Source organism: Arachis hypogaea, chromosome 5 (genome assembly GCF_003086295.3).
Source record: "Arachis hypogaea cultivar Tifrunner chromosome 5, arahy.Tifrunner.gnm2.J5K5, whole genome shotgun sequence".
Classification (NCBI taxonomy): domain Eukaryota; kingdom Viridiplantae; phylum Streptophyta; class Magnoliopsida; order Fabales; family Fabaceae; genus Arachis; species Arachis hypogaea.
In genome coordinates, this window is record NC_092040.1 from 73,886,549 (window position 1) to 73,958,637 (window position 72,089).

General features: G+C 38.8%; 3 non-coding genes across 3 annotated transcripts; 1 reads left to right on the top strand and 2 right to left on the bottom strand.

Annotated features, from left to right (window-relative positions):
• Positions 1-15,249: 15,249 nt before the first annotated feature.
• Positions 15,250-15,353, bottom strand: LOC112804296 (small nucleolar RNA R71). The gene has a single exon (XR_003202910.1). It is a non-coding gene; the product is annotated as a small nucleolar RNA R71 (small nucleolar RNA).
• Positions 15,354-31,466: 16,113 nt separating this feature from the next.
• On the top strand, positions 31,467-31,570 carry LOC112804188 (small nucleolar RNA R71). Its single transcript, XR_003202808.1, has one exon. It is a non-coding gene; the product is annotated as a small nucleolar RNA R71 (small nucleolar RNA).
• Positions 31,571-38,276: 6,706 nt separating this feature from the next.
• On the bottom strand, positions 38,277-38,380 carry LOC112805090 (small nucleolar RNA R71). The gene has a single exon (XR_003203701.1). It is a non-coding gene; the product is annotated as a small nucleolar RNA R71 (small nucleolar RNA).
• Positions 38,381-72,089: the final 33,709 nt, after the last annotated feature.

Genomic DNA, 72,089 nt, shown 5'->3' on the forward strand with positions numbered 1-72,089 from the left:
TTAGTGACAAAAGTGAGTGTCACTAACGTTGGCTTTTGTTTTCCTCTTCCACGTTAGAGTTCACGTTAACTAAGTTAATGTGACTCTTAACGTGGATCATTGCCAAGTTTTCCAACGTTAGTGGTCTTCACTTTTACCACTAACGTTGGAGAGAAACGTTATTAGTGTTCACGTTTTCTCTTAACGTTGGAGTTCTCTTTTGCTTCTACGTTAACTACCACATTAACTTAGTTAACGTGGCAAGTAACATGAGCTATGGATGGCTTCGCAGGCGTTATTGGTGATCACTTTTCTTATTAACGTTGCAAGCTTTTTACCATTCCACGTTAGTGTTCACGTTAACTAGGTTAATGTGAATACTAACGTGGTTCTTCCTTGCTTCTTTTGCCCTAAAATCAAGTAATTAAAGTGCATCAAAGCTCTAGCCAAAGTCATGAGATTAGGCATCATCAATTTATCATGCAATTCTAGCAAAATTCTCATGAAATCATGCAAAGTTCACAATAGTTGCTTGAATCAAGGTGTGAGTGTATTTTCATCCAAAACTTGCCTTATTCACTAAGAAAATGCATGAAACTACCCTAAAATAGTAAATAAAAGGTCAGTGAAACTGGCCTAGATGTCCTGGCATCACAACACCAACCTTAAAGCTTGCTTGTCCCTAAGCATGTACTGAAGCATAAGAAGAATGCAATGAAAGAACAAGAAGATAAAATAGAAGTAGATTTCCGGGTTTATGGGGTTTCATGCATAGCAACTTAGGTTCCTCCTCTTTAGGTTTCAAGCCTTTATCAACTCCTTGGTTACTTTCTTGATTGCATCCTTTGAGACTTCTTTCTTATTGATCCTTCCTTCTTTTTCAAAGTTTATTTTTCTTTTTTCTAAGTGCTTTGTAAGAGGGCGACTCTTTATGATAAGCTTTCAGCCAACACTCCCAAACCAGATGGTTTTAAGGTGCTAGGTGTTAAGACACCCCTAAGGACTTACTTCCTCAAGTCTCTTTCCCTCATATATACACACCACAGGCACATGGTTTGTTATTTTCCTTTCTTGAGACCTTGGTGTCCAGCACCTCTTTGGGTTACTAAGTGTTCTGTAGCAAAGGTTACTCTTGATAGTGGACTTTCAGCTGATAATCCCAGATTAGTTAATCCAAGTTACCAAGTGATAAGGCACTCCTAAGAGCTTATTCATCCAAGTATATCCCTTGTACATAAACACCACAGACACATGCCTCAATGTTGAAACCCTTGGTGCCTAGCATTGTTTCTTATTGTGTTTCTTTCTTTTTCACTTTTATTGCTCTTTCTCTTTTCTTATTGGGATCTTATTGTTTAGTTAGTCTCAAAGAGTGTGTCTCAAATATAGGACTTAGGATAGATAGTTTCTTTCTTTCCTTATTTGGTGAACCAACTTAGCTTACTAATTATCCTACCACAAACATTCAGAATGCACTTCATAAAATAACTCCACTCTTGTTCTTTTCATAACAATTTCTTTTTAATTAACTTAAAGAGACAAGCATACAAGTAAAAAAGATGAAAGTGAACACTCAAGACATTAAGCTAGCACATTTAGATGTGAATAAAGAGGAGCAAGTAAAAGATATAGGTTCTATTCAATCATTTTTCACTTAGAGTTCTGCAGTTCGAGATGGGTTGAAACAACCTCATGATATCTTTCTTGGTATTCTCGTCCTAGTATTTGCATCCCTGTCTGTTTCCTTGGATGATGGGGTATGCTCATTCCCTGAGATTGATTGAATTCCTGCAACTCTATTGAAAGTTGCTTGTTCTCCAAGCACTTGGAAAAAGGGTTAGCATGCATGTGTGCTTGTGAGCTTCAGAACTTAACTTAGTTCTTTGCTTACTTGACAAATTGGATGCATGTAAGAACCTTGTGTGCTTTTTATTAAGAAATAACTATGAGCTAAAAAGATAATCTATATTTTAGAGGTTAAGCCTCTGTCAAGTAAGTTCTCTAATTGCTAGAGGAATGCTTCATCACTAAGGGTTGCAATGCACTCTTCAGCTGGAGTTTTAGTGGAACACCAAACTTAGAGCCCTATATTCACCCTTGAATTATTTTTGGTGTGTAACACCAAACTTAGCTCCTCACACTATAGAGAATCCAACTTAAAATTTTTATTGAAAGACTTATGAAAAGAGAATTACCTCAGGTTGGGTTGCCTCTCAACAAAGCACTTTTTTAGTGTCGCTAGCTCGACGATTCTTTCCTTAGTTAAGGTTATACTTCTGTTTGGGGGTCTTGGTTCGGTCCTCAACATTATCCACTCCTAATGTTGCATGGCAACACTTCCAAGGACATTCCCCATGAAGACAAGTGTGAAATTCCCTTGGTGTAGTGGCTGAATCTCCCTTCCTCAATTGTCCTATCAAGTACCATCAATGTCCTTCTTGATTCCTTAGATACGAAGAAAAAGTGCAATCGGTTATTTGAAATTTTTGGTGGGAAACCTTAAAGTGTGAACTAGTAAAAAAATAAATTCTTTTTCTTTTGTTTTTTTTCATGACTAAATACTTTCCATGCATGCACGTTGGTACACCAAACTTGTTTGTGATCACATGGTGCAACAAGTTTGGGGAATAAATTTTCCTCATAAGGTGTATCCAAACCTCACTTGGTGTGCTTTGAACACCAAACTTATTATGTACTATATGTTGCATGTAGAGGGGCTTTATATTAGTTGTCAAAATTGATTTAAAATTCCATGAAAATTGCCTTATTACTATTATTAGAGATTTAAGAGCGAGGGTATAGAACATGGGTTGCCTCCCATGAAGTGCTTCTTTAGCGTCATTAGCTTGACGGTTGGTCCTCGTCAAGGTGGCTGATAGTGCTTGAAGTCTTCTCCTCTTGTAGTGAACCTATGTCCATTGGCTTTGTTGACAAGCTCCATATGCTCTAAGGACAAGATTTTGTAAATGGTGTACACTGGAGGCAGCTGAGATGGAATAGTGGGGAGGAGAGGTGGTATAGATGGAAAGTATGTAGAGATCACTTCATCACCTGACAAGAAATTTTCTATAGAAATTTTCTTATTTCTCCATCCCCTTGGGACTTTCTTCTTTGTATCTCTTAATGCTCTCTTGCTTTCTATAGATTCTTTCTCTAAGAGATCCTTGTTGTTGACTCTGCATGACTCAGGTGGTTCTGGTTCCCTTTGGATCACCCTTGAATGTGGTTCTTCCTGAATATGTGGCTTTCCAACCCATGGGATTTCCAGTTGTGTTGTTTGAGCTTCACTGCTTGTTTCTTGCATCAGTGCTTCATTCTGCTCTTCTCTTGATTCTTTGTTTTCTTGACTTGCTTCTTGTGAGAGGTTGAAAACATTGAAAGTGAGCTGCTCATCATGTATTCTCAGTACTAGCTCTCCTCGCTCTACATCTATGAGTGCTCTGGCTGTGGCTAGGAATGGTCTTTACAAAATGATGGGGTAAATAGGATTCTCATCTATTTCTAGAACAACAAAATCTGTGGAAAGATAGTAGCTCCCAACCTTCACCGGCACATTTTCAACCACTCCTATTGCTTGTTTTTGAGTTTTGTCAGCCAATCTGATAATTACATCAGTAGGAGTTAGTTCATTGATTTGGAGCTTCTTCATGAGGGAGTGAGGCATTAAGTTGATGCTTGCTCCTAAGTCACAAAGCCCTTTGTCAATCATTGTTTCTCCTATGGCACAAGGAATGTGGAAACTCCCTGGATCCTCCTTCTTTGTGGGTGGCCCTGGTTGAATGAGAGCATTGCAATTCCTATTCATCTTTATTGTTTGTCCACCCTTCAATGGACTTTTTCTGGCTAGTAGCTCCTTTATATACTTGATGTAGAAAGGCATTTGCTGGAGGGATTTAATGAATGGTATATTTACATCAAGAGATGCAAACATATCAAGGAACCTTGAATACATTCTCCCTGCTACATCACCTTTAAGCCTGTGGGGAAAAGGTACATATGGGTTCAATACCTCCTTCTTTTTTAGCTCTTCCTTGGATGTAGGTTGGGTTGTATAGCTTCCTTCCTCCTGGCTTCCCTTTTGATTATTTTGGAGGTATTCTACTCCATTCATACTCCCTTCATCACTTGTGGTTATCATTTTGCATTCTTCCCATCTGAGTTTCTTTGTTTTTCCTCTTGGATTCTTCTCTGTATCACTGGGGAGTCCATCAGTAGGTTTGAGAATTTGTTGAGATAGATACCCTACTTGGGACTCTGATGAGCGGATAATTTGTACGCTTTTTGGCATTATTTTTAGTATGTTTCTAGTAGGATTTAGTTAGTTTTTAGTATATTTTTATTAGTTTTTAGTTAAAATTCACTTTTCTGGACTTTACTATGAGTTTGTGTGTTTTTCTATGATTTCAGGTATTTTCTGGCTGAAATTGAGGGACCTGAGCAAAAATCTGATTCAGAGACTAAAAAGGAGTGCAGATGCTGTTGGATTCTGACCTCCCTGCACTCAAAGTGGATTTTCTGGAGCTACAGAGACCCAATTGGCGCGCTCTCAACGGCGTTGGAAAGTAGACATTCTGGGCTTTCCAGCAATATATGATAGTTCATACTTTGGCCAAGCTTTGATGGCCCAAACTGGCGTTCAAAGTCACCATCAGAATTCCAGCATTAAACGCCGGAACTGGCACAAGGATGGGAGTTAAACGCCCAAACTGGCATGAAAGCTGGCGTTTAACTCCAAGAAGAGTCTCTACACGAAAATACTTCAATGCTCAGCCCAAGCACACACCAAGTGGGCCCGGAAGTGGATTTTTATGTCATTTACTCATCATTTGTAAACCCTAGGCTACTAGTTCTCTATATATAGGACCTTTTGCTATTGTATTTAGATATCTTGGTAGCTATCTTCATTCTTATGCTATCTTAGATCATTGGGAGGCTGGCCTCACGGCCATGCCTAGCCCTTGTTCTTATGTATTTTCAATGGTGGAGTTTCTACACACCATAGATTAAGGTGTGGAGCTCTGCTGTACCTCGCGTATTAATGCAATTACTATTGTTCTTCTATTCAATTCCGCTTGTTCTTGTTCTAAGATATCACTTGTTCTTCAACTTGATGAATGTGATGATCCGTGACACTCATCATCATTCTCACCTATGAACGTGTGCCTGACAACCACCTCCGTTCTACCTTAGATTGGGTGGATATCTCTTGGATTCTTTAACCGGAATCTTCGTGGTATAAGCTAGAACTGATGGCGGCATTCAAGAGAATCCGGAAGGTCTAAACCTTGTCTGTGGTATTCTGAGTAGGATTCAATGATTGAATGACTGTGACGAGCTTCAAACTCCTGAAGGCTGGGCGTTAGTGACAGACGCAAAAGAATCACTGGATTCTATTCCGACCTGATTGAGAACCGACAGATGAATAGTCGTGCCGTGATAGGGTGCGTTGAACATTTTCACTGAGAGGATGGGAGGTAGCCACTGACAACGGTGAAACCCTTGCATACAGCTTGCCATGGAAAGGAGTAAGAAGGATTGGATGAAGACAGTAGGAAAGCAGAGAGACGGAAGGGACCAAGCATCTTCATACGCTTATCTGAAATTCCTACCAATGAATTACATAAGTATCTCTATCTTTATCTTTATGTTTTATTCATCATCCATAACCATTTGAGTTTGCCTGACTAAGATTTACAAGGTGACCATAGCTTGCTTCATACCAACAATCTCTGTGGGATCGACCCTTACTCGCGTAAGGTTTATTACTTGGACGACCCAGTACACTTGCTGGTTAGTTGTGCGAAGTTGTGTTTATGCCATGGTATTGAACACCAAGTCTTTGGGTTCATCACCGGGGATTATTTGACTTGTGAAAAGTATTGATCACAATTTCGTCCACCAGACTCCAATCTCTTGATGTTTTCTCCTTGGTTCTTGATATTGGCTCGTACTTTTTCCTTAAACACTTTGTTGTCTTGGACTTCTCTGCATAAGTTTTCAAGTTGAGCCTCAATCTTTGAGAGCCTATCATCTATTAATAATGGTGGGTTGAGATTAGGTGGTTGAGAAGATTGGTTAGATGGATGTTGGTAAGATCTCTGTGAGGTATGTTGATGAGTTACATTGTTGTTGAAGTTGAGGTTGTGACATCTCTGATCTTGCCCTTGGTCTTGTTGGTTTCCCCATCCAAAGTTGGGGTGATTTCTCCATCCCGAGTTGTAAGTTTTGGAGTATGGATCATGGACTTGTCTAGGTGAGTTTCCAACATAGTTGGCTTGCTCACAGTCACCTTCTTCTCCTATGTTTACTCCTTCTTGAGCTGATGATGAAGTGATGGCTGCTGCAACTTGGTTCTCCTCCACCTTCTTGGTAAGATCTGCTAGCTGCTTGGTAATCATCATATTTTGGGCTAACAATGCATCCATGTGGTTCAGCTTTATTACTCCTCTGGTGTTACTTCTTTCGGAGGCATAGAAGTAGTCATTTTCAGCAACTATTTCAATGACATCTATGGCTTCTTCAATGGTTTTCTTCTTGTGTAGAGAGCCTCCTGATGAATGATCCACAGCCTTTTTTGACTCATAGGAAAGACCTTCATAGAAGATGTGAAGTTGAACCCATTCATTGAACATATCTGGTGGGCATCTTCTTGTTAGGTCTTTGAACATCTCCCATGCTTCATAAAGAGTCTCACCATCTTGTTGCCTGAAAGTTTGCACCTCAGCTCTCAGCCTGTTGATCCTTTGAGGAGGGTAGAATCTTGCCAAAAAATTGTTCACCACATCTTCCCAATTTGTTAAGCTCTCCTTTGGGAAGGATTCAAGCCATTTGGATGCCTTGTCCCTGAGTGAAAAAGGGAACAAGAGCAACCTATAGACATCTGGATGGACTTCATTGGACTTCACAGTGTCACAAATTCTCAGGAAGGTGGTTAGATGTTGATTGGGGTCTTCTTGAGCACTTCCTCCAAATGAACAATTGTTCTGAACAAGAGTGATAAGCTAGGGTTTTAGTTTGAAATTGTTGGCATGTATGGTGGGCTTCTGAATGCTACTTCCACAGTTTCCTGGATTAGGATTGATATAGGAGCCTAGAACTTTCCTTTCTTGCCCAGTACGGTTTGCATGACCTTCTCTAGCATGGTTGTGAGCTTCTTCTTCATGATTGTTCTCCAAATTCTCTTCCATGTTGGGTTCAAAGTACTCTTCCTCTTCTTCCTCAGCACCAATAATTCTTTTCCCTCTTGCTTCCCTTTTTAGTCTCCAAAGGGTCCTTTCAGGTTCTGAATCGAAGGATGTTGAAACTCCTTCTCTTCTCCCTGTCATACAACAGACAGATTGCACAACAGGAGATAAAATGATGAAACTATTCTTGTTAGAGTAATTGTTAGTGTGAGTAATGCAATTTATCAAATAGTTAGTGGGTTAGTGAGTAGAATTGTAATTATCAAAGAAAGAAAGAACGAAAAATAAAGAGGGTGAAAGGGATGGGGAAGAAATTGAAACAAACTAAAAGAAATTGACTGAATCAAATAAAAAAATAGAAAAATGCTCAATCTAGTGATAATCAAACTTAATCATTGTTGATTCAAAATCAATCCCTGGTAACGGCGCCATAAACTTGATGCACAAAAACGTGTCTCTCAACAAATTTTCCTTCGGCAAGTATATTGAATTGTCGTCAAGTAAAACTCACAATAGAGTGAGGTCGAATCCCACAAGGATTGATTGGTCAAGCAACTTTAGTTAAAAGAATATGCTAGTTGAGCTAAACAGAATTTAGATTGGGGACTTGCAGAAATTTAAATGACTGGAAAGTAAATAACAGAAATTAAAGTGCAGAATCTTAAATGGGGATTTGGGGTAATGAGCATGAAAATAAATAGCAGAAAGTAAAGAGAATGGGTAAGATCAGAAATGGGGTAATCATTGGGTTCAGGAGATATTGCATTCTCCGAATCAAGTTCATTCTCATCTCTTCCTCAATCAATGCATTCATTGATCTCCTTGGTAATCTTAAGTGATTGGATCCTAATTCCTTGGCAATCCAACCTCTCTAAGCTTGAACAATTGCCCAATTCCTTAATTTAATTGCTCATGGGAAGAGATGAAGTGTGTTCACTGATTATACCACATGTATTTCCAAATCAAAGTGTTGGGAGGATTACATGTCACTATATCCGCCCAAACCCCAATTTGGTCCAACATGAGAAAGCATTTCTAGCATGATCTCCTCATCCCTTTTCCAAGGCTCAAAGGAGATCCAATTATGGAGAGTTTCTTTTTCAAGACAACTAACCAATTGAATTAAGATCGAAAGCTTTCTAGTAAGATCAAGAGAAAATAAAGAAGAAGAAGAATGAAAACTATAATTGATCCATCAAATTACAACAGAGCTCCCTAACCCAATGAAAGGGGTTTAGTTGTTCATAGTTATAGAAATGAAAAATGGCAGAAAAGAGGAATCCATGCTAAAGGTGCAGAAAAGTAAATCTACAGAGAGTAATTCCCAAAAGTGCCAAGCTTCTCTATAGTTCAAAACTACTCCTATATATACTACTCCTCTTGATCTTCTAGTGAGTTCTTCAAGTCTTGGATGTGGGCTCTGGATCTTGAGTTGAAGCAGTTCTCATCTTTAGTGGGCCCAGCTTGCAGAGAAATATGAATTAGGCTTGGGTATTTAGTGAGATTAACGTTGAGTGCCATTGTGGGTTCGAGAACGTTAGTGGAATTCACTTTTTCCACTAACGTTCCACCCTTATGTACCCACGTTAACTCCAACATTAGTGGTCTTAACATGACCACTAACGTTGCCTTCTCAATTTTTGGCCAACGTTATTGGGACTTACTTTTCCCAATAACGTTGACTAATACCCCTTCGCAAACGTTATTGAGAATCACTTTTCCCATTAACGTTGCTTGATGCCTTTTGTTCCTATGTTAGAGTTCACATTAGTGTAGCTAACGTGACTCTTAACGTGGGTGTGTCTCACCTTCGAGAGTGTTAGTGACACTCACCTTTGTCACTAACGCTCCAAATGCCCAAAGTCTCTACGTTAGAACTCATGTTAACTAAGTTAACGTGGCTCTTAACGTAGTAGTGATGCCATCTTCCAACGTTAGTGACAAAAGTGAGTGTCACTAACGTTGGCTCTTTGATCTCAACTCCAGGTTAACTTTCACGTTAATAGTCTTAACGTGAAAGTTAACGTAGGCAATGCTAGTTGGTCCAACGTTAGTGACAAAAGTGAGTGTCACTAACGTTGGCTTTTGTTTTCCTCTTCCACATTAGAGTTCATGTTAACTAAGTTAACGTGACTCTTAACGTGGATCATTGCCAAGTTTTCCAACGTTAGTGGTGTTCACTTTTACCACTAACGTTGGAGAGAAACATTATTGGTGTTCACGTTTTCTCTTAACGTTGGAGTTCTATTTTGCTTCTACGTTAACTACCACGTTAACTTAGTTAACGTGGCAAGTAACGTGAGCTATGGATGGCTTCGCAGGCATTATTGGTGATCACTTTTCTTATTAACGTTGCATGCTTTTTACCATTCCACATTAGTGTTCACGTTAACTAGGTTAACGTGAATACTAACGTGGTTGTTCCTTGCTTCCTTTGCCCTAAAATCAAGCAATTAAAGTGCATCAAAGCTCTAGCCAAAGTCATGAGATTAGGCATCATCAATTTATCATGCAATTCTAGCAAAATTCTCATGAAATCATGCAAAGTTCACAATAGTTGCTTGAATCAAGGTGTGAGTGTATTTTCATCCAAAACTTGCCTTATTCACTAAGAAAATGTATGTAACTACCCTAAAACAGTAAATAAAAGGTCTGTGAAACTGACCTAGATGCCCTGGCATCACTAAGTTAGTTGACTTTAGGGTGCTAGGTGTTGAAACACCCGTGAGAATTTACTTGTCCAGGCCTCTTCTTGACATATCTTCACCATAAGCATCTGCTAGGGGTTCTAACTCTTTTTGAGTTTTTCAATGTTTCTCTTCCCTCTTTAGTAGTTGATGCTCAGAGCCTTGGGTCTTTGTTACTTACTACTTCTTGGTTCTATAGATATTCAAGGAACACCTCTCCACTTCTACTTGTCATGCCTTCTGGGATTGGTTACTTTTCATGACTCATTTTTTTTCTTTTCACTTCATTCAAGGTTCTTTACTTAGTCTTTTGTTCCTTAGTTCTTTTGAATAAGCTTTCTTGGTCTTAGTCTCATTTACTCTTGTTCACACTCACAACAACTCTTATTGAAACTAACTCTACTTTATTGATGAAAATGAAGACTACAGTTATCATTGCATTTTCTTTCTTGCATATCAAAGGACTCACAAAAGACTTCAAGCAGAATAAAACATAAACTATCCTAACATTATCAATTAGTCTCAAACATAAAGTAAATAGATAAAAAAAACTTGAGCATAATTCAGAAATTTGAGAAATGTCAACCATGGAACTCAACAACCTTATGCAGCTTCTTCAGTTCATTGGCCCCTTGCCTTTGTCCTTCTTCTTGGAGGGGGAGGAGTCATCTCCACCCTTTTTGGAGGATCCTTCTTGTGATTTCTTTTCCTTGGGCTTCCAGAAACCCCGCCTTCTCATGTAGGACTTCACGTTTTCCTTGTGCTGATACGCAATTTCCTCCTGCCGTCCACTGAGTTCCTCCAATTTTTGCATATAGGTGGGGTAACTGGGATTCAAGTTGGCTACTGCATTGCACAAGTAAGTCAACTTAGTTTGTTCATAGCAGTCATATTCCCTTCTTGCTGTAGTTCTAGCTTCATAGAGGTGTCTGAATTCAGCAAGGCTATTCATTTGATGTAATTGATGTTCCAGCATCATCCCTAAGCTACCTTGCATTTCTCCCCAATTGATCCTTCCTTGCTGCTCCTTTAGTTGTTCAGAGCTTTCTTGAAGGTTTTTCATGTTCTCATTCACTTAGTTCCATTGCTCCCTTTATCTACTTTGAAATTGGTTGACATCTTGCCTCAATTGATGCAGATCTCCCTTCATTTGGTGCACGTCTCCTTGCAACTGCTCCCAGGTCATTCCTTCAGAAAATTATTGGTATTGTTGGTATGGTGGTGGTTAAAGCACAAGAAATTGTGGTTGCTCCTCTGCCTCCTCTTCCTGTTGTTGTTGTGGTGGTGGCACATGAGCGTGAGCTCTATGCTCTCTAGCCCTTTGAAGTGGATTGGCGGCCAACACCTTGGCCATCTTCTTGGCAGTTATAGGCTTATCTTGCTTCACCAACACCTCATCAATCACCTTCTCAACTTCAGCGTCATCACATAGCTCTTGTATGATGCTGGGGAATGCCAATCTTGTGCTCTCGTTAGTGTTTTTCAGTATCTTGTTGATGTTGTTGGCAATCAACTCCCCAACATTCACATCCTCTCCCTTCATTATATTGTATATAAGTACAGCCCTCTCCTTGGTCACCTCAGATATGTTTGATGTAGGGATCAAAGACCTTCTCACAAAGTCTAACCACCCCCTAGCTTGGGGGCTTGATGAGCGGATAATTTATACGCTTTTTGGCATTGTTTTTAGGTAGTTTTTAGTAAGTTCAAGCTACTTTTAGGGATGTTTTCATTAGTTTTTATGTTAAATTCACATTTCTAGACTTTACTATGAGTTTGTGTGTTTTTCTGTGATTTCAGGTAATTTCTGGCTGAAATTGAGGGACTTGAGCAAAACTCTGAAAAAGGCTGACAAAAGACTGCTGATGTTGTTAGAGTCTGACCTCCCTGCACTCGAAATGGATTTTCTGGACCTACAGAACTCCAATTGGCGCGCTCTCAACGGCGTTGGAATGTAGACATCCAGAGCTTTCCAGCAATATATAATAGTCCATACTTTATTCAGAAATTGACGACGTAACTTGGCGTTGAATGCCAAGTACATGCTGCTGTCTGGAGTTAAACGCCAGAAACACGTCATGATCCGGAGTTGAACGTCCAAAAAACGTTATAACTTGGAGTTCAACTCCAAGAAAAGCCTCAGCTCGTGGATAGATCAAGCTCAGCCCAAGCATACACCAAGTGGGCCCCAAAAGTGGATTTATGCATCAATTACTTACTCATGTAAACCCTAGTAGCTAGTCTAGTATAATTAGGATAAGTTACTATTGTATTAGACATCTTTTGACAGTTTAATCTTTGATTGTTCTAGTCTCTGATCATTCGGTCTCTTGATCATTTAGGGGGCTGGCCATTCGGCCATGCCTGAACCTTTCACTTATGTATTTTCAACAGTGGAGTTTCTGCACACCATAGATTAAGGGTGTGGAGCTCTGCTGTACCTCAAGTTTCAATACAATTACTATTATTTTCTATTCAATTCTCTTTTATTCTTATTCCAAGATATACGTTGCACAACACTTTGATGAATCTGATGATCCGTGACACTCATCATCATTCTCACCTATGAACGCGCGTGACTGACAACCACTTCCGTTCTACCTTAAGCAGGACGCATATCTCTTAGATTCCCCAACAGAATCTTCGTGGTATAAGCTAGATAGATGGTGGCATTCATGAGGATCCGGAAAGTCTAAACCTTGTCTATGGTATTCCGAGTAGGATTCTGGGATTGAATGACTGTGACGAGCTTCAAACTCTTGAAGGCTGGGCGTGATGACAAACGCAAAAGAATCAAGGGATTCTATTCCAACCTGATTGAGAACCGACAGATGATTAGCCGTGCTGTGACAGAGCATAGGACCATTTTCACTGAGAGGATGGGATGTAGCTATTGACAACGGTGATGCCCTACATACAGCTTGCCATGGAAAGGAGTAAGAAGGATTGGATGAATGTAATAAGAAAGTAGAGATTCAAGAGGAGCACAGCATCTCCATACGACTATCTGAAATTTCCACTATTGATTTACATAAGTATTTCTATCCCATTTATTTTCTATTTATTATTAATTTTTGAACTCATCATAAACCAATTTAATCTGCCTAACTGAGATTTACAAGGTGATCATAGCTTGCTTCATACCAACAATCTCTGTGGGATTGACCCTTACTCACGTAAAGTATTACTTGGATCACCCAGTACACTTGCTGGTTAAGTTGAACGGAGTTATGATCACACCAGGGATTATTAAGATCCCAATTTATCACACCATGATCTCTTTGGGGTATTTTTGATTTCATACAAATACAAAGAGACCAACTTTGAGGATCACAATTTCGTCCACCAAGTTTTTGGCGCCGTTGCCTGGGATTGTTCGAGTATGGACAACTGAAGGTTTATCTTGTTGATCAGATTAGGTAATTTTCTTTTCAAAAATCTTTTTCAAAATTTTTCTTTTCTTTTTTCGTTTTTCCAACCTGTATTTTCGAAAAAATTAATAAAAATCCAAAAAAATTAATAAAATCATAAAAATCAAAAATATTTGGTATTTCTTGTTTGAGTCTTGAGTCAATTTTTAAGTTTGGTGTCAATTGCATGTTTTTAAAATTTATGCATTATTTTTGAAAATTCCATGCATTCATAGTGTTCTTCATGATCTTCAAGTTGTTCTTGACAAGTCTTCTTGTTTGATCTTGATGATTTCTTGTTTTGTGTTGTTTGTTGTTTTTCATGTGCATTTTTGCATTCATATTTTCCATGCATTAAAGATTTCTAAGTTTGGTGTCTTGCATGTTTTCTTTGCATAAAAAATTTTTCAAAATTATGTTCTTGATGTTCATCATGATCTTCAAAGTGTTCTTGGTGTTCATCTTAACATTCATAGTGTTCTTGCATGCATTATGTGTTTGATCCAAAATTTTCATACTTTGGGTCATTTTTATGTTTTTCTCTCTCATCTTTAGAATTTCAAAAATTAAAAAAATATCTTTTCCTTATTTCCCTCCAAATTTTCGAAATTTTGGGTTGACTTGGTCAAAAATTTTTAAAAATTAGTTGTTTCTTACAAGTCAAGTCAAAATTTCAATTTTAAAAATCTTATCTTTTCAAAATCTTTTCCAAAAATTATATCTTTTTCATTTTTTTCTATTTTTCGAAAATTTCAAAAATATTTTTCAAAATATTTTCAAAATCTTTTTCTTATCTTTATATCATATTTTTGAAAATTAGCTAACAATTAATGTGATAGGTTCAAAAATTTGAAGTTTGTTACTTTCTTGTTAAGAAAGGTTCAATCTTTAAGTTCTAGAATCTTATCTTGTAGTTTCTTGTTAGTTAAGTCATTTTTAAAATTAAATCTTTTTCAAAATATCTTTTTTTTTAAATCTTATCTTTTTCAAAATTTTATCTTTTTCAAAATTTGATTTCAAAATATCTTATCTAATCTCTTATCTTCTTACCTTTTCAAACTTGATTTTAATATCTTTTTCAACTAACTCTTTGACTTTTTGTTTGTTTCATATCTTTTTCAAACCACCTAACTACTTTTCCCTCTCTAATTTTTGAAAATATCTCATCTCTTTTTCAAAAATTCTTTTGTTTTAAATTTTAATTTTAATCTTATCTTATCTCTAATTTTCGAAAATTACTAACCCCTTTTCAAAATTATTTTCGAAATTATCTATCTCTTTTCTTATTCTATTTAATTATTTAATTACTAACACTTCTCTTTACCTCTCTTCATCTAAATATCCGAACCCACTCTTCTTCACTCTTCTCCCCTTTCTTTTTCTATTAACGTAAAGGAATCTCTATACTGTGACATAGAGGATTCCTCTTTCTTTTCTTGTTTTCTTCTCTTTCATATGAGCAGGAACAAGGATAAAGGCACTCTTGTTGAAATTGATCCAGAACCTGAAAGGACTTTGAAGAGAAAATTAAGAGAAGCTAAGTTACAACAATCTAAAGGTAACCTTTTAGAAATATTAGAACAAGAGAAGGAGATGGCAGCCGAAAATAATAATAATGCAAGGAGAATGCTTGGTGACTTCACAAAGCCAACATCCAAATTTGATGGAAGAAGCATCTCCATTCCTGCCATTGGAGCCAATAATTTTGAGCTGAAACCTCAGCTAGTTGCCTTAATGCAACAAAACTGCAAGTTTTATGGACTTCCATCTGAAGATCCTTACCAGTTTTTAACTGAGTTCTTGCAGATTTGTGAGATTGTAAAGATGAATGGAGTTGATCCTGAAGTCTACAGATTCATGCTTTTCCCTTTTGCTGTAAGAGACAGAGCTAGAATATGGTTGGATTTACAACCCAAGGATAGCCTGGACTCCTGGGATAAGCTGGTCACTGCCTTCTTGGATAAATTCTTTCCTCCTCAAAAGCTAAGCAAGCTGAGAGTGGATGTTCAAACCTTCAAACAAAAAGATGGTGAATCCTTCTATGAAGCTTGGGAAAGATACAAGCAGCTGACCAAAAGATGTCCATCTGACATGTTTTCAGAATGGACCATATTAGATATATTTTATTATGGTCTATCTGAATTTTCGAAAATGTCATTGGACCATTCTGCAGGTGGATCTATTCACCTAAAGAAAATGCCTGAAGAGGCTCAAGAACTCATTGACATGGTTGCAAACAACCAATTCATGTACACTTCTGAGAGAAATTCCGTGAATAATGGGACGCCTCAGAGGAAGGGAGTTCTTGAAATTGATATTCTGAATGCCATATTGGCTCAGAACAAAGTTTTGACTCAACAGGCCAACATGATCTCTCAAAATCAGAATTGATGGCAAAATGCATCCAACAGTACTAAAGAGGCAGTTTCTGAAGAAGCTTATGATCCTGAGAACCCTGCCATGGCAGAGGTTAATTACATGGGTGAACCTTATGGAAACACCTATAACTCATCATGGAGAAATCATCCAAATTTCTCATGGAAGGATCAACAAAAGCCTCAACAAGGCTTTAACAATGGTGGACGCAATAGGCTGAGCAATAGCAAGCCATATCCATCATCTTCTCAGCAACAGACAGAGAATTCTGAGCAAAACACTTCTAATTTAGCCAATCTAGTCTCTGATCTGTCAAAGGCTACTTTCAGTTTCATGAATGAAACGAGATCCTCCATCAGAAATCTGGAGGCACAAGTGGGCCAGCTGAGTAAGAAAGTCATTGAAACTCCTCCCAGTATTCTCCCAAGCAATACAGAAGAGAATCCAAAAGGAGAGTGCAAGGCCATTGATGTGATCAATATGGCCGAATGCATAAGGGAGGAGGAGGACGAAAATCCTAGTGAGGAAGACCTCCTGGGACGTCCTTCAAGCAAGAAGGAGTTTCCTATTAAGGATCCAAAGGAATCTGAGGCTCATACATAGACCATTGAAATTCCATTAAATCTCCTTCTACCATTCATGAGCTCTGAAGACTATTCTTCCTCTGAAAAGGATGAAGATGTGACTGGAGAGCAAGTTTCTCAATACTTAGGAGCTATCATGAAGCTGAATGCCAAGTTGTTTGGTAATGAGACTTGGGAAAGTGAACCTCCCTTGCTCATTAGTGAACTAGATACTTGGATTCAGAAAATTTTACCTCAAAAGAGACAATATCCTGGCAAGTTCTTAATACCTTGTACCATAGGCACCATGACCTTTAAAAATGCTCTATGTGATCTAGGGTCAGGGATAAATCTTATGCCACTCTCTGTAATGGAGAAGCTGGGGATTATAGAGGTACAACCTACCTTGTTCTCATTACAATTGGCAGACAAGTCATTGAGACAAGCTTATGGAATAGTGGAGAATGTGTTAGTAAAGGTTGAAGGCCTTTACATCCTTGCTGACTTCATAATCTTAGACACTAGGAAGGAAGAGGATGAATACATCATCCTTGGAAGACCTTTCCTAGCTACAACAGAAGCTGTGATAGATGTCAACAGAGGTGAATTAGTCCTTCAATTGAATGGGGACTACCTTGTGTTTAAGGCACATGGCCATCCCTCTGTGACAAAAGAGAGTAAGCATGAAGAGCTTATCTCAGTTCAGAGTCAAGAAGAGCCCCCACAGTCAAACTCTAAGTTTGGTGTTGTGAGGCCACAACCAAACTCTAAGTTTGGTGTTAAGACCCCATATCCAAACTCTAAGTTTGGTGTTGGGACTATACAACATTGACCTGATCACCTTGTGGCTCCATAAGAGCCACTGTCAAGCTATTGACATTAAAGAAGCGCTTGTTGGGAGGCAACCCAATTTTATTTATCTAATTTTTATTTTATTTTATTTTATTGTTATTTTGTGTTTTATTAGGTACATGATCATGTGGAGTCACGAAAAAAATATAAAATTTAAAAACAGAATCAAAAACAGCAGAAGAAAAATCACACCCTGGAGGAAGCACAGGCTGGCGTTCAACGCCAGTAAGGAGCATCTGGCTGGCGTTCAACGCCAGAACAGAGCATCAACCTGGCGTTGAACGCCAGAAACAAGCAACATTCTGGCGCTGAACACCAGGAATGTGCCTAAGAGGAAAAGCTGGTGCTGAAAGCCAGTAACAAGCATGAAACTGGCGTTCAACGCCAGAAACATGATTTACATGGGCGTTGAACGCCCAGAATGTGCACCACATGGCGTTTAAATGTTAGAATGGTGTGCAAAGGCAATTACATGCCTATTGGGTGCAGGGATGGAATTCCTTGACACCTCAGGATCTGTGGACCCCACAAGATCCCCACTTACTATATTCCCACCTTACCTCCTAATCCTATTTTCGTGATGAGTATTCCCCATGTCACACTTCCCAACACTCTTCACCAAACACCTTAATTCCTCTTCCCAATCACCCCTTCACCACTCACAACCATCCACTCTTTCCCATAAACCCCACCTACCTTCAAAAATTCAAAACCATTTTCCCACCCATTCCCCCCCTAAATGGCCGAACATACACTCCCCCCTCTTCCTATATATACCCTTCCATTCTACTTCATTTTCACAAAACACAACCCCCTCTTCTTCACCTTGGCTAAACCTACATCTCTCCCTCTCTACCATATTCTCTTCTTCTTCTTCTTCTATTCTTTCTTCTATTGCTCGAGGACGAGCATTATTTTAAGTTTGGTGTGGTCAAGCATAATCTTTTTTGTTTTCCATTACCATCAATGGCACCTAAGGCCGGAGAATCCTCTAGAAAAGGAAAAGGGAAGACAAAAGCTTCCACCTCCAAGTCATGGGAGATGGAAAGATTCATCTCCAAAAGCCATCAAGACCACTTCTATGATGTTGTGGCAAAGAAGAAGGTGATCCCTGAGGTCGCTTTCAAGCTCAAGAAAAATGAGTATCCGGAGATCCGACATGAGATCCGAAGAAGAGGTTGGAAAGTCCTAACCAACCCCATGCAACAAGTCAGAATCTTAATGGTTCAAGAGTTCTATGCCAATGCATGGATCACTAGGAACCATGATCAAAGTATGAACCCGAATCCAAAGAATTATCTCACAATGGTTCGGGGGAAATACTTAATTTTAGTCCGGAAAATGTGAGGTTGGCGTTTCACTTTCCCATGATGCAAGAAGATGAACGCCCCTACACTAGAAGGGTCAACTTTAATAAAAGGTTGGACCAAGTCCTAATGGACATATGTATGGAAGGAGCTCAATGGAAGAGAGACTCCAAAGGCAAGCCAGTTCAACTAAGAAGACTGGACCTCAAGCCTGTGGCTAGAGGATGGTTGGAGTTCATTCAATGCTCCATCATTCCCACTAGCAACCGATCTGAAGTTACTATGGATCGGGCCATCATGATTCATAGCATCATGATTGGAGAGGAAGTAGAAGTTCATGAGGTCATCTCCAATGAAATCTACAAAATAGCCGACAAGTCCTCCACCATGGCAAGGCTAGCTTTTCGTCACCTTATTTGCCATCTATGTTACTCAGCTGGAGTTATCATAGAGGGAGACATCCCCATTGAAGAGGATAAGCCCATCACCAAGAAGAGGATGGAGCAAGCAAGAGAGACCCTCCACGGATCTCAAGAGATGCATGAGGAAGCTCATCATCAAGAAACCCCTGAGATGCCTCAAGGGATGCACTTTCCTCCCAACAACTATTGGGAGCAACTCAACACCTCCTTAGAAGATTTGAGCCACAATGTGGAACAATTAAGGGTGGAACATCATGAGCACTCCATCATTCTCCATGAAATAAGAGAAGATCAAAGAGCAATGAAGGAGGAGCAACAAAGGCAAGGAAGGGACATAGAAGAGCTTAAGCACATTGTTGGTCCTTCAAGAAGAAGACGCCACTAAGGTGGATTCATTCCTTGTTCTTATTTCTTTCTGTTTTTCGGTTTTTAATGTTGTGTTTATCTATGTTTTGTATCTCTACTTCATGATCATTAGTATGTAGTAACCATGTCTTAAAGCTATGAATAATTCCATTAATCCTTCACCTCTCTTAAATGAAAAATGTTTTAATTCAAAAGAACAAGAAGTACATGAATTTCGAATTTATCCTTGAATTTAATTTAATTATATTGATGTGGTGACAATACTTTTTGTTTTCTGAATGAATGCTTGAACAGTGCATAATTTTGATCTTGTTGTTTATGAATGTTAAAATTGTTGGCTCTTGAAAGAATGATGAACAAGGAAAAATGTTGATGATCTGAAAAATCATGAAATTGATTCTTGAAGCAAGAAAAAGCAGTGAAAAAGAAGAAGCTTGCGAAAAAAAATATAATATGGCGAAAAAAAATAGAAAGAAAAAGAAAAAGCATGCAAAAATAGCCAATAGCCCTTAAAACCAAAAGGCAAGGGTAAAAAGGATCCAAGGCTTTGAGCATCAACGGATAGGAGGGCCCAAGGAAATAAAATCCAGGCCTAAGCGGCTAAACCAAGCTGTCCCTAACCATGTGCTTGTGTCATGCAGGTCTAAGTGAAAAGCTTGAGACTGAGTGGTTAAAGTCGTAATCCAAAGCAAAAAGAGTGTGCTTAAGAGCTCTGGACACCTCTAACTGGGGACTCTAGCAAAGCTGAGTCACAATCTGAAAAGGTTCACCCAGTCATGTGTCTGTGGGATTTATGTATCCGGTGGTAATACTGGAAAACAAAGTGCTTAGGGCCACGGCCAAGACTCAAAAGTAGCTGTGTTCAAGAATCAACATGCTTAATTAGGAAAGTCAATAACACTATCCGAAATTCTAAGTTCCTAGAGAAGCCAATCATTCTAAACTTTAAAGGAAAAAGAGAGATGTCAAAACTGTTCAGAAGCAAAAAGCTACAGGTCCTGCTCATCTAATTAGAATTAATATTCATTGATATTTTGAAATTTATAGTATATTCTCTTCTTTTTATCCTAATTGATTTTTAGTTGCTTGGGGACAAGCAACAATTTAAGTTTGGTGTTGTGATGAGCGGATAATTTATACGCTTTTTGGCATTGTTTTTAGGTAGTTTTTAGTAAGTTCAAGCTACTTTTAGGGATGTTTTCATTAGTTTTTATGTTAAATTCACATTTCTGGACTTTACTATGAGTTTGTGTATTTTTCTGTGATTTCAGGTAATTTCTGGCTGAAATTGAGGGACTTGAGCAAAACTCTTAAAAAGGCTGACAAAAGGACTGCTGATGCTGTTGGAATCTGACCTCCCTGCACTCGAAATGGATTTTCTGGAGCTACAGAACTCCACTTGGCGCGCTCTCAATGGCGTTGGAAAGTAGATATCCAGAGCTTTCCAGCAATATATAATAGTACATACGTTATTTGGAAATTGACGACGTAACTTGGCGTTGAACGCCAAGTACATGCTGCTGTCTGGAGTTAAACGCCAGAAACACGTCATGATCCAGAGTTGAACGCCCAAAACACGTTATAACTTGGAGTTCAACTCCAAGAAAAGCCTCAGCTCGTGAATAGATCAAGCTCAGCCCAAGCATACACCAAGTGGGCCCCAGAAGTGGATTTATGCATCAATTACTTACTCATGTAAACCCTAGTAGCTAGTCTAGTATAAATAGGATAAGTTACTATTGTATTAGACATCTTTTGACAGTTTAATCTTTGACTGTTCTAGTCTCTGATCATTCGGTCTCTTGATCATTCAAGGGGCTGGCCATTCGGCCATGCCTGAACCTTTCACTTATGTATTTTCAACAGTGGAGTTTCTGCACACCATAGATTAAGGGTGTGGAGCTCTGCTGTACCTCAAGTTTCAATACAATTACTATTATTTTCTATTCAATTCTCTTTTATTCTTATTCCAAGATATACGTTGCACAACACTTTGATGAATCTGATGATCCGTGACACTCATCATCATTCTCACCTATGAACGCGCGTGACTGACAACCACTTCCGTTCTACCTTAGGCAGGACACATATCTCTTAGATTCACCAACAGAATCTTCGTGGTATAAGCTAGATAGATGGCGGCATTCATGAGGATCCGGAAAGTCTAAACCTTGTCTATGGTATTCCGAGTAGGATTCTGGGATTGAATGACTGTGACGAGCTTCAAACTCCTGAAGGCTGGGCGTGATGACAAACGCAAAAGAATCAAGGGATTCTATTCCAACCTGATTGAGAACCGACAGATGATTAGCCGTGCTGTGACAGAGCATAGGACCGTTTTCACTGAGAGGATGGGATGTAGCCATTGACAACGGTGATGCCCTACATACAGCTTACCATGGAAAGGAGTAAGAAGGATTGGATGAATGTAATAAGAAAGTAGAGATTCAAGAGGAGCACAGCATCTCCATATGCCTATCTGAAATTTCCACTATTGATTTACATAAGTATTTCTATCCCTTTTATTTTCTATTTATTATTAATTTTTGAACTCATCATAACCCAATTTAATCTGCCTAACTGAGATTTACAAGGTGATCATAGCTTGCTTCATACCAACAATCTCTGTGGGATCGACCCTTACTCACGTAAGGTAGTACTTGGATGACCCAGTACACTTGCTGGTTAAGTTGAACGGAGTTATGATCACACCAGGGATTATTAAGATCCCAATTTATCACACCATCATCTCTTTGGGGTATTTTTGATTTCATACAAATACAAAGAGACCAACTTTGAGGATCACAATTTCGTCCACCAGGGCTCAAGTCCCTTCTCCTCAGCTGGTTAGGTTTTCCATCTTTATCATTGATCCACTGCACGTTTAGTACACTGGTGCACGAAATTGTAATCATCAATGGCGCCATCAACATGGTACGCACAATTTTAATCTCAACTCTTTATTACAACTTCGCACAACTAACCAGCAAGTGCACTGGGTCGTCCAAGTAATAAACCTTACGCGAGTAAGGGTCGATCCCACGGAGATTGTTGGTATGAAGCAAGCTATGGTCACCTTGTAAATCTTAGTCAGGCAGATTCAAATGGTTATGAATGATATATGAATAAAGCATAAAGATAGAGATACTTATGTAATTCATTGGTGAGAATTTCAGATAAGCGAATGGAGATGCTTTGTCCCTTTCGTCTCTCTGCTTTCCTACTATCTTCATCCAATCCTTCTTACTCCTTTCCATGGCAAGCTGTATGTAGGGTTTCACCGTTGTCAGTGGCTACCTCCCATCCTCTCAGTGAAAATGTTCTACGAACCCTGTCACGGCACAGCTAATCATCTGTCGGTTCTCAATCAGGTTGGAACAGAATCCAGTGATTCTTTTGCGTCTGTCACTAATGCCCAACCTTCAGGAGTTTGAAGCTCGTCACAGTCATTCAATCATTGAATCCTACTCAGAATACCACAGACAAGGTTTAGACCTTCCGGATTCTCTTGAATGCCGCCATCAAGTCTAGCTTATACCACGAAGAACAATAGTAATTGCATTAATACTCGAGGTACAGCAGAGCTCCACACCTTAATCTATGGTGTGTAGAAACTCCACCATTGAAAATACATAAGAACAAGGTCTAGGCATGGCCGTGAGGCCAGCCCCCATGATCTAAGATAGCATAAGACTAAAGATAGCTACCTCGATAAGAATACAATAGTAAAAGGTCCTATTTGTAGAGAACTAGTAGCCTAGGGTTTACAAGGATGAGTAAATGACATAAAAATCCACATCCGGGCCCACTTGGTGTGTGCTTGGGCTGAGCATTGAAGCATTTTCGTGTAGACTTTTCTTGGAGTTAAACGCCAGCTTTTGTGCCAGTTTGGGCGTTTAACTCCCATTCTTGTGCCAGTTCCGGCGTTTAACGCCGGGCAGTTTTGAGCTGATTTGGAACGCCAGTTTGGGGCATCAAATCTCGGGCAAAGTATGGACTATTATATATTGCTGGAAAGCCCAAGATGTCTACTTTCCAACGCAGTTGAGAGCGTGTCAATTGGGTTTTGTAGTTCCAGAAAATCCACTTCGATTGCAGGGAGGTCAGAATCCAACAACATCTGCGGTCCTTTTCAGCCTCTGAATCAGATTTTTGCTCAGGTCCCTCAATTTCAGCCAGAAAATACCTGAAATCACAGAAAAACACACAAACTCATAGTAAAGTCCAGAAAAGTGAATTTTAACTAAAAACTAATAAAAATATACTAAAAACTAACTAAAATATACTAAAAAAATACTAAAAACAATGCCAAAAAGCGTATAAATTATCCGCTCATCACAACACCAAACTTAAATTTTTGCTTGTCCCCAAGCAACTGAAAATCAAATAAGATAAAAAGAAGAGAATATGCAATGAACTCCAAAAACATCTATGAAGATCAGTATTAATTAGATGAGCGGGGCTTTAGCTTTTTGCCTCTGAATAGTTTTGGCATCTCACTCTATCCTTTGAAATTCAGAATGATTGGCTTCTATAGGAACTCAGAATCCAGATAGTGTTATTGATTCTCCTAGTTAAGTATGATGATTCTTGAACACAGCTACTTTATGAGTCTTGGCCGTGGCCCAAATCACTCTGTCTTCCAGTAAATGTGAATTTAGCATAAAAACTAATGAAAACATCCCTAAAAGTAACTAGATCATACAAAAAACTACCTAAAAATAATGCCAAAAAGCGTATAAATTATCCGCTCATCACAACACCAAACTTAAATTGTTGCTTGTCCCCAAGCAACTGAAAATCAATTAGGATAAAAAGAAGAGAATATACTATAAATCCAAAAATATCAATGAATATTAATTCTAATTAGATGAGCGGGACTTGTAGCTTTTTGCTTCTAAACAGTTTTGGCATCTCACTTTTTCCTTTGAAGTTTAGAATGATTGGCTTCTCTAGGAACCTAGAATTTCGGATAGTGTTATTGATTTTCCTAGTTAAGTATGTTGATTCTTGAACACAGCTACTTTTATGAGTCTTGGTCGTGGCCCTAAGCACTTTGTTTTCCAGTATTACCGCCGGATACACAGATGCCACAGACACATGACTGGGTGAACCTTTTCAGATTGTGACTCAGCTTTGCTAGAGTCCTCAGTTAGAGGTGTCCAGAGCTCTTAAGCACACTCTTTTTGCTTTGGATCACGACTTTAACCACTCAATCTCAAGCTTTTCACTTGGGCCTTCATGACACAAGCGCATGGTTAGGGACAACTTGATTTAGCCGCTTAGGCCTAGATTTTATTTCCTTGGGTCCTCCTATCCATTGATGCTCAAAGCCTTGGATCCTTTTTACCCTTGCCTTTTGGTTTTAAGGGCTGTTGGCTTTTTCTGCTTACTTTTTCTTTTTCTTTCTATTTTTTTTGCCATTTTATTTCCCTTTTTTTCGCAAGCTTTTGCTATTCACTGCTTTTTCTTGCTTAAAGAATCAATTTTATGATTTTTCAGATCATCAATAACATTTATCTTTGTTCATCATTCTTTCAAGAGCCAACAACTTTAACATTCATAAACAACAAGATCAAACATATGCACCGTGGTAGACGAAATTGTGATTGCCCTATTTGTATTTGCATGAGATTTATTTAATGGCTCTTTGGCATACGTGATCACAACTACGTTCAACTTAACCAGCAAGTGTACTGGGTCATCCAAGTAATACCTTACGTGAGTAAGGGTCAATCCCACAGAGATTGTTGGTATGAAGCAAGCTATGGTCACCTTGTAAATCTCAGTTAGGCAGATTAAATGATTATGGATTTCGAAAATTAATAATAAAAAGAAAATAAATAGGATAGAAATACTTATGTAAATCAATAGTGAGAATTTCAGATAGGCGTATGGAGATGCTGTGCTCCTTTCGAATCTCCAATCCTTCCTACTCCTTTCCATGGCAAGCTGTATGTAAGGCATCACCGTCGTCAATGGCTACTTTTAATCCTCTCGGGAAAATGGTCCTATGCGCTGTCACTGCATGGCTAATCGTCTGGAGGCATCACCCTTGACAATGGCTACATCCCATCCTCTCAGTGAAAATGGTCCAAATGCTCTATCACAGCACGGCTAATCATCTGTCGGTTCTCAATCAGGTTGGAATAAAATCCATTGATTCTTTTGCGTCTGTCACTAACGCCCAGCCTTCAGGAGTTTGAAGCTCATCACAATCATTCAATACCAGAATCTTACTCGAAATACCACAGACAAGGTTAGACTTTCCAGATTCCTGGAATCCTACTTGGAATACCAAAGACAAGGTTAGACTTTCCGGATTCCGATGAATGCCGCCATCTATCTAGCTTATACCACGAAGATTCTGTTGGGGAATCTAAGAGATATGCGCCCGGCCTAAGGTAGAACGGAAGTGGTTGTCAGTCACGCGCGTTCATAGGTGAGAATGATGATGAGTGTCACGGATCATCACATTCATCAAGTTGAAGTGCAACGTATATCCTGGAATAAAAATAAAAGAGAATTGAATAGAAGATAATAATAATTGTATTGAAACTTGAGGTACAGCAGAGCTCCACACCCTTAATCTATGGTGTGTAGAAACTCCACCGTTGAAAATACAAAAGTGAAAGGTTCAGGCATGGCCGAATGGCCAGCCCCCATGAAGGTGATCAAAAGACCGAATGGTCAAAAGACGTCTAATACAATAGTAAATTATCCTATTTATACTAGACTAGCTACTAGGGTTTACATGAGTAAGTAATTGATGCATAAATTCACTTCCGGGGCTCACTTGGTGTAAATTTGGGCTGAACTTGATCTATCCACGAGCTGAGGCTATTATTGGAGTTGAATGCCAAGTTATGACGTGTTTTGGGTGTTCAACTCCGGGTCGTGACGTGTTTCTGGCGTTTAACTCCAGACAGCAGCATGTACTTGGCGTTGAGCGCCACTTTACGTCGACAATTCCCAAATAAAGTATGGACTATTATATATTGCTGGAAAGCTCTGGATGTCTACTTTCCAACTCCATTGATAGCGCGCCATTTGGAGTTCTGTAGCTCCAGAAAATCCATTTCGAGTACAGGGAGGTCAGATTCCAACAACATCAGTAGTCCTTTTGTCAGCCTTTTTCAGAGTTTTGCTCAAGTCCCTCAATTTCAGCCAGAAATTACCTGAAATCACAGAAAAACACACAAACTCATAGTAAAGTCCAGAAATGTGAATTTAACATAAAACTAATGAAAACATCCCTAAAAGTAGCTTGAACTTACTAAAAACTGCCTAAAAACAATGCCAAAAAGCGTATAAATTATCCGCTCATCACAACACCAAACTTAAATTGTTGCTTGTCCCTAAGCAACTGAAAATCAAATAGGATAAAAAGAAGAGAATATACTATAAATTCCAAAATATCAATGAATATTAATTCTAATTAGATGAGCGGGACTTGTAGCTTTTTATTTCTGAACAGTTTTGGCATCTCACTTTTTCCTTTGAAGTTTAGATTGATTGGCTTCTCTAGGAACTTAGAATTTCGGATAGTGTTATTGACTTTCCTAGTTAAGTATGTTGATTCTTGAACACAGCTACTTATGAGTCTTGGCTGTGGCCCTAAGCATTTTGTTTTCCAGTATTACCACCGGATACATAAATGCCACAGACACATGACTGGGTGAACCTTTTCAGATTGTGACTCAGCTTTGCTAGAGTCCCCAGTTAGAGGTGTCTAGAGCTCTTAAGCAGACTCTTTTTGCTTTGGATCACGACTTTAACCACTCAGTCTCAAGCTTTTCACTTAGACCTGCATGACACAAGCACATGATTAGGGACAGCTTGATTTAGCCGCTTAGGCCTGGATTTTATTTCCTTGGGCCCTCCTATCCATTGATGCTCAAAGCCTTGGATCCTTTTTTTACCCTTGCCTTTTGGTTTTAAGGGCTATTGGCTTTTTCTGCTTGCTTTTTCTTTTTCTATTATTTTTTTTCGCCAATTATTTTTTTTCGCAAGCTTTTTGCTTTTTCATTGCTTTTTCTTGCTTCAAGAATCAATTTCATGATTTTTCAGATCAACAATAACATTTCTCTTTGTTCATCATTCTTTCAAGAGCCAACAGTTTTAACATTCATAAACAACAAGATCAAAAATATGCACTGTTCAAGCATTCATTCAGAAAACAAAAAGTATTGTCACCACATCAATATAATTAAACTAAATTCAAGGATAAATTCGAAATTCATGTACTTCTTGTTCTTTTGAATTAAAACATTTTTCATTTAAGAGAGGTGAAGGATTAATGGAATTTATTCATAGCTTTAAGACCTAGTTACTAACTACTAATGATCATGAAGTAGAGACACAAAACATAGATAAACACAACATAAAAACCGAAAAGCAGAAAGAAATAAGAACAAGGAATGAATCCACCTTAGTGGTGTCATCTTCTTGAAGGTCCAACAATGTCCTTAAGCTCTTCTATGTCCCTTCCTTGCCTTTGTTGCTCCTCCCTCATTGCTCTTTGATCTTCTCTTATTTCATGGAGAATGATGGAGTGCTCATGATGTTCCACCCTTAATTGTTCTACATTGTGGCTCAAATCTTCTAAGGAAGTGTTGAATTGTTCCCAATAGTTGTTGGGAGGAAAGTGCATCCCTTGAGGCATCTCAGGAATTTCTTGATGATGAGCTTCCTCATGCATCTCTTGAGATCCGTGGAGGGTCTATCTTGCTTGCTCCATCCTCTTCTTGGTGATGGGCTTATCCTCTTCAATGGGGATGCCTCCTTCTATGATAACTCCAGCTGAGTAACATAGATGGCAAATAAGGTGAGGAAAAGCTAGCCTTGCCATGGTAGAGGGCTTTTCGGCTATTTTGTAGAATTCATTGGAGATGACTTCATGAACTTCTTCTTCCTCTCCAATCATGATGCTATGAATCATGATGGCCCGATCCACAGTAACTTCAGATCGGTTGCTAGTGGGAATGATGGAGCGTTGAATGAACTCCAGCCATCCTCTAGCCACAGGCTTGAGGTCCAGTCTTCTAAGTTGAACTGGCTTGCCTTTGGAGTCTCTTTTCCATTGAGCTCCTTCCACACATATGTCCATTAGGACTTGGTCCAACCTTTGATTAAAGTTGACCCTTCTAGTGTAGGGGCGTTCATCTCCTTGCATCATGGGCAAGTGAAACGCCAACCTCACATTTTCCGGAGTAAAATCTAAGTATTTCCCCCGAACCATTGTGAGATAATTCTTTGGATTCAGGTTCATACTTTGATCATGGTTCCTAGTGATCCATGCATTGGCATAGAACTCTTGAACCATTAAAATTCTGACTTGTTGCATGGGGTTGGTTAAGACTTCCCAACCTCTTCTTCGGATCTCATGTCGGATCTCCGGATAGTCATTTTTCTTGAGCTTGAAAAGGACCTCAGGGATCACCTTCTTCTTTGCCACAACATCATAGAAGTGGTCTTGATGGCTTTTGGAGATGAATCTTTCCATCTCCCATGACTCGGAGGTGGAATCTTTTGTCTTCCCTTTTCCTTTTCTAGAGGATTCTCCGGCCTTAGGTGCCATTGATGGTAATGGAAAAAACAAAAAGCTTATGCTTTTACCACACCAAACTTAAAATATTGCTCGCCCTCGAGCAAGAGAAGAAAGAAGAGAAGAAGAAGAAGAAGAAAATATTGAGGAGAAGGTGGGGTGTGGGTTTCGGCCAAGGTATAGAAGAGGGGGTTGTGTTGTGTGAAAAGGAAGTGGAATGGAGGGGTTTATATAGGAAAATGGGAGAGGGTAGATTCGGCCATTTAGGATGGGTTTGGGTGGGAAAGTGTTTTTGAATTTTGAAGGTAGGTGGGGTTTTGGGGAAGAGTGGATGGATGTGAGTGGTGAAGGGGGTAATTGGGAAGAGAGATTGAAGTTAATGGGAAGTGTGACATGGGGAAGAGTGAAATAGGATTAGGAGGTAAGGTGGGAATATGTTAGGTGGGGATCCTGTGGGGTCCACAGATCCTGAGGTGATCCTGTGGGGCCCACAGATCCTGAGATGATCTTGTGGGGTCCACAGATCCTGAGGTGTCAAGGAATTACATCCTTGCACCAAATAGGCATGTAAAATGCCTTTGCATACCATTCTGGCATTTAAACGCCGAGGTGATGCACGTTCTGGGCGTTTAACGCCCATGTGAAGCATGTTCTGGGCGTTCAACGCCCATGTAAAGCATGTTTCTGGCGTTGAACGCCAGTTTCATGCTTGTTACTGGCGTTCAGCGCCAGCTTTCCTCAAGGCACATTCCTGGCGTTCAAATGCCAGAATGTTGCTTGTTTTTGGTGTTCAGCGCCAGATTCATGCTCTGTTCTAGCGTTGAACGCCAGTCAGATGCTCCTTACTGGCATTGAATGCCAGTCTATCCTTCCTCCAGGGTGCGAATTTTTTTTCTACTGTTTTTGATTCTGTTTTTAATTTTTATGATTTTTTTCGTGACTCCTCATGATCATGTACCTAATAAAACACAAAATAACAATAAAATAAAATAAAATAAAAACTAGATAAATAAAATTGGGTTGCCTCCCAACAAGCGCTTCTTTAATGTCAATAGGTTGACATTGTGCTCTCATGGAGCCACAAAGGTGATCAGGTCAATGTTGTATAGTCCCAACACCAAACTTAGAGTTTGGATATGGGTTCTTAACACCAAACTTAGTGTTTGGTTGTGGCCTCCCAACACCAAACTTAGAGTTTGACTGTGGGGGCTCTTCTTGACTCTGAACTGAGAGAAGCTCTTCATGCTTACTCTCCTTTATCACAGAGGGATGGCCATGTGCCTTAAACACAAGGTAGTCCCCATTCAATTGAAGGACTAATTCACCTCTGTTGACATCTATCACAGCTTCTGCTGTGGCTAGGAAAGGTCATCAAAGGATGATACACTCATCCTCTTCCTTCCTAGTGTCTAAGATTATGAAATCAGCAGGGATGTAAAGGCCTTCAACCTTTACTAACACGTCCTCTACTATTCCATAAGCTTGTCTCAATGACTTGTCTGCCAATTGTAATGAGAACAAGGCAGGTTGTACCTCAACGATTCCCAACTTCTCCATTACAGAGAGTGGCATAAGATTTATCCCTGACCCCAGATCACATAGAGCTTTTTTAATGGTAAATGTGCCTATGGTATAAGGTATTAAGAATTTGCCAGGATCTTGTTTCTTTTGAGGTAAAATTTGCTGAATCCAGGTATCTAGTTCACTAATGAGCAAGGGAGGTTCACTTTCCCAAGTCTCATTACCAAACAACTTGGCATTCAGCTTCATAATAGCTCCTAAATATTGAGCAACTTGCTCTCCAGTCACATCTTCATCCTCCTCAGAGGAAGAATATTCTTCAGAGCTCATGAATGGCAGAAGGAGATTTAATGGAATCTCTATGGTCTCTATATGAGCCTCAGATTCCTTTGGATCCTTAATAGGAAACTCCCTCTTGCTTGAGAGACGTCCCAGGAGGTTTTCCTCACTAGGCTTTTCGTCCTCCTCCTCCCTTGTGCATTCGGCCATATTGATCACATCAATGGCCTTGCACTCTCCTTTTGGATTCTCTTCTGTATTGCTTGGGAGAATACTGGGAGGAGTTTCAATGACTTTCTTACTCAGCTGGCCCACTTGTGCCTTCAGATTTCTGATGGAGGATCTTGTTTCACTCATGAAACTGAAAGTGGCTTTTGACAGATCAGAGACTAGATTTGCTAAATTAGAAGTATTTTGTTCAGAAGTCTCTGTCTGTTGCTGAAAAGATGATGGAAAAGGCTTGCTATTGCTCAGCCTATTGCGTCCACCATTGTTAAAGCCTTGTTGAGGTTTTTGTTGATCCTTCCATGAGAAATTTGGATGATTTCTCCATGATGAATTATAGGTGTTTCCATAAGGTTCACCCATGTAATTTACCTCTGCTATTGCATGGTTCTCAGGATCATAAGCTTCTTCAGAAGCTACCTCTTTAGTAATATTGGATGCATTTTGCCATCCATTCAGACTTTGAGAGATCATGTTGACTTGCTGAGTCAACACTTTGTTCTGAGCCAATATGGCATTCAGAGCATCAATCTCAAGAACTCCTTTCTTCTGAGGTGTCCCATTATTCACGGAATTCCTCTCAGATGTGTACATGAATTGGTTATTTGCAACCATGTCAATTAGTTCTTGAGCTTCTACAGGCGTTTTCTTTAGGTGAATGGATCCACCTGCAGAATGGTCCAATGACATTTTCGAAAATTCAGATAGACCATAATAGAATATATCTAATATGGTCCATTCTGAAAACATGTCAAATGGACACCTTTTGGTCAATTGCTTGTATCTTTCCCAAGCTTCATAGAGGGATTCACCATCTTTTTGTTTGAAGGTCTGAACATCCACTCTAAGCTTGCTCAGCTTTTGAGGAGGAAAGAATTTATCCAAGAAAGCCGTGACCAGCTTATCCCAAGAGTCCAGGCTATCCTTAGGTTGTGAGTCCAACCATATTCTAGCTCTGTCTCTTACAGCAAAAGGGAAAAGCATGAGCCTGTAGACTTTAGGATCTACTCCATTCGTCTTAACAGTCTCACAAATCTGCAAGAACTCAGTTAAAAATTGATAAGGATCTTCAGATGGAAATCCATAGAACTTGCAGTTTTGTTGCATTAAGGCAACTAGCTGAGGTTTCAGCTCAAAATTGTTTGCCCCAATGGCAGGAATGGAGATGCTTCTTCCATCAAATTTAGACGTGGGTTTGGTAAAGTCACCAAGCATCCTTCTTGCATTATCATTATTAGGTTCGGCTGCCATCTCCTTCTCTTGTTCAAAAATTTCTAAAAGGTTACTTCTGGATTGTTGTAATTTAGCTTCTCTTAGTTTCCTTTTTAGAGTCCTTTCAGGTTCGGGATCAATTTCAACAAGAGTGCTTTTGTCCTTGTTCCTACTCATATGAAAGAGAAGAAAACAAGAAAAGAAAGAGGAATCCTCTATGTCACAGTATAGAGATTCCTTTATGTTAGTAGAAGAGGGAAAAGTGAAGAATCCAAACACAAGGGATAGACTAGGTTCGGATTTTTAGATGAAGAGAGGTGAAGAGAAGTGTTAGTAAGTAAATAATTAAATAGAATAAGAGAGAAGAGATAGAAAATTCAAAAATAATTTAAAAAAAAAGTGTTAGTAATTTTCGAAAATTAGAGATAAGATAAGATTAAAATTAAAATTCAAAACAAAAGAATTTTTGAAAAAGAGATGATAATTTTCGAAAATTAGAGAGGAAAAAGTAGTTAGGTGGTTTCGAAAAAGATAAGAAACAAACAAAAAGTTAGTTGATTGAAAAAGATTTGAAATTTTAATTTTAAAAAGATAAGAAGATAAGAAGATAGAAAAGATATTTTAAAATCAAATTTTTTTTTTGAAAAAAGATAAAATTTTGAAAAAAAAGATAAGATAAAAAGATAAGATAGAAAGGTAAGATTTTTAAGAAAAAGATATTTTGAAAAAGATTTAATTTTTTTAAAATGACTTAACTAACAAGAAACTACAAGATAAGATTCTAGAATTTAAAGATTGAACCTTTCTTAACAAGAAAGTAACAAACTTCAAATTTTTGAACCAATCACATTAATTGTTAGCTAATTTTCGAAAATTTGATATAAAGATAAGAAAAAAGATTTTGAAATTATTTTGAAAAAGATTTTTGAAATTTTCGAAAAAATAGAAAAAAATGAAAAAGATATAATTTTTGAAAAAGATTTTGAAAAGATAAGATTTTTAAAATTGAAAATTTGACTTGACTTGTAAGAAACAACTAATTTTGAAAATTTTTGACTAAGTAAACTCAAATTTTTGAAATTTTGAGAGAAAAAAGGAAAAGATATTTTTTTATTTTTGAATTTTTAATGATGAGAGAGAAAAACAACAAAAATGACTCACAACATGAAAATTATGAATCAAAACTCATGATGCATGCAAGAACACTATGAATGTCAAGATGAACACCAAGAACACTTTGAAGATCATGATGAACATCAAGAACATAATTTTGAAAAATTTTTTATGCAATGAAAACATGCAAGACACCAAACTTAGAAATCTTTAATGCATGGACTCTAACAAATGAAAAATGCATATGAAAAACAACAAACAACACAAAACAAGAAATCATCAAGATCAAACAAGAGGATTTATCAAGAACAACTTGAAGATCATGAAGAACACTATGAATGCATAAATTTTCGAAAAAAATGCAAGAAAAATTTTTAAAAGCATGCAATTGACACCAAACTTAAAAATTGACTCAAGACTCAAACAAGAAACCCAAAATATTTTTTATTTTTATGATTTTATGATTTTTTTGTATTTTTATTATATTTTTCGAAAATAAAATTTGGAAAAACGAAAAATAAACAAAAAAATTTTTTGAAAGATTTTTGGAAAGAAAATTACCTGATCTGAGCAACAAGATGAACCGTCAGTTGTCCATACTCGAACAATCCCCGGCAACGGCGCCAAAAACTTGGTGGACGAAATTGTGATTGCCCTCTTTGTATTTGCATGAGATTTATTTAATGGCTCTTTGGCATATGTGATCATAACAACGTTCAACTTAACCAGCAAGTGTACTGGGTCATCCAAGTAATACCTTACATAAGTAAGGGTCGATCCCACAGAGATTGTTGGTATGAAGCAAGCTATGGTCACCTTGTAAATCTCAGTTAGGCAGATTAAATGATTATGGATTTCGAAAATTAATAATAAAAAGAAAATAAAATAGGATAGAAATACTTATGTAAATCAATAGTAGGAATTTCAGATAGGCGTATGGAGATGCTGTGCTCCTCTCGAATCTCTACTTTCTTATTACATTCATACAATCCTTCCTACTCCTTTCCATGGCAAGCTGTATGTAGGGCATCACCATCGTCAATGGCTACTTTTAATCCTCTCGGGAAAATGGTCCTATGCGCTGTCACTGCATGGCTAATCGTCTGGAGGCATCACCCTTGACAATGGCTACATCCCATCCTCTCAGTGAAAATGGTCCAAATGCTCTGTCACAGCACGGCTAATCATCTGTCAGTTCTCAATCTGGTTGGAATAGAATCCACTGATTCTTTTGCGTCTGTCACTAACGCCCAGCCTTCAGGAGTTTGAAGCTCATCACAGTCATTCAATACCGGAATCTTACTCGGAATACCACAGACAAGGTTAGACTTTCTAGATTCCTGGAATCCTACTCGGAATACCACAGACAAGGTTAGACTTTCCGGATTCCGATGAATGCCGCCATCTATCTAGCTTATACCACGAAGATTCTGTTGGGAATCTAAGAGATATGCGCCTGGCCTAAGGTAGAACGGAAGTGGTTGTCAGTCACGCGCGTTCATAGGTGAGAATGATGATGAGTGTCACGGATCATCACATTCATCAAGTTGAAGTGCAACGTATATCTTGGAATAAAAATAAAAGAGAATTGAACAGAAGATAATAATAATTGTATTGAAACTTGAGGTACAGCATAGCTCCACACCCTTAATCTATGGTGTGTAGAAACTCCACCATTGAAAATACATAAGTGAAAGGTTCAGGCATGGCCGAATGGCCAGCCCCCATGAAGGTGATCAAAAGACCGAATGGTCAAAAGACGTCTAATACAATAGTAAATTATCCTATTTATACTAGACTAGCTACTAGGGTTTACATGAGTAAGTAATTGATGCATAAATTCACTTCCGGGGCCCACTTGGTGTATGTTTGGGCTGAGCTTGATCTATCCATGAGCTGAGGCTTTTATTGGAGTTGAACGCCAAGTTATGACGTGTTTTGGGCGTTCAACTCCGGGTCGTGACGTATTTCTGGCGTTTAACTCCAGACAACACAATGTACTTGGCGTTGAGCGCCACTTTACGTCGTCAATTCCCGAATAAAGTATGGACTACTATATATTGCTGGAAAGTGATGCCAAGGCATCTTAGGCTAGTTTCACTAGCATTTTTTTGTTAGTTTTAGTTGTTTTATGCACTTTCTTGAGCTTAAAGTAACCAAGAATGGTTAAATGAACAACAAAGTAATGAATCATCCAAACAGTGTAATTTTGATGCAAATTCCATGAGTTTTTAGTTATATTACTTGAATGCTATGAATGGAAGAATTCTCATGAAATTTTGCAAGACTTTGATGCAATTGTGTGGATGATTTCAGGGAAGAAGAGGCTAGGCAAGGAAGCAACAAAATCAATAAAGGAAGCTTGAAGATCACATGTGGAGTTTAAGTTCCAGTTTAAGCTTAAACTGGAACTTAAACTACCAAGCCATATAATGCTGAAAGTGGCGTTTAACCTCCAGTTTAACCTTAAACTGGAAGTTAAACGCCAGAATAAGAAATGCACCAAAGCTGAAAGTGGCGTTTAACCTTCAGTTTAAGGTTAAACTGAAGGTTAAACGCCAGAATCATGAAAGCTGAGAAAAGAGGAAACTGGCGTTTAACCTCCAGTTTAACCTTAAACTGAAGGTTAAACGCCAGAATGAGAATGGCACCAAGGGAGTATTTCCACGTTTAACCTCCAGTTTGACCTCAAACTGGAGGTTAAACGTGTTCGAACCACATTAGGCACCAGGAAGCCATTTCCACGTTTAAGCTCCAGTTTGACCTCAAACTGGAGCTTAAACGTGTTCGACATTCACACTCCTGGGCTACCTTCTTCATTCCCACGTTTAAGCTCCAGTTTAAGGTTAAACTGGAGCTTAAACGTGTTCGGCGTTTTTGCTCCTCCAGGGTTGCCTTCTCATTTCCACGTTTAAGCTCCAGTTTAACCTTAAACTGGAGCTTAAACGTGTTCGACCAGGATTGCCTCCAGGGTTGCAATTTTCATTTCCACGTTTAAGCTTCAATTTAACCTTAAACTGAAGCTTAAACGTGTTCGATTAATTACTCTCCTGGGTTGCTTTCTTCCAATTCCACGTTTAAGTTTCAGTTTAACCTTAAACTGAAACTTAAACTTCAACTTAAATGCCACTCTTTGAAAGGGTTTCTGGGCCAAATATATTGAAGTTTAAGTTAGCATTGAGCACAAACATTAACTTAAACGTATTATGGTATGAAACCCAATTGAATATCATGGTTTATGGGATTGGGCCTGAAGAATTGATGAGTCTGGAACTTCAAATTGTTGAGTCTTGTATCATTACTTGTTTATCACTAAGTTTGCTCAATGAATGTTACAGAATTGGATCACAGCCTCATCAGGATTATGGACCATAAACCCAAAGCAAAAGGAAATCAAGGAAAGGCCTCAAAGCCCAAGAAACACAACAGAAGCTCAATTTAGAAAGTGTATAAATAGGATAGAATTGAAGTTAGTTAGGATTACTTTTTGACACTTTGGAATTTTCATACTTTTGTAATTGAATTCAGAGCTATGATTCACTAAACCCCTTTCATTGGGTTAGGGAGCTCTATTGTAATTCAATGAATCAATAATAGTTTTTATCTTCTTCTTCAATCTTTTCTCTTGAATTTTGTTAGAAAGCTTCTCGGTTTAATTCCATTGGGTAGTTGTCTTGGGAAAGAAACTACCCATAATTGGAATCCTTCGGAACCTTGGGAAAGGAATGGGGGATTCATGCTAGAGAAGCTTTCTCACAGTGAATTGGATTGGGTTTGGATGGATATTGTGACATGTAATCCTACCAAATTGTGGTTCATGAAACTGTGTGGTATAATCAGTGATCGAGCATCATCTCTTCTTATGAACATTTAAACCAAGGGATTGGGAATTTGTTTGTTTTTAGAGAGAATTGGTGAGCCAAGGGATTGGGATCCAATCATATAAGATTGCCAAGCAAAATTCAATGAATGCATTGGTTGAGGAAGAGATAAAAATATTTTGATTCGGAGATCTCAATATCTCCTAACACCCAATGAACTCCCATTTCTGATCTACACTTTCTCTTTACATTCTGCCATTTAATTTCATGCAAACACCCCCATCCCTTTTTAATTTCAGCACTTTAATTTCTAGCTCTTTAATTCATGCAATTTAATATTCCGCAATTCTCATCTAAATCTTGATTCCGCTCAACTAGAACAAACTTCTAATCCGAATTGCTCATTCAACCAATCCTTGTGGGATTCGACCTCACTCTATTGTGAGTTTTTACTTAACGATAACCGGTGCACTTGCCGGAAGGAATTTTGCCGATCGTGCAATTTCCTAAATCGTAGCTATCAAGTTTATGGCTAGATCAAGTTTATGGCGCCGTTGCCGGGGATTGGTTTTCGATTGACAATTCTCAAATTGGAAGTTAACTAGATTGAGCATTTTTTTTTCTTGTTTTGTTAATTCGGTTCAAGTTACTTGTTGAAATTTTAATTTCTGCACTTTGTTACTTGCTTTCTTTCTTTATGCCTTTAAATTCAAGCAACTAACTCACTGACCCACTAACTATTTGAATTAATTCCTCAACTGCTCTAACCATACTCTTCCATTAACCAAGAGTATTTCACTTGTTTGTTGCCTGTGCTGTGTTCTTGTATGACAGGTAGGAGAGGAGAGACAACAACTCTTCCATATACCGAACCAGAGAGGACCCTTCATAAACTTAGAAGGGAAGCAAGAGGGAAGAGAGTACTGGGAGAAGAAGAATCTGAAGGAGAGTCTGAGGATAATTTTGAGGAAGCTCTAGATCTCAACATGGATAGAGAAGTTCACAACCATGAGAGGGCTGATGGAAACAATGCCATTCCTGAGAGGATGGTTCTTGGTTCATACATAAACCCAACCTCTGGGAATTGTGGTAGCAGCATTCAGAAACCACCCATTCAGGCCAACAATTTTGAACTCAAACCACAGCTAATATCATTGGTGGAGGATCATTGTTCATTTGGTGGGAGTGCTAATGAAGATCCAAACCAACATCTCACAAAATTCCTGAGAATTTGCGACACTGTGAAGTCCAATAGAGTCCATGAAGATGCCTATAAACTGCTCTTGTTCCCATTTTCACTTAGGGACAAGGCAGCTAAGTGGCTGGAATCATTCCCAAGGGGGAGCCTAACAACCTGGGATGAGGTGGAAAGCAAGTTTCTGGCACGTTTCTACCCCCCACAAAAGGTCAATAGGCTTCGATCTGAGGTTCAGACTTTTAGACAACAAGAGGGTGAGACGCTCTACGAGGCATGGGAGAGGTTCAAGGATTTGACAAGGAAATGCCCACCAGACATGTTCCATGATTGGGTGCAATTGCATATTTTCTATGATGGACTTTCTTATGAATCAAGGAAGGCTGTAGACCATTCATCAGGAGGTTCATTGAACAGGAAAAAGACTGTGGAAGAAGCCATTGAAGTGATTGAGACAGTGGCTGAGAATGAGTACTACTATGCTTCAGAGAGGCACAACACTAAGGGAGTCATGGAGCTGAACCATGTTGATACAATTCTAGCCCAAAACAAGGTGTTTGCCAAGCAACTAGCAGAGCTCACAAGGAAATTAGACACAAAGCAAGTGGCTGCAATACACATACAAGATCAAGAGGAAGTAAGCACTGAAGGAGGTGATTGGGAAGAGGCCAACTATGTGGGAAACCAACAAAGGCAATCATATGATCCACATTCCAACACTTACAACCCAGGATGGAAAAACCACCCAAACTTTGGGTGGGGAAACCAGCAAAGCCAACCACAAAACCACAAACCTTACAACCCCAACCAACATAACAATTCCACATATCAAAACTCCAACCAAAGATCATACCAAGCCACACAAAACACTTACTCCCAACCACCATATCATGGCCAAAATAACCAATCTGACCAATCCAATCCGAACCAACAATTTCAAGATCAATTAAACAGGATAGAAGGAATGCTTGCAACCATGAGTCAAGACATAACCGATTTGAAAGCTTTTAAGGAAGAAGTAAATTCTAACTTGCAAAACCAAGGAGCTGCCATCCAAAAGCTAGAAAATCAAATTGTGTATTTGTCTAAGCAAACCCCTGGGCCAAGCGTTTCTCATGCTGCCAAGGCTATTGCAAGGGAAGAATGTAAAGCCATAACACTCAGAAGTGGAAAGAAGCTAAGGGATATCTCAAAGGAAACCACAGAGGATGAAGCAAAGGAAGATGTGGGAGACAAGGAACAGGGACAATCTTTTACACCATCTGCAACAAAAGAAAAAGAAAAAGAGGTCCTGAAGCCTTATACACCCAAAGTACCATATCCTTAGCGTTTGATGAAAAGTGAAAAGGATGGCCAATTCTCCAGATTCTTGGAGATTTTCAAGAAGCTTCAAATCAACATTCCGTTTGCTGAGGCAATAGAGCAAATGCCACTCTATGCAAAATTCTTAAAGGAATTAATGACCAAGAAGAGAAGCTGGAGAAATGAGGAAACTGTGTTGTTAACTGAAGAATGCAGTGCCATCATTCAGCACAAATTGCCTCAGAAATTGAAGGATCCAGGCAGTTTCCAAATCCCCTGCATCATAGGAGAGGTCATGGTGGAGAAGGCCTTATGTGACTTAGGGGCCAGTATCAATTTGATGTCTCTAACAATGATGAAAAGAATGAAGATTGAGGAAGCCAAACCAACAAGAATGGCCCTCCAATTGGCAGATCGAACTTTTAAGTTCCCTCATGGGATAGTTGAGGATTTGTTGGTGAAAGTGGGAGATTTTATATTTCCGGCCGATTTTGTGGTGTTAGATATGGAGGAAGAAGCCAAAGCTTCCATAATTCTGGGAAGACCCTTCCTGGCTACTGCTGGAGCCATCATAGATGTCCAAAAGGGTGAACTCACTCTTAGACTACATGATGAGAAATTGGTGTTTAACGTATTCAAGGCAATGAGCTATCCATCAGAATCACTAAAGGAATGCATGAGGGTGGATGTAGTGGACATTGCAATACAAGAAACCTTTGAGGAAACCACAAGGGAAGTGGCAGAGGAGGAGTTCACCAAGGATATTGAAGTTAGTGACATCAAGGCTGCTGAAACAACCATGCTAAGCATGCCAGAGAAAGTGAAAGAAGAAAAGGAAGCACCAAAACCTGAGCTCAAAGCATTGCCCCCTAATCTCAAGTATGCATACTTGGGTAGTGATGAGAGCCATCCTGTTATCATTAGCTCTGCCCTGAGCTAAGAACAGGAAGAAGAATTGATCAAGGTGCTACAAACTCATCAAGATGCCATTGGATGGACCCTAGCTGATTTGAAGGGGATAAGTTCATCCATATGCATGCATAAAATCTTGTTAGAAGAGGATGCTAGACCCTCCATTCAAGCTCAGAGAAGGTTGAATCCCGTCATGAAAGAAGTGGTACAAAAGGAGGTCATGAAGTTATGGCAGGCAGGGGTAATCTACCCCATTTCTGACAGCCCATGGGTTAGTCCCATCCATGTAGTTTCCAAGAAAGGTGGCATAACTGTGGTGCCAAATGAGAGAAACGAACTCATACCCACAAGAACTGTCACTGGGTGGAGGATGTGCATAGACTACAGGAAGCTCAATGAAGCCACCAGAAAAGATCATTTTCCACTCCCATTCATGGATCAGATGCTTGAAAGGCTTGCAGGACATGCTTATTATTGCTTTCTGGATGGATACTCAGGCTATAATCAGATAGTAGTTGATCCAAGAGATCAAGAGAAAACATCATTTGTTTGTCCATATGGAGTTTTTGCGTATAGACGCATGCCCTTTGGATTGTGCAATGCACCTGCAACTTTCCAAAGGTGCATGCTGTCCATCTTTTCGGACATGATCGAAAAGTTTATTGAAGTTTTCATGGATGATTTTTCTGTGTTTGGAAATTCTTTTCCTAGCTACCTACACCACCTTGCCTTGGTGCTTAAGAGATGCCAAGAGACCAACCTAGTATTAAACTGGGAAAAGTGTCATTTCATGGTCACAGAAGGAATAGTCCTTGGCCATAAAGTGTCTAATAGAGGCATTGAGGTGGACAAAGCTAAGGTGGAACTCATTGAAAAACTACCTCCACCAAGTAATGTCAAGGCAGTTAGGAGTTTTTTGGGACACGCTGGCTTTTACAGAAGGTTTATTAGAGACTTTTCTAAAATAGCCAAACCTTTGAGTAACTTGCTTGTCTCTGATACACCTTTTGTATTTGATAAAAATTGCATGCTAGCCTATGAACTTTTAAAGCAAAAACTTTCCTCTACACCTATCATTGCCCCACCTGATTGGAACTTACCTTTTGAACTGATGTGTGATGCATCAGACCTTGCTATTGGGGCAGTGTTAGGACAAAGGAAAGACAATTTGGTACATGTGATTTATTATGCCAGTAAGGTCTTGAATGATAACCAAAGGAATTAAACAACCACTGAAAAAGAACTCTTGGCAATAGTCTTTGCATTTGACAAATTTAGATCATATCTCATTGGGTCTAAAGTCATTGTCTTCACTGATCATTCAGCTTTAAAATACTTACTTGCTAAACAAGAATCCAAACCAAGACTTATTAGATGGGTTCTTTTGTTGCAGGAATTTGACATTGAAATCAAAGACAAGAAGGGTGTAGAGAACAAGGTAGCAGACCATTTATCAAGGATACCATGTGAAGAAGGAAGCACACAAAGCACACATATAAATGAGTGCTTTCCTGATGAACAACTCATGGTAATTCACAAAGCACCCTGGTTTGTAGACATAGCAAACTTCAAGGCCACTGGGAGTTTGCCGTTGGAATTTAACAAGCATCAAAGGAAGAAATTGGTAAATGATGCCAAATACTTCATCTGGGATGAACCATACTTGTTCAAAAAATGTTCGGATGGCATACTAAGAAGATGCATATCAGAGGAAGAAGGAAGGGAAGTCTTATGGGACTGCCATGGCTCCACTTATGGAGGACATTTTGCAAGAGAAAGAACAGCAGCTAAGGTGTTGCAGTGTGGTTTTTATTGGCCCACTATCTTCAAAGATGCAAAGGAACTAGTGAAGCACTGCCATGAATGCCAGAAAGCGGGGAACCTGCCAAGAAGAAATGAAATGCCACAACAATTCATTCTGGAACTTGAATTGTTTGATGTATGGGGGATAGATTTCATGGGACCCTTTCCCACCTCATACTCAAATAATTACATTCTTGTGGCAGTAGACTATGTCTCCAAATGGGTTGAAGCAATAGCAACTCCAACCAATGATAATAAGGTGGTCATGAACTTCCTCAGAAAACACATTTTTTGCCGTTTTGGGGTTCCAGGAGCAATCATCAGTGATGGAGGAAGCCACTTCTGCAACAAACCATTAGAGGCATTGCTTCTAAAATATGGAGTCAAACATAAGGTAGCCACACCATACCATCCACAGACAAGTGGGCAAGCCGAAATATCTAATAGGGAACTCAAAAGAATCTTGGAAAAGACTGTGGGAGCTTCAAGGAAGGACTGGTCGATTAAGCTAGATGATGCTCTTTGGGCATATAGGACAGCTTTCAAAACACCAATTGGAATGTCTCCTTACCAACTAGTATATGGAAAGGCTTGCCATTTGCCACTGGAGTTGGAGCACAAGGCATTCTGGGCCTTGAAACTCTTAAACTTGGACAGCAAAGCTGCTGGAGAAAGAAGGATGTTGCAAATTCAAGAGTTGGAAGAATTCAGAGCTGAAGCTTATAAGAATGCCAAAATTTACAAAGAAAGAGCAAAGAAGAAGCATGACAGCAACATAGCCCCAAGGAAATTTGAAGAGGGACAAAAAGTATTGCTCTACAATTCTAGGCTGAAGCTATTTCCAGGGAAGCTAAAATCAAGGTGGTCTGGACCATTCCTTGTCACCAAGGTCTCCCAATATAGACAAGTAGAAATCATGGAAGAAAAGTCACAAAGAACCTTCACTGTGAATGGTCAAAGACTCAAACATTACTTGGGAGATGTAGAGGAGAAGGACAAGGTTAAATATCACCTCAACTGAGGAAACTGACCATCAAGCTAATGACATTAAAAGAGCGCTTGTTGGGAGGCAACCCAACCTGAGGTAACACTCTTTTGCTATTTCTTTTATTTGTTTCAATAAAAAGGTGAAGTAGTTTCTGTGCATTGCAAAGAATTAAGTTTGGTGTTTCACACCAAACAATGAATTCGTGGATCAATAATTCAAAGGGGAATGTGTAACTCTAAGTTTGGTGTTCCACCATAAAGATCAACTGAACACAACAACCTTTGAATTATATGAAAGGAATAACCATTCTAAGCAATCACAGAAATGCTTAAAATCCTTAGCAGCAACTTCATTCCAAGGAGAATTCAAGGATTCAAAGAGCAGAGGAGTAAGTAGGAGATTAAGTTTGGTGTTCACATACCAACTTAAGACTCAGACACTTGCCCATACATAGTTGAGCTAACCACTCAAGTGCTTGAGAAGCAAGCAACTTCATCACTCTTTGCAGGAAAGGAAACAAGGATCTTAGAAAGAACATGAAGCAACAACTAGGAGAAGAAGGAGAAATCAAATTGTTTCCTGGCAACAAGGAGAAAACAAGAAATTTCACAAGGTGGTGTTGTTCCTTGACCATTCTTTAAAAGGCAAACAAAAGCATGCTTGTTCTGGTTTAAACTGTAATTGTTGAATCTTTCTGGAATGTGAAGTCATTTTGTAGGAGTGTTGGTTTACTGCTTTGAATAAAGTGAATACCTAGATGTTTGGATATAACTTCACCTTCTTAAACAAATGCTTGCCATGCTTGTTCTGTTTCAAAAAATAAAAGAAAAGTTTGAACAAAAGTAACTTGGCTCAATTAGTGACAAATCAAGTAGAATTAAGTGGTGGTATGCATGCTTGATTGTTTAGTCAGCTCACTGGAAATTGAGTGTAGAATTATCATTTTTGTGTAGAAGTTGAATAGTGTCTATGGATCTTGATGAATAAATGTCTTTGGCCATGAAAAAGAAAGAAAAAGAAGAAGAAAAAGCCACTGAAAAAGGGCAACCAAAAAAGTAAAAAAATTGAGAAAATAAGCTAGGCACCAATGGTTTGAACTTCTGAGACAAATGCCTGTGGTGTTTATGTATTAAGGATATGCTTGAATGAATAGGTTCTGAGGAGTGTTTCAACACTTGGTAACTTGGGTTAACTAACCCGGGATTATCAACCAAAAGTCCATTATCAAGAGCAACCTAAATACAAAACATTTAGTCACACAAAGAGGTGCTGGGCACCAATGTCTCAAGAAGAAATGTGAACTAAAATGCCTGTAGTGGATATGTGTAATGCAGTGATAAGAAAAAGAAAATGCCAAAGGCTTGTGCAACACATGACACTGAGCAAACAAGGAGCAAAGGAGCTCTAAGAAAAAGAAAAACAAAGAAAGGAAAATGTGCCAAAGACATAAGAATAACAAGAGGCCATAGCAGTGTTTGATGGATGCAATGAAAAAGTGATAATTCTACCTGATAAGAATGAAAAAGTGATGCTGCAACTTTCTGCATAAAACCCTTCTGATGAACTTCAAATGCTTGTTAGTATAGCCAATGTATTTGCTTTTTGTTTCATACTTTCTTCTCAAATAACTCAGGACTTGCTTAGGGACAAGCAAGTATTAAGTTTGGTGTTGTGATGCCAAGGCATCTTAGGCTAGTTTCACTAGCATTTTTTTGTTAGTTTTAGTTGTTTTATGCATTTTCTTGAGCTTAAAGTAACCAAGAATGGTTAAATGAACAACAAAGTAATGAATCATCCAAACAGTGTAATTTTGATGCAAATTCCATGAGTTTTTAGTTATATTACTTGAATGCTATGAATGGAAGAATTCTCATGAAATTTTGCAAGACTTTGATGCAATTGTGTGGATGATTTCAGGGAAGAAGAGGCTAGGCAAGGAAGCAACAAAATCAATAAAGGAAGCTTGAAGATCACATGTGGAGTTTAAGTTCCAGTTTAAGCTTAAACTGGAACTTAAACTACAAAGCCATATAATGCTGAAAGTGGCGTTTAACCTCCAGTTTAAGGTTAAACTGGAGGTTAAACGCCAGAATAAGAAATGCACCAAAGCTGAAAGTGGCGTTTAACCTTCAGTTTAAGGTTAAACTGAAGGTTAAACGCCAGAATCATGAAAGCTGAGAAAAGAGGAAACTGGCGTTTAACCTCCAGTTTAACCTTAAACTGAAGGTTAAACGCCAGAATGAGAATGGCACCAAGGGAGTATTTCCACGTTTAACCTCCAGTTTGACCTCAAACTGGAGGTTAAACGTGTTCGAACCACATTAGGCACCAGGAAGCCATTTCCACGTTTAAGCTCCAGTTTGACCTCAAACTGGAGCTTAAACGTGTTCGACATTCACACTCCTGGGCTACCTTCTTCATTCCCACGTTTAAGCTCCAGTTTAAGGTTAAACTGGAGCTTAAACGTGTTCGGCGTTTTTGCTCCTCCAGGGTTGCCTTCTCATTTCCACGTTTAAGCTCCAGTTTAACCTTAAACTGGAGCTTAAACGTGTTCGACCAGGATTGCCTCCAGGGTTGCAATTTTCATTTCCACGTTTAAGCTTCAGTTTAACCTTAAACTGAAGCTTAAACGTGTTCGATTAATTACTCTCCTGGGTTGCTTTCTTCCAATTCCACGTTTAAGTTTCAGTTTAACCTTAAACTGAAACTTAAACTTCAACTTAAATGCCACTCTTTGAAAGGGTTTCTGGGCCAAATATATTGAAGTTTAAGTTAGCATTGAGCACAAACATTAACTTAAACGTATTATGGTATGAAACCCAATTGAATATCATGGTTTATGGGATTGGGCCTGAAGAATTGATGAGTCTGGTGATGGTGTTTTTGTGGAAAAACGAATTTCCAACACACAAATCCAACCGGCAAGTGTACCGGGTCGCATCAAGTAATAATAACTCACAAGAGTGAGGTCGATCCCACAGGGATTGATGGATCAAGCAACTTTAGTGGGTGATTAGTTTAGTCAAGCTAACATTAAAGGGATATTGGATGAAATGTAGCCAACAGAATTATAAATGACAGGGAACTTAAAGTTGCAGAAAGTAAAATTGCATAAAACTTAAAGAACAAGAAAGTAAAAGAGCTGAAACTTAAATTGCAAGAAAAGTAAATTGCATGAAAAGTAAAGGGGTTTGGGTGCAGGAAATTTAAAGGAAAGCAATAAGCAGCACTTATAATAATTGCAGAATAATTAAATTGCATGAAAAGTAAAAGGACTTGGGTGCTGGGAATTAAAATTCAACAAGAGAATGTAAGGAGCAATCAAGCAGAAGAGTTACTTGCAACAAATCTTAAACAGAAAGCAGAATTGCTTGAAGAAGCAAACAGAAATTAAATTCAGATTCATTGCCAAATGAGGTTGAAGATCTCAGGAACTCAAAGAGACTAGAAAACAAGTCTAGATCTCAATTCCTTCCTTGATCCAACCAAGAACGATTGCAGAAGGAGAGAAGATAAATGAATTGCAGAATTAAAAGAGAAGATGAAGCAGTATGTGAATTTCAATTATGCAGAAAAAGTAAACAAGAGATCTCAAGGTGAGAATGAAACAGAATTCCTCCAATCTCAGTCAAGATTTAAAACAGAAAAGAAAACTAAAGGAGAGAGCTATCTATTCCTAATGGAGCCGGCCTCTTTTCAAAGATGGAAATGATGCCTTTATATAGGCTTTACAAAGTGAAAATGAAAATTAAAACAAAATAAAAATCCTAATCTAATTGATCCATGTGCCTTTGAGTCATGTTGAGTGGGCTTTGCTTGCTTTGGATTTGAGGGAAATGGGTCTTGGATGGCCTTGGTTCAATTGGTGAAGATTTGAGTTCAAAGGGAATTTGAATTGAATTTTGATTGAATTTGGCCCATGACACTCCCAGGAGGCTGCCCTGCCCTTGTGGAGGGCAGGGCAGAAAAATGAAGCTTGGTGCGAGAATTGGTGCGCGTTGGTGCAGCCTTGTGCGAGCTTGGCGCGGCAAAATTTTCCTTGGTGCGTATGATGCTGCCCTGCCCGCGCCAAGGGCAGGGCAGGAAAGGTTTGGTGCGCCAGGGACGTGAGTTGGTGCGCGCGCTTGGTGCTGCCATGGGAGAAAATTGGTGCGCGTGTTGGTGCTTCTTGGTGCGCCACACACGATGCTGCCCTGCCCTCCGGGCAGTGTTTCCAAAATGCATTCCCGTGTTCGAACCTGGGAGGACGCACACGCTACATCATTTTCCTTGGCTTATTTTTGCTTATTTTTGGCCCTTAAAGATGCCTTTCGTTCCTGCCTCAATTGGACGCCAAATATGGATTTCTATATATCGTTGGAAAGCTCTAAATGTCAGCTTTCCAACGCAACTGGAAGCACATCAATCGGACGTCTGTAGCTCAAGTTATAGCCCTTTGAAGTAGGCATGGTCATGCTGTGAGCGCCCAGATTTTACCTTAGCGAATTTCTTGCTTCCAATCCTCAATGTGCATCACGATTCTGCCCTTGGCAAGGGCAGGGCAGTGTGCGTGCTGGCTGCTTCCTTCCTTGATTTGGTCATGGGCCACGCTTTTAAAAGCGTGGCCTAAGGCTCCAAAGTGTACCCCAACTTCAAAGTGTACCCCAAAGCTCTTTTTTTCTCCTTTTTTTGTGCTTCTTTGCTTCTTTTTCTTCTTATTTCCTACAAGATTTATAAAATTAAAATATCAAGAAAATATATCATTTAAGTACAAAAAGCATTCAATATTTAAGCACAAATCATCAATTTCTTGTATGAAAAAGCATAGAAAATGGGTATATGATGACATGTCATCACAACACCAAACTTAAATCTTGCTTGTCCCCAAGCAAGAAAAGAATCATGCAATAAAGATTGACAATCCAAGGTAAGAAGAATAGCAACTCAATGTTCATGGCAAGCTAGTTTTCTATGCATGCTACAATTACAAAAGAGATGTAAATGATTGATGCTTCTATCTAGCTTATTTTATGAAATCATTTTCTTATAATTCTTCCTTGAAACAAGCTTTTGATTTTTTTTTTCCTTTTGGGTGCTTTGCCCCATGAGTTAATAACAAAGCTACGACTTCTAAATGCTTTGTTTTCAAGTATTACCACTTGATACATAAGCACCACAAGCATTTAATTAGAGGACTTCATTAAGCTCATTTTTCTTTTCTTTTCTTGACTCTCTAATCATTGATGCTCAGAGCCTTGAGCTTTGAGGGAGTGCTTTTGCACTTGAGCCTAGCCTTGACTTCTAAGTGTTTTGTTTTCAAGCATTTGGCTTGATACATAAACACCACAAGCACTTAGCAAATAAATTGCCATTGGTACTCAGAGCCTTCAACTTTCTCATTCCTTCCCTTTTTCTTTTCTTGCTTTAATTGTAATTGCTTCTTCAAGGTTTTCATGATTTCAAAAGATTTCACAAAATGTACTAGATGAAAAACTTCAATTAAATAAAATCCAATGCAATTGAGCAACAATCAATCACACTAGCTTTCCAATACTTGTATGCACATGCTAAATTCTTCTTTAATTCCTTGTTTGTTTATGATCATGATGCTTTTTGCTTTTGAATTCACAAAACTCAAGTTGGTAGTCATAATGTCACAACAACATATTTCAAATCAAATTCAAGCTATGCTTAGTCATACCACACATGTATACAGAAAATATAAAGACAATCATGCAATTTAAAGTGTTGGAAATAAATGAGAGGAAAAGGAACTTTACAACCTTGTAGTCCATCTTCTCTATTGTTGTCATTTTCCTCCCATTTTTCTCCTTCCCATACCAACTCAGAATGCTTGCTCATCCTCAAGCAACAATTAGAACAATGGCTATGGGGCTAAGATGGATCATGAATGTCTTACACAATGAAATGTTAGCAGTACATGTGTTTTGAGCAAGCAAAATTTAAGATAAAAATCAAGGCACAAGAGACAAAGACATTTTGATTGCAAACATAAGAGGGTGTGCATGATACATTGCATAAAAAAAATAAGTGGCACACCAAACTTAGTGTGACACTTTCACTTGAAATTAATGCAAGTATCTAGTAAGCATTGGAACCAAATTTTGTTGCATAGCAACACCAAACTTAGAATGCAACCATATGTCAATTTATTTGAACTAAAACTAAACAAAAGAAACTGTTATTTGTTGAATACAATCACCAAGTGAAGAATCTATCATGAGTAAGGATGTTTGGGTGATGTATTAACAAACACAGTTAATAAAAGAAAGCATTAAAAACAAGGAAATGACTAAAACAATCAAGAAAACTAAAATTGTCTAACTAAAAAAATAACACTGCAGCGGCATTATGATTATGTAAACAAGTGGTGTTGCTTGAATGAATTGCATAGAAAAATAAGTGGCACACCAAACTTAGAATCTTGGTGCGTCACTTTCATTTTTGATTTGATGCAATCATCCAAAAAGATTGAAAACAATTTGTTGCAAGGCAACACCAAACTTAGAATGTCATCTTATGCCAATTTATTGAAATTTAAACAAACCACAAAAAGAAAACAAAGCAGAGAAGAAATGTTACCTACGGTTGGGTTACCTCCCAACAAGTGCTCTTTTAGTGTCATTAGCTTGACATGTTGTTCTTCACTTTCTTCCTCTTCTTCCAATTGGTTAAGAGGAATGACTTCAAGGGAGGGAAAGATTCAGCTAGTGTCCCTTGTCTTGGCCTTTCCTCAGCAAGCTTCCTTTTGCAAATGGCTTGATTGATCTTGCTTGCTGGATTAGGGACAGAATTGGTGTTCTTGTTAGTTGCCTTCACTTCTTTGAATTCAAGACTTGGTTGTTGTGTGATTATTGGAGTTTTGTATTCATCCAGGGCTTTTTGCATTGGTGGTTCCATGAGCTTTTCTTCTATGTACTTCTCTGCTTCACTTGAGTTTGACTTCTCTTGAGTATCCTCCTCACTAGCTTGTTCTTCCACTTCCTCTTTTACACTCAACATTTGCTTTAATAGCTCTTTCATGGAGGAGGTTTGTTGATCTTCCCAAGCTTTCTTCATCTCCTCTTCATACCTTTCAATCATGGATTCAAGTGTTGAGGCGTTTTGGTCTAGGGAAGTTTGTGAGAATTGTGAGTGTTCAGGTTCTCTTGTCATCTCAAGTGCAGTTTTAGGTTCAAATGTTTCCACCACCTCTTCCTTCTTTGCAATTTCACTTGATGCAGTAGCCTCTTCCTCTTGTTTTTCCTCCTTTTTCGTTGCACTCACCACTTGAGCTACGTGTACTTCCATGTTTGTGAAGAAGTTTTCTTTTCTTTTCCAGAATTTCTTTGTCTCCTCCTCATATTTTTTTAACATGGACTCAAGCTTTTAGAGCCTTGAATGGTTCATGGAAGTTTGTGTGGGTGGTGAGTTTTGAAAGGAGCTTTCTGTTGAAGTATGGTCAAGTGATGATGTGTTTGGATGAATATCACATGGAGCACTAGAATTCCCTTCCCAGCCACTGTTAGAATCATGACTTGCATCATTTTGTGGTGGAGAGAAATATCCCATATGATTTTCTTTCTCATCTTGTGGTTCTGAAGCATAGCTCCATGAATTGGAGTGCTCAGAATCTGTATCTTCTTGGTGATATTCCCAACCATCATTAGAATAATGACTTGAATCATATTGTGATGGTGGGCAATATCCTATGAAGTTTGGTTGATTAAAAGATGAGGTGAACTCCATTTGAATTTTGTAGAACACAACACCAATGAAAATTGAAATTACTCATATCAGATATGAGTTTTGCTTAGTGAGGCAAAAACACAAACACCTTGGTTTCAATTTGAATCAGAGAACAAAAATAAAAAAATGCTTGATCTAGACTTCTCACCCACTTAATCATTGTTGATCTAAATCAATCCCCGGCAATGGCGCCAAAAACTTGATGGTGTTTTTGTGGAAAAACGAATTTCCAACACACAAATCCAACCGGCAAGTGTACCGGGTCGCATCAAGTAATAATAACTCACAAGAGTGAGGTCGATCCCACAGGGATTGATGGATCAAGCAACTTTAGTGGGTGATTAGTTTAGTCAAGCTAACATTAAAGGGATATTGGATGAAATGTAGCCAACAGAATTATAAATGACAGGGAACTTAAAGTTGCAGAAAGTAAAATTGCATAAAACTTAAAGAACAAGAAAGTAAAAGAGCTGAAACTTAAATTGCAAGAAAAGTAAATTGCATGAAAAGTAAAGGGGTTTGGGTGCAGGAAATTTAAAGGAAAGCAATAAGCAGCACTTATAATAATTGCAGAATAATTAAATTGCATGAAAAGTAAAAGGACTTGGGTGCTGGGAATTAAAATTCAACAAGAGAATGTAAGGAGCAATCAAGCAGAAGAGTTACTTGCAACAAATCTTAAACAGAAAGCAGAATTGCTTGAAGAAGCAAACAGAAATTAAATTCAGATTAATTGCCAAATGAGGTTGAAGATCTCAGGAACTCAAAGAGACTAGAAAACAAGTCTAGATCTCAATTCCTTCCTTGATCCAACCAAGAACGATTGCAGAAGGAGAGAAGATAAATGAATTGCAGAATTAAAAGAGAAGATGAAGCAGTATGTGAATTTCAATTATGCAGAAAAAGTAAACAAGAGATCTCAAGGTGAGAATGAAACAGAATTCCTCCAATCTCACTCAAGATTTAAAACAGGAAAGAAAACTAAAGGAGAGAGCTATCTATTCCTAATGGAGCCGGCCTCTTTTCAAAGATGGAAATGATGCCTTTATATAGGCTTTACAAAGTGAAAATGAAAATTAAAACAAAATAAAAATCCTAATCTAATTGATCCATGTGCCTTTGAGTCATGTTGAGTGGGCTTTGCTTGCTTTGGATTTGAGGGAAATGGGTCTTGGATGGCCTTGGTTCAATTGGTGAAGATTTGAGTTCAAAGGGAATTTGAATTGAATTTTGATTGAATTTGGCCCATGACACTCCCAGGAGGCTGCCCTGCCCTTGTGGAGGGCAGGGCAGAAAAATGAAGCTTGGTGCGAGAATTGGTGCGCGTTGGTGCAGCCTTGTGCGAGCTTGGCGCGGCAAAATTTTCCTTGGTGCGTATGATGCTGCCCTGCCCGCGCCAAGGGCAGGGCAGGAAAGGTTTGGTGCGCCAGGGACGTGAGTTGGTGCGCGCGCTTGGTGCTTCCATGGGAGAAAATTGGTGCGCGCGTTGGTGCTTCTTGGTGCGCCACACACGATGCTGCCCTGCCCTCGCGGAGGGCAGGGCAGTGTTTCCAAAATGCATTCCCGTGTTCGAACCTGGGAGGACGCACACGCTACATCATTTTCCTTGGCTTATTTTTGCTTATTTTTGGCCCTTAAAGATGCCTTTCGTTCCTGCCTCAATTGGACGCCAAATATGGATTTCTATATATCGTTGGAAAGCGCTGAATGTCAGCTTTCCAACGCAACTGGAAGCACATCAATCGGACGTCTGTAGCTCAAGTTATAGCCCTTTGAAGTAGGCATGGTCATGCTGTGAGCGCCCAGATTTTACCTTAGCGAATTTCTTGCTTCCAATCCTCAATGTGCATCACGATTTTGCCCTTGGCAAGGGCAGGGCAGTGTGCGTGCTGGCTGCTTCCTTCCTTGATTTGGTCATGGGCCACGCTTTTAAAAGCGTGGCCTAAGGCTCCAAAGTGTACCCCAACTTCAAAGTGTACCCCAAAGCTCTTTTTTTCTCCTTTTTTTGTGCTTCTTTGCTTCTTTTTCTTCTTATTTCCTACAAGATTTATAAAATTAAAATATCAAGAAAATATATCATTTAAGTACAAAAAGCATTCAATATTTAAGCACAAATCATCAATTTCTTGTATGAAAAAGCATAGAAAATGGGTATATGATGACATGTCATCATCTGGAACTTCAAATTGTTGAGTCTTGTGTCATTACTTGTTTATCACTAAGTTTGCTCAATGAATGTTACAGAATTGGATCACAGCCTCATCAGGATTATGGACCATAAACCCAAAGCAAAAGGAAATCAAGGAAAGGCCTCAAAGCCCAAGAAACACAACAGAAGCTCAATTTAGAAAGTGTATAAATAGGATAGAATTGAAGTTAGTTAGGATTACTTTTTGACACTTTGGAATTTTCATACTTTTGTAATTGAATTCAGAGCTATGATTCACTAAACCCCTTTCATTGGGTTAGGGAGCTCTATTGTAATTCAATGAATCAATAATAGTTTTTATCTTCTTCTTCAATCTTTTCTCTTGAATTTTGTTAGAAAGCTTCTCGGTTTAATTCCATTGGGTAGTTGTCTTGGGAAAGAAACTACCCATAATTGGAATCCTTCGGAACCTTGGGAAAGGAATGGGGGATTCATGCTAGAGAAGCTTTCTCACAGTGAATTGGATTGGGGTTTGGATGGATATTGTGACATGTAATCCTACCAAATTGTGGTTCATGAAACTGTGTGGTATAATCAGTGATCGAGCATCATCTCTTCTTATGAACATTTAAACCAAGGGATTGGGAATTTGTTTGTTTTTAGAGAGAATTGATGAGCCAAGGGATTGGGATCCAATCATATAAGATTGCCAAGCAAAATTCAATGAATGCATTGGTTGAGGAAGAGATAAAAATATTTTGATTCGGAGATCTCAATATCTCCTAACACCCAATGAACTCCCATTTCTGATCTACACTTTCTCTTTACATTCTGCCATTTAATTTCATGCAAACACCCCCATCCCTTTTTAATTTCAGCACTTTAATTTCTAGCTCTTTAATTCATGCAATTTAATATTCTGCAATTCTCATCTAAATCTTGATTCCGCTCAACTAGAACAAACTTCTAATCCGAAGTGCTCATTCAACCAATCCTTGTGGGATTCGACCTCACTCTATTGTGAGTTTTTACTTGACGATAACCGGTGCACTTTCCGGAAGGAATTTTGCCGATCGTGCAATTTCCTAAATCGTAGCTATCAAGTTTATGGCTAGGTCAGAAAGCTATGGATGTCTACTTTTAAACGTCATTGAGAGCGTGCCATTTGGAGTTCTGTAGCTCTAGAAAATCCGTTTCGAGTGCAGGGAGGCCAGATTCCAACAACATCAGCAGTCCTTTTGTCAGCCTTTTTCAGAGTTTTGCTCAAGTCCCTCAACTTCAGCCAGAAATTACCTGAAATAACAGAAAAATACACAAACTCATAGTAAAGTCCAGAAATGTGAATTTAACATAAAATCTAATGAAAACATCCCTAAAGTAGCTTGAACTTACTAAAAACTGCCTAAAAACAATGCCAAAAAGCGTATAAATTATCCGCTCATCACACTGTTCAAGCATTCATTCAGAAAACAAAAAGTATTGTCACCACATCAATATAATTAAACTAAATTCAAGGATAAATTCGAAACTCATGTACTTCTTGTTCTTTTGAATTAAAACATTTTTCATTTAAGAGAGGTGAAGGATTAATGGAATTATTCATAACTTTAAGACATAGTTACTAAATACTAATGATCATGTAGTAGAGACACAAAATATAGATGAACATATATAAAAACTGAAAAGCAGAAAAGATAAGAACAAGGAATGAGTCCACCTTAGTGGCGTCTTCTTCTTGAAGGACCAACATTGTCCTTAAGCTCTTCTATGTCCCTTCCTTGCCTTTGTTGATCCTCCCTCATTGCTCTTTGATCTTCTCTTATTTCATGGAGAATGATGGAGTGCTCTTGATGTTCCACCCTTAATTGTTCCACATTATAACTCAAATCTTTTAGGGAAGTGTTGACTTGTTCCTAATAGTTGTTGGGAGGAAAGTGCATCCCCTGAGGCATCTCAGGAATTTTTTGATGATGAGCTTTCTCATGCATTTCTTAAGATCCGTGGATGGTCTCTCTTGTTTGCTCCATCCTCTTCTTGGTGATGGGCTTATCCTCTTCAATGAGGATGTCTTCTTCTATGATAACTCCAGCTGAGTAACATAGATGGCAAATAAGATGAGGAAAAGCTAGCCTTGCCGTGGTGGAGGACTTTTTGGCTATTTTGTAGAGTTCGAGAGGGATGACTTCATGAACTTCTACTTCCTCTCCAATCATGATGCTATGAATCATGATGGCTCGATCCACAGTAACTTCGGATCGGTTGCTAGTAGGGATGATGGAGCGTTGGATGAACTCCAACCATCCTCTAGCTACAGGCTTGAGGTCCAGTCTTCTCAGTTGAACTGGCTTACCTTTGGAGTCTCTTTTCCATTGAGCTCCTTCCACACATATGTCCATAAGAACTTGGTCCAACCTTTGATCAAAGTTGACCCTTCTAGTGTAGGGGCATTCATCTCCTTGCATCATGGGCAAGTTGAATGCCAACCTCACATTTTCCGAACTAAAATCTAAGTATTTCCCCCAAACCATTGTAAGATAATTCTTTGGATTCGGGTTCACACTTTGATCATGGTTCCTAGTGATCCATGCATTGGCATAGAACTCTTGAACCATTAAGATTCTGACTTGTTGCATGGGGTTGGTTAGAACTTCCCAACCTCTTCTTCAGATCTCATGTCAGATCTCCGAATACTCATTTTTCTTGAGCTTAAAAGGGACCTCAGGGATCACCTTCTTCTTTGCCACAACATCATAGAAGTGGTCTTGATGGCTTTTGGAGATGAATCTTTTCATCTCCCATGACTCAGAGGTGGAAGCTTTTGTCTTCTCTTTCCCTTTTCTAGAGGTTTCTCCGGCCTTAGGTGCCATTAATGGTGATGGAAAAACAAAAAGCTTATGCTTTTACCACACCAAACTTAAAATATTGCTCGCCCTCGAGCAATAGAAGAAAGAAAAGAAGAAGAAGAGAAAATATGGAGGAGAGTGAGAGGGAGGTGTATTCGGCCAAGGTATAGAAGAGGGGGTTATGTTGTGTGAAAATTAAGGAGAATGGAGGGGTTTATATAGTGAGGGGAGAGGGAGTAGGTTCGGCCTATTTAGGGTGGATTTGGGTGGGAAAGAAATTTGAATTTTGAAGGTAGGTGGGGTTTATAGGGAAGAGTGGATGGATGTGAGTGGTGAAGGGGGTAACTGGGAAGAGAGATTGAGGTGATTGGTGAAGGGTTTTTGGGAAAGTGTGTTATAGGATTATTAGGAGGTAAGGTGGGAATATGTTAGGTGGGGATCCTGTGGAGTCCACAGATCCTGAAGTGTCAAGAATTTACACCCCTGCACCAATTAGGCATGTAAAATGCCTTTGCATGCAATTATGGCATTTAAACGCCGAAGTGATGCATGTTCTGGGCGTTCAATGCCCATGTGCAGCATGTTTCTGGCGTTGAACGCCAATTCCATGCTTGTTACTGGCGTTCGGTGCCAGCTTTCCTCAGGGCATATTCCTGGCGTCCAAACGCCAGGATGTTGCTTGTTTTTGGCATTCAGCGCCAGATCCATGCTTTGTTCTGGCGTTGAACGCCAGCCAGCTGCTCCTTACTGACGTTTAAATGCCAGTAAGTCCTTCCTCCAGGGTGTGATTTTTCTTCTGCTATTTTTTATTCTATTTTTAATTTTAATATTTTTTTCGTGACTCCTCATGATCATGAACCTACTAAAACACAAAATAACAATAAAATACAAATAAAATTAGATAAATAAAAATTGGGTTGTCTCCCAACAAGCGCTCTTTTAATGTCACTAGCTTGATAGTGGGCTCTCATGGAGCCTTAGAGAAGTTCAGAGCATGATGAAGGTCTCCCAACACCAAACTTAAAGTTTGAATGTGGGGTCTTCTCAACACCAAACTTAGAGTTTGGTTTTGGCCTCCCAACACCAAACTTAGAGTTTGACTGTGGGGGCTTTGTTTGACTCTGTATTGAGAGAAGCTTTTCATGCTTCCTCTCTATGGTTGCAGAGGAAGAGCCTTGTGCCTTAAACACAAGGTAGTCCTCATTCAATTGAAGGACTAATTCTCCTCTGTTAACATCAATCACAGCTTCTGCTGTGGCTAGGAAAGGTCTTCCAAGGATGATGCATTCATCTTCTTTCTTCCTAGTGTCTAAGATTATGAAATCAGCAGGGATGTAACGGCCTTTAACCTTTACCAACACGTCCTCTACCAATCCATAAGTTTGTCTTACTGACTTTCCTGCCAATTGTAATGAGAATAAGGCAGGCTGAACCTCAATGATCCCCAGTTTCTCTATTACAGAGAGTGGCATAAGATTTATGCATGACCCCAGGTCACACAGAGCCTTGTTAAAGGTCATGGTGCCTATGGTACAGGGTATTAAGAATTTACCAGGATCTTGTCTCTTTTGAGGTAAAGTTTTCTGAACCCATGTATCTAGTTCACTAATGAGCAAGGGAGGTTCATCTTCCCAAGTCTCATTACCAAACAACTTGGCATTCAACTTCATGATGGCTCCTAGATATTGAGCAACTTACTCTCCAGTCACATCTTCATCCTCTTCTGAGGAAGAATAGTCTTCAGAGCTCATGAATGGCAGAAGGAGATTTAGTGGAATCTCTATGGTCTCTATATGAGCCTTAGATTCCCTTAGGTCCTCAATAGGGAACTCCTTCTTGTTTGAGAGACGTCCCAGGAGGTCTTCCTCACTAGAATTTTCGTCTTTCTCCTCCCTTGTGCATTCGTCCATATTGATTACATCAATGGCCTTGCACTCTCCTTTTGGACTTTCTTCTGTATTGCTTGGGAGAATACTGGGAGGAGTTTCAGTGACTTTCTTACTCAGCTGGCCCACTTGTGCCTCCAAATTTCTGATGGAGGATATTGTTTCACTCATGAAGCTCAAAGTGGCCTTAGACAGATCAGAGACTAAATTTGCTGAATTAGAGGGGCTCTGCTAAGAATTCTCTGTCTGTTGCTGAGAAGATGATGGAAAAGGCTTGTTATTACTTAGCCTGTTTCTTCCACCATTATTAAAGCATTGTTGAGGCTTTTGTTGATCCTTCCATGAGAAATTTAGATGATTTCTCCATGATGAATTATAGGTGTTTCCATAAGGTTCACCCATGTAATTTACCTCTGCTATTGCAGGGTTTTCAGGATCATAAGCTTCTTCAGAAGCTGCCTCTTTAGTATTGTTGGATGCATTTTGCCATCCATTCAGACTTTGAGAAATCATGTTGACTTGCTGAGTCAACACTTTGTTCTGAGCCAATATGGCATTCAGAGCATCAATTTCAATAACTCCCTTCCTCTGAGGCATCCCATTTTTCACGGAATTCCTCTCAGAAGTGTACATGAATTGGTTATTTGCAACCATGTCAATAAGTTCTTGAGCTTCTGCAGGCATTTTATTTAAGTGAATGGATCCACCTACAGAATGGTCCAATGACATTTTGGAAAACTCAGATAGACCATAATAGAATATATCTAATATGGTCCATTCTGAAAACATGTCAGAAGAACACTTTTTGGTCATCTGCTTGTATCTTTCCCAAGCTTCATAGAGGGATTCACCATCTTTTTGCTTGAAGGTCTGAACATCCACTCTAAGCTTGCTCAACTTTTGAGGAGGAAAGAATTTATCCAAGAAGGCCGTGACCAGCTTATCCCAGGAGTCTAGGCTATCTTTAGGTTGTGAGTCCAACTATGTTCTAGCTCTGTCTCTTACAGCAAAAGGGAAAAGCATGAGCCTGTAGACTTCAGGATCTACTCCATTTGTCTTAACAGTCTCACAAATCTGCAAGAACTCAGTTAAAAATTGATAAGGATCTTCAGATGGAAGTCCATGAAACTTGCAGTTCTGTTGCATCAAAGCAACTAATTGAGGTTTCAGCTCAAAATTGTTTGCTCCAATGGCAGGAATTGAGATGCATCTTCCATCAAACTTGGACGTTGGTTTAGTGAAATCACCAAGCATCCTCCTTGCATTATTGTTCGAAAATTTCGGTTGCCTCTGGATTGTTGTAATTTAGCTTCTCTTAGTTTCCTCTTCAGAGTCCTTTCAGGTTCTGGATCAGCTTCAACAAAGATGCCTTTTTCCTTATTCCTGCTCATACGAAAGAGAAGAGAAAAAGAAAAAGGAAGAGGAATCCTCTATATCTCGACAAAGAGGATCCTTATTATTAGTAGAAGAAGAAAGGAATAAGAGTGGAGAATCCAATCACAAGGGTGAGGATAGAGGCAGTGATTGGAGATGAAGAGAGGTGAAGAGAAGTGTTAGTAAATAAATAAATAAATAGAAGAAGAGAAGAGAGAGAGAATTCGAAAATAATTTTGAAAAAGTAGTTAATGATTTTCGAAAATTAAAGATAAGATATAATTTAAATTAAAATTTAAAACAATTAAAAAGAATTTTTGAAAAAGAGATGAGATATTTTCGAAAATTAAAGAGGGAAAAGTAGTTAGGTGGTTTTGAAAAAGATAAGAAACAAACAAAAAGTCAAATAGTTAGTTGAAAAAGATATTAAAATCAAATTTGAAAAGATAAGAAGATAAGAAGTTAGATAAGATATTTTGAAATCAAATTTTTGAAAAAGGTAAAATTTTGAAAAAGATATGATAAAAAGATAAGATAAGAAGATATGATAAAAAAGATAGGATTGAAAAAGATTTAGTTTTTAAAAAAGAGTTTTAAAAAGATAAGATTTTTTAAAATTGAAAATTTGACTTGACTTGTAAGAAACAACTAATTTTAAAAATTTTTGACCAAGTCAACTCAAATTTTCGAAAATTTGGAGAGAAATAAGGAAAAGATATTTTTTTATTTTTAAATTTTTAATGATGAGAGAGAAAAATACAATTATGACCCAAAACATGAAAATTTTGGATCAAAATCAATTATGCATGCAAAACACTATGAATGTCAAGATGAACATCAAGAACACTTTGAAGATCATGATGAACATCAAGAACATATTTTTGAAAAATTTTTTATGCAAAAAAAAAACATGCAAGACACCAAACTTAGAAATCTTTAATGCATGGATTCTAACACATATGAAAAACAACAAGAGATACAAAACAAGAAAACGTCAAGATCAAACAAGAAGACTTACTAAGAACAACTTGAAGATCATGAAGAATACTATGAATGCATGAATTTTCGAAAAAAGCATAATAATTTTTAAAACATGCAATTGACACCAAACTTAAAAGTTGACTCAATACTCAAACAAGAAACATAAAATATTTTTGGTTTTTATGATTTTCTAATTTTTTGTATTTTCTTTTTTTTTTCGAAAAACATATAGGAAAAAGAAAATAAGAAATTCAAAATCTTTAAGAAGAATTCCAGGAATCTTTCAATATTAGCCCAAAGCTCCAATCAAAGGGTTTGACATGGCTTAATAGCCAGTCAGCTTTAGGATGGAATTACATGCATTGTGGTGATTAGTTGAAGACCAATTCCAAAGGAGTTTGAATATGGCTTTACAGCCAGCTAGGATTCAACATGTTACTATGAAACTCTAGAATTCATTCTTGAAAGTTTTGAAGCCATAGAATAATTTAAAATTTTTTTTTCAAAAATAAATTTTTTTTTGAAAAACGAAAACAAAGAAAAATTTTGAAAAATTTTTGAAAACTTTTTGAAAAGAAAATTACCTAATCTAAGCAACAAGATGAACCGTTAGTTGTCCAAACTCGAACAATCCCCGGCAACGGCGCCAAAAACTTGGTGAACGAAATTGTGATCATCAACAATGGCTCCAAAGACTTGGTGCTCTCAAACATAAATCACACTTTGTCACAACTCCGCACAACTAACCAGCAAGTGTACTGGGTCGTCCAAGTAATACCTTACGTGAGTAAGGGTCGATCCCACAGAGATTGTTGGTATGAAGCAAGCTATGGTCATCTTGTAAATCCCAGTCAGGCGGATTTAACTAATTTAAGAGATTATTGGTTTTTCAAATAATAACAATAAATTAAATAGAAAATAAAGATAAAGTTATTCGTGTAATCCAATGGTGGGAATTTCAGATAGGTGTATGGAGGTGCTGTGTTCCTTCTGAATCTCTGCTTTCCTACTGCTTTCATCCAATCCTCCTTACTCCTTTCCATGGCATGCTGTATATAGGGCATCATTATTGTCAATGGCTACATCCCATCCTCTCAGTGAAAATGGTCCAAATGCTCTGTCACAGCACGGCTAATCATCTGTCGGTTCTTGATCATGTTGGAATAGAATCCCTTGATTCTTTTGCGTTTGTCATCACGCCCAGCAATCGCGAGTTTGAAGCTCGTCACAATCATTCAATCCCGGAATCCCACTCGGAATACCACAGACAAGGATAGACTGTCCGAATTCCCATGAATGCCGCCATCAATTCTAGCTTATACCACGAAGATTCTGATTAAGGAATCCAAGAGATATGCGCCCGGTCTAAGGTAGAACGGAAGTGGTTGTCAGTCACGCGTTCATAGGTGAGAATGATGATGAGTGTCACGGATCATCACATTCATCATGTTGAAGTGCAACGAATATCTTAAAATAAGAACAAGCGGAATTGAATAGAAAATAGTAGTAATTGCATTGAAACTTGAGGTACAGCAGAGCTCCACACCCTTAATCTATGGTGTGTAGAAACTCCACTGATGAAAATACATAAGTGATGAAGGTCCAGGCATGGCCGAATGGCCAGCCCCCAAAACGTGATCACAGGATCAAAATACAATCCAGGATGAAAATACAATAGTAAAATGTCCTATTTATAATAAACTAGATACTTAGGGTTTACAGAAGTAAGTAATTGATGCAGAAATCCATTTCCGGGGCCCACTTGGGGTGTGCTTAGGCTGAGCTTCAATGTTACACTTGTAGAGGCTTTTATTGGAGTTGAACGCCAAGTTTTAACGTGTTTTGGGCGTTCAACTCTGGTTCGTGACGTGTTTCTGGCGTTTGACTCCAGAATGCAGCATAGAACTGGCGTTGAGCACCAGTTTACGTCATCTAATTACGAATAAAGTATGAACTATTATATATTTCTGGAAAGCTCTGGATGTCTACTTTCCAATGCCGTTGAGAGCGCGCCATTTGAAGTTCGATAGCTCCAAAAAATCCATTTCGAGTGCAGGGAGGTTAGATTCCAACAGCATCAGTAGTGCTTTGTCAGCCTCCTATCAGAGTTTTGCTCAGGTCCCTCAATTTCAGCCAGAAAATACCTGAAATCACAGAAAAACATACAAACTCATAGTAAAGTCCAGAAATGTGAATTTAGCGTAAAAAATAATGAAAACATCCCTAAAAGTAACTAGATCATACTAAAAACTACCTAAAAACAATGCCAAAAAGCGTATAAATTATCCGCTCATCAGTCCTCCATGAGCTCCACTTGACCATAGGGTTACACTTTGATGATTAGGAATGGTCCAGACCATCTAGACTTAAGCTTCTCATGGAAGAACCTAAGTCTAGAATTGTACAATAACACATTTTGCCCTTCAATGAACTCCCTCTTTGCTATCTTTTGATCATGCCATCTTTTTGTGTTCTCTTTGTAGATCTTTGCATTTTCATATGCTTGGTTCTTAAATTCTTCCAGCTCGTTGAGTTGCCTCAGCCTCTTTTCTCCAGCAGCTTGTTCATCGAAATTCAGTAGTTTTAGAGCCCAGAAGGCTCTATGCTCCAGTTCAACTGGCAAGTGGCAAGCCTTGCCAAATACTAGTTGGTATGGTGACATCCCAATGGGGGTCTTGAAGGCTGTCCTGTAGGCCCATAAAGCATCATCTAGCTTCTTAGACCAGTCCTTCCTTGAGCTCCTAATAGTTTTTTCGAGAATCCTTTTTAGCTCCCTGTTGGAAATCTCTGCTTGCCTGTTAGTATGCGGATGATAAGGGGTTGCCACCTTGTGTTTGACTCCATATCTGAGAAGGAGTGCTTCCAATTGTTTATTGCAGAAATGTGTCCCTCCATCACTAATGAGTGCTCTGGGAACTCCGAACCTGCTGAAAATGTTCTTTCTTAAGAAGCTCATTACAACCTTGTTGTCATTTGTGGTGGTGGCAATTGCCTCCACCTACTTTGACACATAATCTACAGCCACAAGTATATAACTTTTTGAGTAGGAGGATGGGAAAGGCCCCATGAAGTCAATCCCCAATACATCGAATAGTTCTAGCTCCATTATAAATCTCTGTGGCATCTCATTATTCCTGGGTAAATTGCAAGCCCTCTGGTATTCATCACACCTTGACACCAAGTCCTTTGCATCCTTGAAAATGCTTGACCAGTAGAATCCACATTGGAGCACCTTGGCTGCTGTTCTTTCTCCACTAAAGTGGCCTCCATATGCAGATCCATGAAATTGCCAAAGCACCTCTTGTCCTTCTCCATGGGATATACACCTCCTCAAGATCCCATCAGCACACTTTTTGAACAAGTATGGCTCATCCCAGATATAGTATTTGGTATCTTTGATGAGCTTTCTCTTCATATGTTTGTTGATGTTGGTTGGTAGTTCCCCAATGGCCTTGAAATTGGCTATGTCAACAAACCAAGGGGTCTCTTGTATCATCATCAATTGCTCATCCGGGAAGCTTTCATTCACTACAAGATGGTGTACTCCTTCTTCCTCTTGTAGGATCCTTGAGAGGTGGTCAGCAACTTTGTTCTCTGCTCTACTCCTATCCTTAATTTTGATATCAAACTCTTGGAGTAGCAGGATCCATCTTATTAGCCTTGGCTTGGATTCTTGATTTGTAAGCAAGTATTTGAGTGCTGCATGATTAGTGAATACAATTACTTTAGAACCAATGAGATATGATCTAAATTTATCAAAAGCAAAGACAATGGCAAGTAATTCCTTCTCTGTAGTGGTGTAGTTCCTTTGATTTTCATTAAGGACCTTGCTGGCATCACTACAAGAAAATAGCTCTATCGCCACGCTTTTAAAGCATGGCAAAAAGCTGAAAAAAGTGTGGTGATAGCTTTTTGCCACGCTTTTTGAGCTACCGCCACGCTTTTGAAAGGGTGACCTATGAAAGGGTGGCAGTTGCTCTACTGCCACGCTTTTAATGATCTATCGCCATGCTTTATTTTTTGCCATGCTTTTGCAGATTGCCCCGCTTAAAAACTGTGGCCATATGTGAGAGATACGGCCACGCTTTGAAAGCGTGGCGATAGCGATAGATACGGCCATGCTTTGAAAGCGTGGCGACAATGAGAGATACAACCACGCTTTAAAAGCATGGCAATAGCGAGATACGGCCACGCTTTAAAAGCGTTGTGATGACCGGATTTCACGTATCCCATCACCAAAACCCAGATTCTACTCAAGTGTGAGAAGGGATTTCAAGCACGGTTTCATGTTTCCTTTCCCAAGGTTCCCATGAAACCCAATTGCATTCAATCTCTTTTCCAAGATAATTGAACACTAAGCATTAAGAACAAAATTCCTTCTAGTAAATCAAAGAGAGATGAAGAGAAGAAGAAGAATAAAAACAATCAATCCATTGAAAAACAATAGAGCTCTCTTTCCCAATGGAAAGAGTTAGTGATTCATAGCTAAAATATTTACAAGGTAAGAAAGAAAAGAGAAGAAATTGATGGTGAACGGAGAGGGTCCTAAGACTTCCCCTAATCCAACATGAGTATTTCTATGAAACTAAAGCCCTTATATAGGCTCTCCTAAATTACAAACTTAAATGAAATTAAAGGCAAATTACAATGAAATGAAAATAAACTATTCTAGACTCTTCTTGTGGCCCTGATTGATTGATAATTGTGGCTTGAATGAGACTTTGAGTGGGCTTGATTGAAGGTTGAGGGCTGTAGGGAGAAGTTGGCATGTGGTTCCAAGTGCCACTCCCACTTGATTTTGCCCTTTAGAGTATGACCCACTTTGCAATGTTGAAAGTATGGAGTTGGTTGGACCTCAAAATGAATGTCCACTATGAAGTATAATATATTGTTGGAAAGCCCTAGATGTTTTCTTTTCAACATCTTTAGAATCAACTCATTTGGATTTTTGTAGCTCAAGTTATGCCCATTTGAAGGTGAAGAGGTCAGTCTGTCAGGTAGTCCAGCGTGCCACGCCCACCTCTGGCGTGCCACGCCTCATATGTTGTGAAGCTGGCGTGCCACGCCCAAAACTAGCGTGCCACGCCTCAATGATGCACCAAAATCTCCTCTCTGGCCATTAGAACTGGAGTGCCACGCCCAAAGCTTCAAGTGGCACGCCATAGTGAGATTCTTGAGCTGGCGTGCTACGCCTTCGATACCAAGTGGCACGCCTAGGTTTTGCAATGCTGAAATAATAGCCTTTTTCACCTCAGATTTTAACGTCCACCCTAGAGTGTTATATATCGTTGGAAAGCTCTTGATGTCAGCTTTTCAACGCCACCAAGATCACATCTTTTGGACCTTTACAACGCAAGTTATGTCCCTTTGAAGAAGAAGAGGTCAGACTGGTAACTCTGCAGTGATGTCTTTTGCTCCCTGTGTTTTAGGGGTCAATATCTTCATCAATTCTAGTGTCCATGATAAAGTGTTATATATGGTTGGAACGCCCTGGATGTTTACTTTCTAATGGCACTGAAATCATCTCATTTGGAGTTGTGTAGCGCAAGATATCTTCATTTGAATGAGAGCAGGTCAGGCTGGCATATGCCCCGGCGTGCCAGGCCCACTTCTTGGCGTGCCACACCCATAGTGGGGCTCAAAATCACTCCTCTAGAACTTAAGCCTGGCGTTCCATGCCCAAAATACCAAGTGGCACGTCCTCTTTGGCATCTTGGCTTCACAAACTTGGCGTGTCACGCCCATACCACCAAGTGGCACGCCCTCTTTGAGACTTGGCTTCACAACTTGGCGTGCCAGGCCCAGAGCTCCATGTGGCACGCCCATGTGAAATTCTTCAACCTTCTTTGCTGGAATGTTTCTTGGCATGCCACGCCCATAGCTTCAAGTGGCATGCCCAGCTTCATATGTTATTTTCTTCTCTTTTTGTTGCTCTTTTCACCTGAAATTCAACACAAAGCCATTTCAAAGCAATGTACCAATATATATCATTTAGTTCATGAAATTGCATTGATAAATGAGATTATGCTCTTTTTATGGTCCTTTTAGATAAGAAAAAAAGTACATAATGTGCAGTCATCACAACACCAAACTTAAACTTTGCTTGTTCCCAAGCAAATAAAGAATCATGCAATAGAGTTTGACAAACCAAGGTGAGAAGAGTAGCAATTTTTATGTTCATGGTTGGCTAGTTTCTTATGCATGCTACAATCACAAAAGATATTCAAATGATTGTTGCTTCTATCTAGCTCGATTTATGAAATCTTTTTCTTTATGTTCCTTCCTTGAAACAAGGTTTTCATTCTTTTCTTAGCTTAACTTTTTGTGTGCTTTGCACCATGTGTTGAAAGCTACGACTCTAAATGCTTTATTTTCAGGTATTACCACTTGATACATAAGCACCACAAGCATTTAATTAGAGGACTTTTTAAGCTCATTTGTTTCTTTTCTTTACTCTCTAATCATTGATGCTCAGAGCCTTGAGCTTTGAGGGAGTGCTTTTTGCTTGATACATAAACACCACAAGTACTTAACAAAGGAATCGTCATTGGTACTCAAAGCCTTCAGCTTTTTCATTCTTTCCCTTTTCTTTTTCTTGCCTTACTTTTATTTGCTTCTTCAAGGTTTTCTTGATTTCAAAAATTTCATAAAATGTCCTAGATGAAAACTTCAATTAAAGGAATTCAAATGCAATTGAGCAACAATAGTCATGCTAGCTTCCCAATACTTATAAGCTCATGCTATAACTTCTTCTTTAATGACCTTGTTTGTTTATGATCATGAAACTAAATTGCTTTTGAACTCACAAAACTCAAGAAGGTAGTCATAATGTCATGGCACATGTTATAATTCAACAACCAAGAGAAGATAGAAGACAATCATGCAATTTAAATGTACTGGAAATAAATAAGAGGAAAAGAAACATTATCACCTTATAGTTCATCTTCATTGTTGTTGTCACCTTCCTCCTATTCTTCTCCTTCCCACACCAAACTTAGAATGATTGCTTGTCCTCAAGCAACAAATAAAATAGTGGTGATGGAATTTATGATGGGTCATGAGTGTCTTAAACAATAGAGTGTTAGTAGTACATGTGTTTCAAGCAAAAGTAAGAATCACAATAAAGGCACAAGAAAGAAACAGAGGTAATGTGATTGCATTAATAAGTGGTGTGCATGATACATAGCATGAAGGATAAATGGCAACACCAAACTTATTGTGACACTTTTATTTTAGCATAATGCAAGTACCCAGTGAATATTGAAAATCAATTTGTTGCAAGGCAACACCAAACTTAGAATGCAATCATATGCCAAATTATTGAAAATAAACAAAGCAAGAAAAGGAAATGTTACCTACGGTTGGGTTGCCTCCCAACAAGCGCTCTTTTAATGTCATTAGCTTGACATGTTGTTCTCAACTTTCTTCCTCTTCTTCCAATTTGTTAAGAGGAATGACCTCAAGGGAAAGAAGAGTAAGTTGATGTCCCCTGTTTTGAGAGCCTCCCAGCAAGCTTTCTTTTGTTATTTTCTTGATTTGCTTTGCTTGTTGGGGTAGGGGTTGGATTGTTTGCAGTTGACCTTTTGTTCTTCATGCATATAGTCCTTTGTTCCTTAGTCACAATCCTCTTTTTGGTGCTTTTGTTGATTGCCTTCACTTCTTTGTTTTCATAACTTGGGTGTTGTGAGATGGTTGGAGTATCCTCTTTGTCTAGAACTTCTTGGAATGGTGGCTCTCTTGGTACAAAGATCTCTTCTTCTTGCTCTACCAATTCCTCATTTTCACCCTCATTAAGCACTTCTCAACTCCTTAGATTGATGGCATGATATTCTTCCCTTGGGCAAGGGAAGACATTGGTTGGTTCATCAACAAAATGTTGTGCCAATTGTCTCATTTACTCTTGATTTCTCCTTGAGATTTCCATATCTCCAATCACCTCTCTTATATTTTGCCTTAAAAACTCACTGAGTTGGGCAATGAAGAGATATCTCTTGGAGAGTTCTGTCATTGAAAATTCTAGAAGTTTTTGTGGAAGTGCATAGGTTGGACAATTTTGGGGTGATAGTCCTTGAAGAATGGGGTATGCAGCATTAAAATTCCTTCCAAAGCCAAAATTTCTATATTTATCATAACAATATGAACTATTTTGTGGCTTTGGGAGGTGTTCTATTTTATTTGATTGCTCATACTCTATCATTCTTTGGTGATATTCCCAGCCACCATTAGAAAAATGACTAGAATCATTTTGTGGTGGTGGGCAATATCCCATATGACATGATTGATCAAAATGTGAGGTAAACTCCATTCTTACTTGCAAAATGCTTTGTCTCAAACAATAGTCACCAAAAGAAATTGGAATTCCCATTGTCACAGACGAGGGATTCTTAGTGAGGCAATAACACAAATACCTTAGTAGCAAGAGAAAATAAAAAGAAATTAAATGACAAAACAAAAGAGAAAGGAAAAAAATGTCTAATCTAGGTAATCAACCAACCAGTAGTTTGTTAATCACAATTAATCCCCGGCAACGGTGCCATAAAACTTGATGACTGGATTTTACTACCTAAATATATTTTATGGATCCGTGGCAAGCGCACCAAAATTATCACCAAGTAATAACCCACAATGGAGTGGGATCGTATCCACAGAGATTAATTGGATTAAGCAAGTAATAGTTGATTAATTATCCTAGTTAGACGATTCATAATTGGGTGATAAGCAACAAGAAAAGTAAATGACATGAAAGTAAATGAAAGCAATAAAGTGCAAGGAAATTAAATGGCAAGGAAAGTAAAGTACAAGAAAGTAAAGTGTTGGAAATGTAAAGTGTAGAAAGTGTAAATAACCATAAAGTAAATAAAAGAAAGAAAGATAAACATTGGGATCAAGAGATATTGCATTCTCCGAATTAATTGATTTCATCTCATCTTCAATCATGCAACTCATTGACCTCTTGGCAATCATGATTGATTGAACTCCAATCCCTTGGTGATTTAATCTCTCAAATCTTGATCAATAGCCAATTCCTTAGTCTAATTGCTCAAGAGAAGAGATGAAGAATGGTCCCTGATTATACCACACACTCTCATAGGTCCAGGTAGAGGAGGGATTATATGTCACGTATCCCATCACCAATACCCATATTCTACTCAAGTGTGAGAAGGGATTTCAAGCATGGTTTTATGTTTCCTTTCCCAAGGTTTCCATGAAACCCAATTACATTCAATCTCTTTCCCAAGATAATTGAACACTAAGCATTAAGAGCAAAATTTTTTCTAGTAAATCAAAGGGAGATGAAGAGAAGAAGAAGAATAAAAATAATCAATCCATTAAAAAACAATAGAGCTCTCTTTCCCAATGGAAAGAGTTAGTGATTCATAGCTAAAATATTTACAAGGTAAGAAAGAAAAGAGAAGAAATTGATGGTGAATGGAGAGGGTCCTAAGACTTCCCCCAATCCAACATGAGTAATTCTATGAAACTAAGGCCCTTATATAGGCTCTCCTAAATTACAAACTTAAATGAAATTAAAAGCAAATTACAAAGAAATAAAAATAAACTATTCTAGACTCTTCTTGTGGCCTTGATTGATTGATAAGTGTGGCTTGAATGAGAGTTGGAGTGGGCTTGATTGAAGGTTTTGGGCTGCAGGGAGAAGTTGGCGTGTGGTTCCAAGTGCCACTCCCACTTGATTTTGCCCTCTGGAGTATGACCCACTTTACAACGTCGAAATTATGGAGTTGGTTGGGCCTCAAAATGAATGTCCACTATGAATTATTATATATTGTTGGAAAGCCCTGGATGTTAGCTTTCCAACGCTTTTGGAATCAACTCATTTGGACCTTGGTAGCTCAAGTTATGCCCATTTGAAGGTGAAGAGGTCAGTCTGTCAGGTAGCCAAGTGTGTCACGCCCACTTCTGGCGTGCCACGCCCCATATGTTGTGAAGCTGGCGTGCCACACCTGAATGATGCACCAAAATCTCCTCTCTGGCCATTAGAACTGGTGTGCCATGCCCAAAACTTCAAGTGGCACGCCATAGGGAGATTCTTGAGCTGGCGTGCCACGCCTTCGATACCATGTGGCACGCCCAGGTTTTGCAACGCCAAAATAATAGCCTTTTTTACCTGCGGTTTTAACGTCTACCCTAGAGTGTTATTTATAGTTGGAAAGCTCTTGATGTTAGCTTTCCAACGCCACCAAGATCACATCATTTGGACCTCTAAAACGCAAGTTATTGCCCTTTGAAGAAGAAGTGGTCAGATTGGTAACTCTGCAGTGACGTCTTTTGCTCCCTGTGTTTTCGGGGTCAATATCTTCACCAATTACAGTGTCCATCATAAAGTGTTATATATGGTTGGAAATCCCTGGATGTTTACTTTCTAATGGCACTGAAATCATCTCATTTGGAGTTGTGTAGCTCAAGATATCTTCATTTGAATGAGAGGAGGTCAGGCTGGCATATGCCCTGGCGTGCCACGCCCACTTCTTGGCATGCCACGCCCATAGTGGGGCTTAAAATCACTCCTCTAGAACTTAAGCCTAGCGTGCCACGCCCATAGTGGGGCTCAAAATCACTCCTCTAGAACTTAAGCTTCGCGTGCCACGCCCAAAATACCAAGTAGCATGCCCTCTTTGACATCTTGGCTTCACAAACTTGGCGTGCCACGCCCATAGCACCAAGTGGCACGCCCTCTTTGAGACTTGGCTTCACAACTTGGCGTGCCAGGCCCAGAGCTCCAAGTGGCACGCCCATGTGAAATTCTTCAACCTTCTTTGCTGGAATGTTGGCTTGGCGTGCCACGCCCATAACTTCAAGTGGCACGCCCAGCTTCATATGTTATTTTCTTCCCTTTTTGTTGCTCTTTTCACCTGAAATTCAACACAAACTCATTTCAAAGCAATGTACCAATATATATCATTTAGTTCATGAAATTGCATTGATAAACGAGATTATGCTCTTTTTATGGTCCTTTTAGATAAGAAAAAAGGTACATGATGCACAATCATCACGTGGCGATAGCCTTGTTAAATTTTAAAAAAATATCTTTTTTTTATTTTCAATCCTTTTTTATAACTAAACCTATAAATATAGTTTGCAATTTTTATTACAAGACAAATCAATCAGTAATTAGTAACAATTTTTGGTATAATTGTTTTATACATTAATCCTCATAGAAAACTTTCCAGGTTTTTTCAGTAACAAAAAACCCTTCAACCTCCTATCCAGCCGAAATTCATGAACTAAGCAAAACGCATGTATAATTAGAAAAGGAATGCAAAATTAATAGCAGGTCTGGGGCTCAACATCACGTCAGGGTCCCTCATTTTCTGTATTTTATCTTTTGCTTATAACCTTGTGCCCAACAAGTACATAACCGAGCTCAATATCCCTTTCTCAGAATGATTTCCAGCAATGTTTGGTGGAGCTGAAAAAAATGACACTAACATCAATAAAATGATTTCATTTCCGTTTCACAGAACATAATGAAAATGCTGACAATCGCCAACCAATGACATAACAATGAAGAAACAAGGAATAACCCCATTGGCAAGCAAGCTCAGTGCTTTTTTTCCTATTGCAAAAAAGAAACAAAAAAAGGCAAAAGGAACCATTGAATTACCATGCAAAAGGGAGAAAGGAATCTAACCAATTGGCAATGCAGGATGCAATGCAAGTAGGTAGAGATCAAATTTCAGGAAACAATTTAAGCAGAAATTAGGTATACTTGTCATAGAAATACGAGAAGGTTCTAAAACTCGACGGACAGAATCAGAATTACCTCTTGAATGGTTTTCTTTAGATCAAAAGCATCTTTCACTCGAGCATCCAGGAAGGCCCTTGTATCATAGAAGTATAACAAGAAACAAACGAAAAATATATTAAGAAACGTCCTCACTTGTTATAACACCACATCAGAGCCACAAACAGCTTGTTATCCATCCAAATATAAGATACTATATTAATGGAGTGGGGTGGGGTGGCTCAAAAGGATAAATTCCATTGTTTTCCTCCTGATTACATACTTTATCAAGATAATGCTCAAATTCATTGCCATGAGAAA